Source organism: Festucalex cinctus, chromosome 7 (genome assembly GCF_051991245.1).
Source record: "Festucalex cinctus isolate MCC-2025b chromosome 7, RoL_Fcin_1.0, whole genome shotgun sequence".
In the NCBI taxonomy this organism is placed as follows: Eukaryota; Metazoa; Chordata; class Actinopteri; order Syngnathiformes; family Syngnathidae; genus Festucalex; species Festucalex cinctus.
This window is the reverse complement of record NC_135417.1, coordinates 17,822,444-17,894,532: the sequence shown is the minus strand read 5'-3', so window position 1 is coordinate 17,894,532 and position 72,089 is coordinate 17,822,444. Positions and strand designations below refer to the sequence as shown.

Below are 72,089 nucleotides of genomic sequence, written 5' to 3'. Positions count from 1 at the left end.
GTTGAGAAGTTCCTTAGTGCTACTTTAACTAAAACAATAAAACTTGCACCGCCGTGGAGAAATGCCGAAATCCAAGTGCAGAAAGGAAATGGAGAAAATTCAAGTTGACGTTTATATTTGTTAACACCTCAAAATCTACAATAGCGCTGTCAGACAAGTATTAACCGCTTTTCAATCTCATCACAACCATCAAAAACATTGTCAAGTTCATTTTCTCCATTATATACCATTTAAAAAGACTTCTATGACACCATCAGGCGCCCTCTGTGAAGACTTTGCAAGCCACCTCATGTTCTGAAGTTGCTGCCTCTGTATTAGCAAAACCAATCACCTTGTGCCTCTCCTCAAATCCCAGCATCTGCCTACAAGGGTCCAACTCAGTCCTGCTGCAGTGGTACAACAACAGCAATCATCTTATTTATGTACTGTACATCAGACAAAGTGGCTACACGCCACACAACAAGGACAAAAGTTGAACATACTTCCATTTTGTGGGCCTGCATAAAAAGTGTGGCGTACTTGTGTATGACTCCTGAGGCACGCCACTTGTACAGCATCATCCATTCATGCTGTCGACCTAATTCAGGCATTAAAAAAGCACAAAAGCACACACAGCCAATTATGAGTTAGGCTTTGGTCACCGATAAAGGTGAACAATTTTGTGTTGATTCAGTTTTTTGTTCATTTTCTGTGTGAAATGTGCCACAAAGGAGAATGACGAATACAGGGACCTCCTTTCCAAAAATGATAAATGACAGAAAAGTCATCATCATATTTGATGCCCTGTATGAAGAATTCTGAACCCCTCAAATTACTGTTTATATATTTTTAATCCTATAGCATTGTGTAAACAGATCCAAGATGGCAGACGTTATTTCCACTGACAGGACACTGCTATACTGAGTCTTGTTGTTTTTCATTTGAATCTCTGTGTTCATTGTGGAAGAATGCAAGGAATCCTTAGTATTCACTTCCTGCAGTGATACCTGTCCTTCATAATTACCAACTCTGTACATTTCCCTTACAACACATCAAGGAGAGCAGCGATAGCATGACAATGCACAATTTCAAGGCCTTCAAATAGAAGCAATGTCACAAAGAGTTATGAGTGTCTCTCACGATTATATTGATAGGCATCCCATATCTAATTTTCAATCTTTTTCATACGCACATGGGATAAATAATGAATGCCATAAACCTGACTCGGGAAATCATCTACCTTCACCATGCTGTTCTCTATCAAAAGAGAAAGACAAGCTGGTGGTGAAGAAGGGGAAAGGATGGGAAAGAATTCCAGACAAATTGAAAAAAGCTGCAGCATCTGGTCATGATTCTTCAGGACAGGCTTTTCTTTTATTGATCTGATCTGATATTATATCTCTCCTCAAGGTTAAACAAGCATATTTACCCACTGACTCGAACATAATCAGTTTCCGTGATGCCAGTCAACCTTGATTCGTTTGCATTTAGAAATAAAATCTGTCATTGGGAATAATGGTATAGAATCAATCATTCCCACAATCACATTTGTTTACTTTAAGGCAATAGGATATATGATCTTGTCAAACAGGTAAGTCTTTAAATCCGTAACTATTGGTGAATGACAAGGGCATAATAAAAGTTATATAGCTCATCTCTTTACATTTTGGGCACACCAGTATTCATATTAAAGTAGACATCAACTATTGTTAAATTCAAACTGCTCATACTGGCTGGACTTCATCATTTTCAGTGTTTTAATCCTTGCTATATGACATTGTTGAAGTCACGAGGTTACAGGAGTCAGATGTTTTTATCTTCGCCAAGCTTTGTATATACTGCACCAGGTTATGTCACTTCTGGATTTCAATCTCTACTCTGGTACGAAAAGATATGAGGAAATTAGAAACACTGTAAATTTAATGTGAGTGCAAATGATAGTCTGTCAGCTGGCTGTTTCGTAGGATTTTTCCACTTGCTGTTTACTGAAGATGACATCACCTGTGCTGAGGAAATAGGTAACGACCGATCACGACTCACCTGTTTTCTGGGGTGTGGTCAGCAAACTGTGCCATGATTGGTCGTTACCTACTTAGCACAGGTGATGTCGTCTTCAGTCGACAGCAAGTGGAAAATTTAGTTTGTACAAGACCAATGAATAACTGCGCCTTTAACCTTTTCTAATCCATTCATTTACGCAATAACATTTTTTTTTGTCAGGTTCTCTATGGGGATGATGAAACCCAAGAAACAACTGAATATATAAATATTTTTTCCCCCCATAGGTATTATTTATCCTTTCCCTTTAACTTGAGCAACAGGTGCTGACACACTTTGTCATGATTTTGCACTCCATAACTTCTGAGAAAACCATTCATGTAATTTGCCATTCTGATGACATTTCTTTTGGAAAACATGATGACCATGGAATAAATGAAGGGCCTTCACAGACAGAGATTTGACTAAATATGTAGTAGGCAAATGTTGCACCCTATAATAACAAAGGAAGGGAGTAACTGGAAACTGAAACTTTCCCATCCCGACAACATTTTTGGGAATATCCATATAGTCACTCGACTAAGTTATTCCTCAAAGTGATGTCACACGTGATTCACGAAAGCCATGTGGTGACTGGCTTTTTACCAATAGGGATTTTATTTGGATGATTTGACAAAAATTAGATGGTAATTCATTTCACATAGCTCTTCTGTTTTCGAAGTCTTTATCTTTTGATCTGAAATATACAACAAATACAAAAGAATTGGCAATGCCATTTCAATACTTTTACTTTATTTTACGGGTGTCAAAATTAATGTGTTCATTTTGAGTGAATTTGAAGTCGTTTTACTTAGTTCCAGTCGCAACGCAGCAGACACGTCCACGTCAAAATTTAGCAGTAATAAATTTAATAATGCATATATTTGTGGAGACTATCCAAACATCACGATATTATCACGATATGAAGGTCACGATACGATAATTATCACGATATTGTGGGGAGGTTGGCGATACAAAAGAAAGTCACAATATTGTAAAAAATGAGCTCATACAACAACAAAAAACACACAATATTGTGTTCTTGTACATTACAGCAATAAAAAAAATTAGAAAAATATAAATATATATACAAATATATAAATAATACTAATACGCTAATACAAGCAGTACAATAAATTAATAAAATTTGTCATTAATGAAATAAAGGAATTAATTAATTAATAATTATTTAAATTAATTAAGAAATTAATAAAGACAATAAATTGAGTTCCTCCACATATAGATTCTGTTCACAAGTATATTATGTTCCCCTTCAGCTGGCCATTAACGTGGATTTTAAACATAGAAGGGCCAAAACATGCCTTGTGAAAATTAAACTGCACTAAAAAACTAGCCACCAGAGGGTGCTAGAATTGCACAAATGGAAATCAACCTGACTTTTTTTAACAGATGTGCTGCTTTTAATATTGTGATATGATGACGACGATATATTGTTTATTGTTTTAATACAGTATCGCGACATTGCCATTATCCTGACATCCCTAGTGGAGACTGGGTCAAGTTCAAAAATGTGCACAAGTTCACAAGTTACTTCATGTTAAAGACATTGATAGGTCTTAATATGAGAACATAAATGTACTGAGCTGTCACCAACGTTTTACAAATGCAATTAATTATTATAATTAGTGGCAGAAAAATGTCCTCAACACAAATCAATATCACACTCTTTTATTTACAGTAGAGTACATCTTTTTAATTTTAGGAATTATTATTAAATTATTTTATCAGTGATTAAAAGATGCAGCCATATTTCTATTACGGTAGTTTAACAAAACTTGGAAAAAATGTTATTGTACATTTTACTGTACATTTCCAACAGATATAAAATGTGTGCTTAATCGTGAGTTAACTATTGAAGTCATATGATTAACTACGATTAAAAAAAAAAAATCACCTGACACCCCTACTTTATCTGCATCAATAATGAGTAATTCCTATAATGGCCTTATTACAAATAAAGTGTACTTTTGTATTACCACTGTCTATACACACACACACATCTTAATTTTATGTTTCATTAGAAAATGTATAGAGCTGAGGGCGTATTAAACACTGATGGTAAGACCCATCAGCATGGGGTGATGTCAGCTCACACAGGAAGGGGAGGGATTTGTATCAAAGAGTGGAGTTGAGATGCTGCTACTCTGCACGTAGACCACAAGCGAAGGGGAGGGGGAGGAGAAATCAGAATACCAGCCTGGGCTCTGGTTGGCAGAGCTACGGTGGGGTGAAGTCTCACATCGTCTGCTGGCTCACAGCTAACGCAGCAGATCATGCCATGGGGGAGCATGAATAGTCATTTCCTATAGTGCTTATCCTCATTAGGGTTGCGGGTGAGCTTGAGCCTATCCCAGATGATTTTTTTTTTTTAACTCTCTTCCTAGTGTAAATCTTAGTTTACTCTAAAACTGAGTCTATTTGGTCCCTATCTAGAGTCAAAATTTACTTAAATAGAGTCAAAAGTACACTACAGAATTGACTGTGTAGTAATGGACAGAGCTTCACAGCGAAGTGCAAATATGGATTTGTTGTTGATTCAGAAGTGGAGAGTTCAGTCCCGTCGCAGTATTTACTGCAACGTAAAGCATACTTGGCGAAATTCACTTCAGAGCACAATTAGACTTCATTTTGGCTGCACTGAAACTTAATAAAGACTCAGAGGCAAGAATTTAACTCATTCACTCCCAGCCATTTTCACAGAAGCAATCCCCTTCGCTCCCGGCTGTTTTGCTGAATTTTGACTGATTTTGCAAGGCCCACAGAATATTGTGTTCAATCGCTGTAAAAGCATGGAACCTAACAAAAGAAAGATTAAAGTCTCTTCTTTCATCCGGAAAAAAAAGTACGTTTCTATCTGTTTCTGTCTTGCAGCAATTAGCATTAGAAGAGAGCTAAGTTTCATCAGTTTTTACCAATCTATTTAAAATTGTAAGTAATTTAGCTTTTTTTCTAGATGGCCCTGGTTGATCTCCTTTGCTCTGCTGCCACCTGCTGGCCTTTTGTGTAATAACTACCATTTCTGCAACCGCTCTTTGCAGTTGAGAGGCTGCATCAAAACCTTCTGTATGCTTTAGCATAAAAAAACAACACAAAAAACATATAAATACGTCTTTGGGACACTTAAGACATAAAAAAAACATATTTACATGTTATTGGGAGCAAATTAGTTAAGTACTCTTTTGTATTCTGGAAATCCGCTCCTTGCAACCACCATGTTATTCAAATCACCATTTGTCATACTCGCTTCAAGTTGAATGTCACAGCTTCCTCATGTGACAAAAGAAATCTTTCATTGTTCCTATAATCCAACCTCTTCCGTTTAAATATTAAAGACCACAACTTAAATGAATAATACATTATTAAGCTTTGAGAGAGGAGACAAAAAGTCTGTGTTTGGTAAATGATATTAGTACGCAAAATCTCATTTAATGCAAAACAAGAGCAAATCCAAAATGTCCAAAAACACAGATCATGACAAGCGACTTGGCCATTGAAAAATATTGAAGTGACTCCTCTCGGCATCACATTTCTATCTTTGTTGTTGTTGTTGTTGTTGTTGTTTTTTTTAGCCATTTGCCACTTGGAATTAGATTTAAATGCATTGTTTGACCACTATTTTGCGTGATCCGGAAGAAGCACTGGCTTGTTTCAGGCCATCATTTTGTCTCAATTTGTGGTCTGCATCCGAGTACATGGTCAGTAAAGGACACATGCCGGAGGCCTTTTTGAATTGGATGGTCTAGTCCTGATTGCATCACAATCACATCCCCACTCTAAAACAGTGACCTTAAGGAAGGAGAAATAAAGAACATAAGGGGGAAATGATATTATTGTGCCAAAGGCGTCCTCTATTTATTTTTGCTTGAGTAAGATGCAAAGTGGGACACTTGGAGATTGCCTTCCACCCTTGATGGTGCATCCGTGTGTGATAGGATACCCTTTTTTGCTAATCATATTGTTTTGATAAAAACATTTTTCAGGGGCATTAAAAATATATTGTTACTGGTCTTGACTTTCAGCTGTGCATTTTTTTTAAATCTCCTTCAACAAATGATAAGACTATTACTACTACAACAAACTACCACTTGTCTCACTAATCAAAACAATAATCCGACCTTTAATAATCTCAGCAACAATAACACCTGCCCATAAAACAATATTTACTGGTCCAATTAAAACAAAACAAAACAAAACAAAAAAGAACTCCTAGATAACTTGACCCAGAAATTGGCAACCGACATAATTTGGCCCTCAGTGAAACCTGGCTGAGTGTACCTCGTTTTAGTCATAAAGCTATGAGTGCGCGATACTGATTGAACCTTATGACTTGGGGTGAAACCACACAGCCGTCTGCCTTTTGATTAGAGTTTCTAAAACTCAAAGTTTGCCAAATGAATCCTTCCTCTTTCTACTTTGAGAGCTCATGGATTAAAAAACAAAACAAAACCCTAACAAATCTTGCAACCCACCACCACCACTACCATTCGTCTCACCTCCCAAGGCTTGACCACCCCTTAAAACAACAGATCCATGTGGTAGGCTTAATCAGAATCAGGTGCAGGTTATTTCTTCAGGCTGTTCTCTTTTTATTTCCTTCTAACAACTGATGCTGCCACCCCGTCTCCAGTTTGGAGTCCAACATTCAGTACTTAGTTTGGTTTTCAGTGGGTTAGAAGTACTGTAGAATTTGAAAATACTCGTTCAATTTCAAGAGCTAATTTAACAGACAGAAATAAGTCACAAACTGCTATCGTAATATGGCAGAAGCGAAAATGTCCTTCGTTTTAGTCTTTGGTAATTAATGTCATACATGAGCCTTTGAGGATGATTTTAAATGTGATTTTTTTTTTTAAGTAGATTCATTTCGATAGTAACCGGAACAAAGACGTTTGAAAAGTGTCACACAGATGTGATGTCATCTAGCAGCGGCCAATAGAAAAGCACCTTCAGATGATGTCACTTCCATGGTGTTTTTTAAATATTGTGCACAAGTACTACACATAAAAAACTAAAACTAATACTGAAACTGACTAAAACTAAACTAAAACGAAGCATTTATTAAATAACTAAAACTAATAAAAACCAACATAACCCCCAGAAAACTAATTAAAACTAACTAAATTAAAACATATATATAGATACTCCAAACAAAGTCAAAACTAACCAAAATGGAAAAATTCCAAAACCATAATAACCCCGCCCCTCACTGCAATACAAAATTGTGATTCAAAAACATGGCATTCACTATTACGGAAGTTTGGAATTGCCAGTGTGGAGTAAACTGTTATGACTTCAAATGTATTGATAAAATCATTTGAACATACTGCAAAGTCGTTCCACCTACGTTTCAATGAACGTTAGTCAGTAACAGCGCAGCCCTTTTAAGGTGAGCACATGGACAGGGCACCTGAACTGTCACTGGAGTGGTGCGAGTGTGTGAGGGGAGATGGACACAATGGTGGAGAAACATTACATGGAGACAGACAGGGATGGCTATATAAGGAACTTTATTGTCAATGAATAAGTAAAAGACGGGATGGGACGTAAGAGGACTGGGCATCAAGACTTGACTGGGAAAGGGGAAGCTAGTTGACATGACAGGACGGAACGTGAGCAGACTGGTCGCCAAGGCTGGACTGAACGTGAGGCGACTTGGCTTGGACGTGGGGCAGCGAGGCTTGGCTTGGCTTGGCTTGGCTTGGCTTGGCTTGGCTTGGCTTGGCTAGCAAACGTCACCAGCACAGTACGCCACAACAGGATAAGACAATGCTGCCACACCGCATGAACAAACACCACTGACAAATGCTGCATTCGAGGATGGTCGGAAGTTGGATATATCCGAGTTGGTTTTTCCCAATTCAGACCTGAAAGCGTTCGAGGCGAACGTAAACAACCAAATTGGCTGATATTGATGAATTGTTTGTTATTTTGGTCCTCAAAACTCATTTTGACCTTAGAAAACTTACCTTTTTGCAATTTTGCTTCATTTATAGTTTTAATCTTACTTCGTAAGCATTCCATACAGTTAAGTAGTTGATCGTATAATTTCATGCCGGGAGATAGCGCCAATAATATCACGTACGTTACGTGACGTGGAGTTATGTTGAATATTTATGAATGAAGAAAGCTATCTCGTTTTATACTCGAGTAAATTGTGGTTTGACATTCAGTGACGTCACATTGTAGTCCGCCGGTAAAGTCGGGGTCCTTTTTTTCTTCCGACTTCGCAAGTGGAATTAACGAGTTCAAGGGGGCGTTCCCGTAAACACTTCCTGGTTTGAACTCGGAAAAGTCTGACTTCCGACCATCCTCGAATGCAGCATAAATACACGAACACTAACGAGACACACCTGGGAAACAAAATAGGCTGAGTGCACTGATTGGTCTCACATACTGGGATTGGGAAGGGGAGACACAGGCAGGGACAAGGTTAACGCAAGCGAGACAAGGAAGACAAACCAGACAAAAGACAACATGAACACCCAAAATACAACAAAAAGCCAACCCCACCGAACCAAAACATGACACAAACAGCAGCTTTAGGAGGCAAATGAGATACTGGCAGAAACGATGCAAGTTCTTTGGAGGAGAGAGTTGTTTTCTTGAGGTCATATCGAAGAGGGGCATCAACGGTATGTCAATGTGTAACTTGATCAGATTTATTTACATTTTTTTAATTTTTAAGATTTCTTTCTGTGTTCTTAACACATTTGTGTATGTTAAAGGTCTAGCATACCCTCTGGCGTGAAAGCCTGGGCTATGTACAGTGCAATTTTTGCACAAGTTCTGTCATAATACAGCCTTGTTATGGTCAGGTGTCTGATAAGCCTTCAAAGCCACAGACATGATGATAAGCAGGAATTGATGGCATGCATATCTCGTCTGCTCTTCTTTACCTGCAACAACATGTCCTGAACCTTCACAGACGCTTGTGTCATAACAATATGAGCCTAAATTTGTTTGGGATTGATTGCATGACAAAGTTGTCGTCAATTTGTTTGTTATTGAATATTGCTAAAGCCTCCAGTGTGGGAGAAGTGGTGTTTCTAATATTTTTAGCATTTGTAGGAATCCTGTCGTTTTGCAGAAATATCCGTCATCTTTTTAGATTTGGTAGAATATTAAAATGAGTTCAATGAGTCTTCTAGACAAATCACTAAAATGCAATGTTGGAAGTTGGAAGGGAACCCTTTGTGCCACTTCCTCTTTATCATCCATCATCAGTACACACACTCAAGTCTGTACAACGCTGTCTTCAAAACAACTTCTCTCGCGCTTTGCAGCAGATTGTGTTGCCTGTTCTGTAGAAGTCAGCTCAATGTGATCATTAAGAGCAGGCTCTGAAGCCTCACAACAAGTTGCATAGCGGCCAAAGATGTCTATCTGTCGTGATGAGCCATCTGATACAGCTGTCACTAAATGCAGACTCTTACATAGCCTCTTTGACGCTGTTGTTGAATTTGAAACTCATCTCGTGCTGCACAACCATCATCCACTTAAGCTATTGTAGATTCCAGCTTCTCTGGTGTCACGCATATTAGATGAATGGAAGACTCGCTCGTCTAGATCTAAGCCTGACCACCATTAAATGAAAGCATGCATATTGTACTGGCCTGCCTTAAATACAATTATTTCTATTTGAAATTCTTTAAGTCACTATTATCCCACCACAAAACAAAGAATGGCATTTTGTGTAATTTAGTTTGGGGTCTTGAGGAATCTAAAAGGTTTATTGTACACAACAATAGGAAGGGAATTGAATAATTATCGGAATGGCATGGTGATGGGAACGGGCTTGAAAGATTCATGGAGCCTTTTGTCACTAATTGATGTGGAAGGCGGTCTCCAAGTGGCCACTGCATAGCGGCCAACTTGACGACATCCTTCGTGCAGTTTCTTATAAACGTACTTTGCGCATGTTCAAGAAATAGAACATCAGATTGAAATAATAAGGTTACGTCCCACACAGCTATTTCCTTTTATTTGGAATCATATTAGATGACTAAAATTCAGCAAACGTTCTTGACTACATCATATTGATATGTTAAATTTAGTCAGTGATATTATGATAAATCTACTCAACATTATTGTTGAATTTATTCATCTTTATGTTGGATTTACAAAACGTCATTGTGTTGAATTTACCTGACATTATTAAATGTATCAGTCCTCATTATGTTTAATCTACTGAACAACATTATGTAGAATTTATAAACTGTAATTATAAAATGTAATGTGGGCTCGGTATTTGGCTCAAGGACACTTCAGCATGGTCAAAATGTTCAGGGTTTGAACCCACAAACATTGGGTTGGGGGGCGGCCATTCTACCAGATAACCACTGATCCATGCCATGCTACTACACTGTAAAAAATAAAAAATAAAAAAACAACATTGTAATTTAATAGATTTTACTTTTTATTTTATAGTTTTTTTTCTGTATTCTAAAAATACCATTTAACTTAAAAAAAAACAAAAACCCTCTAAATTTTGCATGTCAAATGTAAAATAACATGAAATCACTGTAACTGTAAAAAACACAATATTTTTGTTCTTTAAAAAAACAAAAACAAAAAACTTATATTGACCGTTAGAAAACATATATTGACTGTTAAAATAGGGTCACAAATGTACTGTAATTTCACGGGCATTTTTTAAGTAAAAATATGTAATTTTACTATAATTTTTTTGTTAATTGACTTTTATAAAGATGGTAATATTTATTAACATTTATTTTGAAAGCACATCTAAAGAGACATGGTGAAAGGAGAAACCTTGAGTGGGTAAATAAATTAAATTAAATATTTTAAAACCCTGAAAATAAGGCAATATTGAAATTTTCAATAGATTTTTGACATCTTTTGAAAGATGACACATTATTTTGTCTGTCATATATTGTTATTTTACATCAAACACAAATTATTAAACATAATTTTTTCATAAAATGTCATTTAAAACAACTAATGACATTCAATTTCTGTAAATGTAAGCATTATTGTTTGTAATGCAATGTTTACCTACTGCATTTCTAGTTAATTTGTTTTAAAATGAGAAAATGTTTCTAATTGAACACTTAAAAACCCTGATAATAACGCACAATTATAATAAAATTACAGTTAAAAACTTTAATTTTTACGAAAAAGTAATTTCCCGTTATTGTACAGTAATTTACTGGCGCCCCAGCTGCCGGAAAATTACCATTTATTTATTTATTTATTTATTTATTTATTTATAGTGTACAATTGCATATGTTAAATATATCCATCCAGTCATTATCTGAAGCTCTTATCCTCAAAGGGGGTAATCACACCCTGAACGGGTTGCCAGCCAATCGCAGATATTAACTATACTCAACACAAATTAGTTTTCACGTTGCAGGCCTTAAATTCCACAAAAATCAATTCATGTTTTTCACATTTCATTTATTCCGAATAACAGGCTAAAACAAGACATGGCGCCAAATATGCGGATCACATGACCCAACTATTTTGAGTGTCTGTCTGACTCTCTGTCTGCATTTCTCTCGCGGTGGTCTGGAAAATAGCCATATTTAAACAAGCAGGAAAAAAAACGAGGCTTGCAAAATATGCCAAACTCTGGCTGGCCTAACGTGCTTTATGTTTGTCTGCATTTGTGTCTGTCTGACTAATTATGCGGAAAATGGCCAAATGTATAATGAACTAGAAATGTACATGCAAAAACAAAGTGCAGTGTTAGGGAACAAGAACTCAGCAAACCCGTATTTGCTGAAAATGCTGTAACTCCAAATTGAATTTAGAAAAATAATTTTTAAAAAAACTCGTGTTCGTTTCAGTATTGGCTGCCACTCTCTTGTTCAGTATTTCTGCACAGTGTGCATGCATTAGGTGGAGAAAATCATTTTTTTTAAATGATGTGTTGTATAAATTTAATTAAACAATATTTAATATTCCCAATGATTAGTATTATTATTGAGATGTAATGCAACACATATCTTTATTACTAAAATTGAATTTATTGAATATTTTCAACATAAATAGATTTTTTTTTCTTTTTTTTGAATCCTTTGTGTCAAGCATGTACACATTAACTGAACAATGACTGAAAAATGTATACAATCAGCAGCAACACTACCTCTGAACTGCTTAAAAGGCAGGGTTGTATATTTCAAGCCAATAGAACATTTGTATAATTTTGTAACTCATGTTAGGGCATCATGACATTGCCATAGTCATAGTAACCCTTTATTAGTTTCACAATGGGAACTATGGATGTAACGATAAGCGCAATATCGTGATATTAAAACTGCCACAACATAGTCATCGTCATGTTCACGATATGCAACATGCAACATACCTGTTAAAAAAAAGTCAGGTTGATTGCCATTTGTGCAGTTCTAGCACCCTCTAGTGGCTAGTTTTTTTTAGTGCAACTTAATTTTCATTAGGGATGTTTTGGCCATTCTGTGTTTAAAATATGCCTGTGAAGCAAGTCAATATGTGTTGGAACTCAATGTGTGTGTGCATTAACAACATAACATAATAATAATAATAATAATAATAATAATAATAATAATAATAATAATAATAATAATAATAATAATAATAACAACATAACATTGATGTTATATACAAAAAGCATAATATTGCGCTTTTTTCAGTATGGGCTCTTTTTTTTTTTTTTTTTTTTTTTTTTACAATATTGTGACCTTTTTTAAATATCGCCAACCTCCCCACAATATCGTGATAATCATCATATTGTGAGCTTCATATCGTGATACTATCGTATCATGACATTTGGATATTGTACAGAATGTTTTAGTGATAACAAGTTAAACTAAATAAAAAGAAACATGTTTATATGTTTTTATTTTTTAAATGCGAAGTAACAACTGTGCTCTATTCCTTTGGATTTTTTTTTATATTTTTTTTAAATGCCAGATCTGTTAAAATCACTAACAGCCAGGCGGAACTGCAGCTACGGTTAACTTATGACACTAACAGAAGCGACCTTTTGGTTGAAGACCAGACAGTTAAATGACAAACACAGGCAATCCACTTCATCCAGAACTGAAAGCACAAAAAAAAAAACGACAGCTAAGCTGTTAGATAAGGCTGCGAGGGAAGAAAAAATTTATCTCCCTCTCCGGCCTAAGTAGCTTGGCACGACAACAGACACTGACAGTCTGAATGTCTTGGAAACTGTTGGTAATTTCCTTTTTGCTGAACAACTGCTGATCAAAATAAAAAGTTGAGAGCAGACACGTCAGTGAAAAGTTGTGGTGATTAGGAAAACATAAATGATGAGCATTGTTATTATGTTTTTTTGTTATGCTATCGAGGGCAATACATCCTTCACCGTTCACCAGTCACAGGTTGTTGTTGTTGTTTGTTTAAATGTTAGTTACATGCTTCTATTTCTCCTACATTGTTCTCCCATACACATTGTTGTGTCACAAAATGTCAAAGAAAGACGCAAACACACACATGCAATCCTTTGATGCTGGCTGAAATAAGACCTACTTACGGCTCACGTGATACAGTATGCTGGCGGGAAGTACCCTGTTGTCATCAGTTTTCTTTTTCTCTTCCCTGTTATCCTTTGTGCTTGCATTTGAGGAAAAGTGAAAGGAAGAAAGACAAATAACAACAATAAAGTTTCTCCTTTTGGCTTATTGCTGAATTCAGTTACCGAAAGATCCAAATGATGATTTGAAACTCCAAAAATTATTTCAACAGTTTTCTTTCCCAATATTGCTTGCGCTACAAATCGTACAACATACGAGGCATTCGAGCTTGCATTGTACTTGGCAGATTTTTTTGGGGTCAAGGTTGGTGGTGCTTGGTGCCTTTGACAGATTTGTGACAATCTGTTTGTATTTGTGAACATATCCTTCCCTTGTTTCCCATGATCACATCTGCACCTTGATTTCATTACTGCTGGCACGGGAAAAAGACAATGTAGGCCAGATGGCGAGTGTGTTTGTGGGTCTGCCTGTATGTGTAAAAAAAAAAAAAAAAAAAAAAAAAATGCTTGAATTTATTAGAAGTAGTACATATGCCTGTTGGCAGACAGAAAATATGGAGAAATCTAGTAAATAACTTACTACATATACTTCAATCATGTACACAAACAATTCTTTCATATTCAGTGTTCAGTGGGTGGTTAAACACAAACTGTAATCCTTATTTGGGCCAAACAAGAATGGAACTATTGGAATAAGTTGCTATTTTTTGTTGTCTGTCTGGCTTCCTTTCCGTCTTCATCAACTGTGTAAAACGTGTGTTCAACTATAGGCCTACTTAAGGACCTAGTTGAGGACCAGACAAAGCATGGCTCTGAACACCCACACATCTAGTGCCTGTACATTGAGGTTCATCATATTTGAGGAGAGGACAACCTCCCACCTTGGTGGATCCTGACTGTTGTAAACTTTATGCCTATGCACCAGCAGCAGCTCAAAGTTCCCACCCTTTTTCAAGTACTTGGAGGTGGTGCTGGCCAGCGCTTGGCTTAGATATCCCTTGTTGGCTGTGAAGCTTCAATACTCACGTGGACAATGAGAGTGAGACCAGGAAGGTTGTGATTGGGAGGAATGAGTGGTGCTTTGTTATTGGACTTCTGCTGTTTTTATGGATTTTGACAGATGGGCATTCTATCGGTACTGATGGTGGTCTGCTTGCGGCACGTGTCGAGGGGGCGTGAACTGGAGCGCTGAGTGTGGGTGCGTGTGTGTGTGGGTGTGTGTGGTCTTGTTTTTGTACATGGTGGGGCCAATTTTTCGGGACTTCATAGAGTTGTGGGGCCCACCTGTCCTGGTGGGGCCAATTTGCTGGGACCCACAAGTTTAGACCTCTTTTTGAGGGTAAAGACTTGGTTTTACAGTTTAGGTTTCAATTGGGTTATGGTTGAAGTTAGGGTAGGGAATGGGGGTAGGCAATTATTTTTGATGATTGGGGGCTAGCAAATGCATTATGTCAATGAGAGGGCCCGACAAAGATAGTACCGTAAGGATATGTGTGTGTGTGTGTGGTTGGGCGAGTTGTGGCGCTAGGAGTAGATTAGGAGCAAAGGGGCGCCTAATTAGTGTCGTACCTTTGTTATTTGACAATTACATATACCGTATTTTCCGCATTATAAGGCACACCACATTACAAGGCGCACCTTCAATGAATGACATATTTTAAAACTTTTTCCATATATAAGGCTCTACAGTAGAGGCTGGGGTTACGTTATGCATCCATTCGATGGTGCTGCGCTAAAGGGAATGTCAACAAAACAGTCAGATAGGTCAGTCAAACTTTATTAATAGATTGCAAACTTGCAAAACTTGATGGAAACTTCAGGCAAAGTGAGGCATCTTTTTCCAAAAAAGGCCCATCTCGTCGCAATTAAAAACTTACTGTGCAACGTAGCCTTCATCAATCATCAATTGTTTGAATTTTTGCACAAATTCATCGGCCATTAGTTAATACATTTATGTAAAACTGTCTGAACACCTCATGGCCCGAGGGGAGAATGACGAGAATGCTACATAGACACATTTCTATTATGTATCTATGTACACACATAGACACATATGGTAGAGGTCCCTCTTAGCCAATGGGATCCCAGGAAGATGCCAGTAATAGCCAATGGCAGAGCAGCTGTAAGTATTTTGCATTCAATAAACTCTGGGAGCTGCGAGTAGCAGCCCATTCTGTATTTATACCTTTCGTATCCTGAAACTTCTTTCGTAACAAGAGGCAATATTTTCCTGTTGAAGAGTTTTGTAACTTGAAAATTTAGTATGAAGGGACGGTCGTAAGTAGAGGGACCACGATAACGTTTACACTGTAAGAGAACACACAACTGAGCACCCCCCACTTAATTCACTGGAGCAGTGGATCATCTGAAGATGGCTTGTACCTTCAATTTTGGCTTGCAACACAAAGCGGGAAAAAAACAACAACCAGCTGACTTTGGTTGAGTAGTGGAGTATAGTACACCTTGCACCCGTCAATCACAATGCATATATAAACAAATAAACATTCCCACTAATTTGCGGTCTTCATTAACTTGAACTGTTTTTGAATCTAGGAGGAGGCCCAAGCACAAGCATGGAGAGAACATGTAAACTCCACACAAGAATCATGTTAAAACTGCCTGCGATTCTGGTAGGATAAGCCAGTGGTTCTCAACTGCGGTCCTTAAGTACCCCTATCCAGCCTGTTTTCAATGTCTCCCACAGCCAACACAGGTGTTTCAAACAATTAGCTAATCAGCAAGCTCGCATGAAGCCTGATAACAATCCTCAGGTTTGTTGACTGAGAGACACATGGAAAACAGGCTGGATAGGGGCACTCGAGGACCGGAACTGAGAGACAGTGGGATAAGCTGCTCAGAGTATGGATGGATAATGTTAATTCTTTTTTCTTTTTTTTCCACATTTAAATGTTACATTTTAACTTACAATTTAAATTGATCTAAAAATGGAGAGGATCTTTTGTAATTGATAGTGATTCTGTTTCAGTCGTTTCCATCAGAACTTCACCAGCTGCACAAATGGAAACAGTCATGGACAACACTGACACCCTGTGGAAAATAAGACAAGCAGGGACAGATTCTCTCACAAATTTCAGAAGCTTATTAGTCTGTTATTCGGTTTTGTTTTCTTTCTTTTTTCTGAAGAGGCTCAACTTAAAACTTTTATTTTGATTCATTTATAGTTCTTACTTTAAAATTAAGATAACTTGTTGTTTACAAGCTTGTAGGTTCAGCAGCCCTGAGATTTTTGGCAAGCTACAGTGGTATGAAAAGTATTTGCTCTCTTTTCAATTTCCCCACTTAAAATATTTATGATCATCAACAAAATGTAACTACCACAAATACCAGCGACAGCTAAGGCTGTTTGTTTCTTTAATGCATGAGTCTGAAATGTCCGAGTGCATATGAATGCACCTCACAGTTCACCGAACGCTTAATTCTATTGGTCGCTCTTCATGTACTTTGGTTAGTTCACATTAATTTAAATGCATGTTAATTGAATATGACTAAATGACTATGATTGGTTACAACTCAATTTACTGAGGTTCGTTAAGCAAAATTTGCCCAGATAATTTCAGGGTCACTTTGATGCACAACATGGGTCAAAAGTGACCCAACCAAGTTTTTATGATTTGTATCTTTGCAATAACTTACTGTTATCATTCAGTATATTCCTCAATTACCTTGTTTGTGGTCATTAAAAATTGTTATTTTATTTGTCTTCATACTTTTGGAATAAAAACGATGTTTTCATTACTACCCTTCCAATGCACGTGTCATTTTTGACCCACATCTACTTTTATGTTATTTCATGTAAGCCATAGTGCTGTTTTGCTATATATTTGAAATAAATGCATTTATCATTTACTATCACATATATTCAAAATTTAAAAAAAAATCTAAATATATGCAAAATCCAATGTACAAGGTCACCACAGCGCTCAGGAGATATGAGGACATCCTCCGCTTCACGGTTTGACAACAAGAGGACCATGAAGTTACGTCTGGAAACAGACCACATGGCAGCATTTTGAAACGTGTGGAAATGTTTCCTGGACAATTGCAAAAAAAAATCATCCCCAGTGTCTTTGGCCCCAATAGACGAACAGCTGGTGCCATTCCATGGTAGGTGCAAGTTCTTGTAGTATATGCCCAGCAAGCCTGCAAAGTATGGAATACAAATTTTCTGGATGTGTGATGCAAGGGTCCCCTATGTCAGTGGTTCTTAACATTTTTTTTCAGTGATGTAACCCCTGTGAAATATATATTTATTTTTTTTTCAGCCAAGTACCCCTAAACCAGCGCAAAGCATTTCTGATCAGAGTGCTGTCCCAGCATTGCCTGATTTATTATTAAACTTTAGAACTCTATTTGTATTTATGTGGTCTCTTGAACTATTTGGAAATAAAAAAGATAGAACTTGAAAAAATAAATAAATAAATAAATTAATTAATTAATTAATTAATTAATTATTTATAAATAAAGATTTATGCACATAGAGATTATTATTAACATAAAGTGTCATCTTTTGGGATCATAGTAAAATAAATAAATAAATAAATAAATAAATAAAAGCTTTGTTCTCAAAAAGAAAGAATTAACTAAATTTTATATGAAGTTTTCAAATGATGGACAGGTGGCACATTACAAGTTGGGTCAAATCATTCTGGCGTGGGGGAAATGCTGTTTTTTTAGGACCCTGAAATTCATTTGCCGACTGAATATAAAATTAATTTTATGAACTAATTTATTTATTAGAAATATTTACATATACTTTTAAAATATATTTTAAAATCTCATGTACCCCCTGAAGTGCCTTCACATATCCCCATTTGAAAACCACTGCCTTATGCAATAGATGGATTTGTCTACACAGGGAGACAGCCAGAAGATGAGGTGCAGAGGCACCTTGGGGAGAACATTGTCCTAAAATTGAGCAGTGAAATTATACAGAAAGGGGCATATAGAATATGGAAATAATTGTATAAGTTCTAGCACACTTTTGGAATGTATCTAATTTTGAATTCTATGTTGACTATTTTGTTGCTCATTCTCTTTCATTGGTCACAACATCATGTAGCGATAATTGGGTCGTTGTTTGCGACAAATTAATAAGTTGAACGGCACTTGAGGAAGTCGTAATTCCTTCAATCGCCTGTAGGGGGACCACGTTTGATTTACTTAAATTTGGAGAAAACGAATAAAAAGCCAAATCCTCATTTACTTACTCATAATGTGAAGTCACTACACCTACACATTCGTGGTCCTTTGTATTAATAAAATAATTACTAATCCACTCTAACAGTCAAAGGACTTAGGTGGAATAGAATTCATAAAACATGCATTTATTCACTATTGTCGCACAGACAGGGTCAAAGCACTGTCCATCGAACTATCCTACCAAAAGAAGAAATGAAATAAAAATGAAACTGATGAAAATAAGAGTAAACACAATCTAATGATGTAAAAAGGGAGGTTTTGACTTGCCAAGGGTGTACTTGCACTTCCATTTTCAGTTGTTTATACTGTACGTACAGCACTGTGACCAGGGTGGGAACTTACTTTGAATAGTTGGTGTAGGGTGTCTGGTGATATCTGAGGACTGTGAGGAGATAATGCCAAAGCTTTCTTCATCTTTTCAAACATAGTGTGCACATCTAATAAACATAGTAATTCCAGAATTCTAACATGTTCCCCCAACCTCAATATAAATAGCTCAAAATCTGGAATACCTTTCCATGGCATTAGCCATGGAAAACGGGTCAGACCCAGCGAGAGTACCCCTGCAACAGTGTCCTGCCATATGCTGATATGCTGAGAAAAAAAATCAGTCACCTTCAACAGGTGCACTACAAGGACATCTATAATGCACTCGACAAGGTTCTACACCCCAAAAATATAATACAAAGGAAAGCATAATGCATTGCACATTTAGGGCGAAAAGTTGCTATTTTGTGTTATGCTATTTAGTTGTTTTATCCTTAACTTACCACACATTTGACTGACATTACCAGTTCACATGAAAACTGCAGAACCAAGAACTGTTGCGTTTACCCACAGCAGATGGAATGGGACCGCTTTCTGTTGTGTGTGCATGAGCTTAACTCAAAAGTAGGGTTGCCAAATTGTGTGTGTGTGTGGGGGGGGAAGTAAAATCTAACAAAGACCCATTTTGCTATTTCCACAGATTTTTTGTTGTTGTTGTTGTTGCTGTTTATCATTATTCTGCATTGCTGGTGTGTCCAAAATGAAACAAAAAACTTGGAGTTGCGAGGATTCCACCAGACACGAGCATAACACACAGCAGGAGTGGCGATGGGTCAGGAGGTATCGTGACTCAACCCTAATCAACCCTTGAGTAGCTTTTTTTTTTTTAATTATTGTTATTAAATAATCGGTTTTGTTTTGTTTTGCGGAGTGTTTAAGTAATGCGTCAATGTCACATTGTAGTGAAGGTTGAAATTCAAGTGAATAAAATATGATAATTTATTTCAATATGCAATACGTATTCTCATTTCGTTTTCAATTTGAAAAGAAAAGTGAAATTGAAATTTAGTTATGTCATGCGGACAGCCATATATGGATCAATATAGCCCAAATGTAATAGTTCCCGTTTTTTCATTTTGTTAATGAAAACCTTTTCACATTTAAACTGAAGTTGTTTATATCATAACTTCCTTTTATTGTTTTAACATTGGACCAATTTCCGGTTTTGCCGCGACGAAACTCCGCTATTTTGACACTGACAGGTGTCGAGTGTGAGTTTATCTGCCTTTTGGAGCGAGACTAATGACTATTAATCTCGCTTCTCTGGCCCTGCGGGAACCTTGACGCTGACGGTGCAATGTGTTGATAGTTTTCAATCAGTTGAAAATATGGAGCCTCCGGATTTTGAAGCCATGAACTTGACGGATCCCGCAGAGAGCGCTTACCCCATATGTGACAAATGGAGAGAGGGCACCGAGAGTTCGGTGTTCCATCTCGCCAACATCTTCCTTTTCCTCGGCTTCATGGGTGGCAGTGGCATTTACGGACTCTTTTATCTGTTCACCTTCCTGACTCTGGGCTTCTTCTGCGCCACTCTCTGGGCGTGGACGGATTCGTGCACCACCGACGCGTTCCTGTGGTGCCTCGCGCTCTTCGCTGTGTGTTTGGGTCAAGTTCTCCATCTTGCCTACAGAATCAGGAGCGTCTCATTCGAAAGGGACTTCCAGGACCTTTACAACTGCGTTTTTAAGAAGATCGGAGTATCACTCTCACAATTTGGAAAAATCGTTAATTGCTGTGACGGGGATATCCACACCGTAGAGAAGGATCACTTCTTCGCCATAGAAGGGAAGACCTCCATTGATAAGCTGTCGTTGCTCATGTCCGGCAGGTGATACATATTTTTATATAGGCGAATAGAGCCACAATTCCATATATTTGAAAACTATCATTTACAAGTAGTTCACGATGCTTTTGAGTGCAATCAAAACATAATAAACACGTTCGGTGTTTGGTCTTGAATAAAAAAAACTTATATAAGTAAGTTTATTAGAGGTTTATTTATATAATTTTATTTGATTTCATAGAATTGATTTAGTACTATTTTACTTTATGTATTAATTTATTGTAGGCTATTATTTATTTATCCAAATAAAGCAATAGAGAATAGATTTTCATTTGTAATGTTGGTCTGGCAGAGTAAAACAAAGTAAAGTAAAAGCAAATGCAAATACAGTGACAACACACTGTACAGTGTGATAGAGTTATTGTAGTTACATATTGCGTCATAACCAGTTGCACAGGGCTCGGCTAATGACCAATCACCACTCACCTGTTTTCTGTGTTTTGTCATGTGACATTCGCAAACTGAACCTTGAATTTTATACAACCCAATTTGATAATTGTAACAAATTCAACAAACTCTTACACATCTTCTATGTACTGCTTTGTCTATAATAAATGTCATTTTAAATTTATGCTTCTATTTTGCATTGTGTAGTGTGTGTGTGTTTTTTTATTTTATTTTTTTTTTTACCATGAAAACGTCTCTAGTCAAGTCTTATTAGCCTACAATAATTGTTATATTAAGATATCTATGTTAACTTGACGTTACGTCATAAGCCGTACAAGAAGTGTGCCAAATGATGGCCATTGGAATTATAGTGGTTCACGTAATAGATTTTTATGCAGATGATGTGGAGTCAATACTGTTTCAAAATTGTTTGACTTCTGATCAGTCTGGGGCTAGGCTTGGTTTGAGGCTGACCCTACAGCTGCTGTGTAACTAATGCTTCTCCTGAGATGTTGAAAGAATAGACTTCAAATACACCACACAAATTGCATTTGTTTGATTTGTGGCAGAAATGTTATCTAAAAATATATATTTATCTGAAGCCATTGTTTTTGCCCTTCAGAATCCGAGTGACTGTTAATGGCGAGTTCCTGCACTATATCTACCCATTCCAATTTCTGGATTCACCCGAGTGGGACTCTCTCAGGCCATCAGAAGAGGGTGTCTTCCAGGTCACCTCCCATTCATATACACAGACCAAATCAAATAAGTTGTGATTAACTCATAATGTCATCACCATCACTTTGCAATCCTGGTCAGAAATTCGACCCTACCAAAGATATCACTTTACAATCACTCACTGTGTATTTTTCTGTCTTCAGGTCTCCCTATCAGCTGATAACCCATGTACATACGTGGCATGGAGGAGGAAGAAACTCTATCTTCTTTTTGCTAAACACCGCTACATAGCCAGGATCTTTGCCCTGGTTGTGAGGAATGACATTGCAGAGAAGTTGTACTCCCTTAACGACAGTGCGTTCAACTGCTCGGGGTATCGCTACGATCTCCGCTTACCAAGTTACTGCCACATGCCGGGGACTGAATTAGAAAAAACAGATGTCCCAGTGCCGGTTGAAGTGTCTGCTTGACCACACAAACACAGCTTCTTCGATCATCTTATTTTCATCCATCCTAACAACATTTACATTAAATCTATATGAATAACGGTGAATGCAGAGTAAGCGACATACTGTATGTTTCATGTAATGGGATCAAAATGGGATTTCTCACTTTAGTTCTGATGCTGACAGTCTTGCAGAACCAGGGTCACTCATTTTTACAGGCGTCTTGAGAAATGGCTGACATTGACCCGTATCAGTAACAAAACACTGTTTTAACATTGCAACAAAATTTTGCCATCTTCAAAAATCTGGATGAAACACCCAACTTATATAATGGAAACAATAATAAGTGGATGTGAAAAAAATAGGTTTTGGTAACTTTTATTCTGTAACACCTTACGAGAAAATTGTATAGGCTAAATGTTACATTAAACAAAATGTATGATTTGTAAAAAGGGCTACTGTAAATGGCTGTTCATTGTATATTCCATACATGTTGATTAATTTTGGCACACAATGCTTTACTTGCTTTATATTAAACCAAGCTAACTAATATTGTAGCCAAAGGTGATATAGCTATTATGCTGTTTATGGGGTATTGGTTTTGTTATTGCTATTTATATGTTGATTATTTAATAAACTAAATCTTTGACTATCCATTGTCCAGGTTTATACTTCTTTTTTTTTTCTATATGTTCCGTCTTATATAGACACTCAAAGTATCTCATGTCATTCTTTTGCATTGCATTATACTGCTAATATTTGAAAACAAAGTAGTTTTGAATTAATTTGACATAATGGAGTTAGCCATACAAATGCATCGTAAAATGTACAGCAAGTCTACATATGAACATTTTGTTTTCAACATGCATGTCTTTTCTTTACAAATAATTAAATTGCCTGACAAATATGTTACATCATCCATCATCATAGTCATTTAAATTATTATTATTTTTTTAATTTACAATTAGTTCTCAACGTTTTAACATTTTGAACAGAAATAAGGCATTTCAAATTGAATTTACAATTTTACACCCAATTTTGAGAGCTAATTGGGCTTCTCTGAGAAATAAGAGCTGTATCAAACAACTACAAAAACATGTAACCACTAAAGCTTTTTTTTTTTCTGCTCATGTAAGTGAAGACCAATAGTTGGCATCTTAATAATGAAATAATAATGTGATGTAATATTTTTTTCATACTGTATTTTTTTTTGTCAAACGTAAATGTGAAAATAATTGATAACAATAACATATTAGTATACTATAATACAGTATATTATGTCAGTTTGAGAGGCGGGGTTTATTAAAAGAGAGAACCATCTCTAACGGTGTATGAAATTTTTCAAAGGGAATAAATGAAAGGATGGATGTTCAAGTGTATTGTGGCTCCCCCTGTCGAAATTCCCAGTCACTGCAGTTGCGCTCCTTGTCCATTTTAGTCTCTGCTTGTCAACCCCGTGGAATGTGCGACGTACATCATCCAGGCAACACCCCCCCCCCCCCCCCCCCTCCATCACCAACACACACACGCCCCCACCTCACCTCCCCCTACCACTCTCCCACCACTGTTCTGCAAATGCTCTCTGCAGCTCACTCTTCTTTTGACGTAGTCTTTCAAAGAAGTCTTCCCTCCATCCTTGCTCCTCACAAACAACCCTTTGGCTGTCGCTGAATCGGTAAGTAACAACTACGGCATTTATATTCTCAGCACAAACTCAGAAAGTTGTAGGTGTGACAAATTCCACTATGGAAACTGAGCATGTGCGTGTCTATTTTTAAAAGCACCACCAAGATCATGCACAGCATCTGATAGTCAACGCAGGGAAATTACTGTTGTCCACCTTCGGGAAAGATACAAAAGTATCATGTGTTCAGTAAATATTTATTTTCACCGTAGACTGACAAAAATATTTATTTTGTATATATGTATGTATGTATGTATATATTTTGTATTTTGTATATTATTCCTGCTATCCGGCTCTTATTCCATATGATAATTGAGTTTAACTAAATGAAATAACATTCGAGTACATTTTAAACCATATATCAGTAATTTCAAATGTGAATGATGTTTATGATTTGTAAAAATAAAATATAAAGTGTAAATCTTAATATTTGTGCTGGGTTGATATATTCATAAACACTTTTATTAACAATTCACATTATGAAATGCGTTTTCAAGTTGACCGTACAATGTAATTTTACTGTTTGGTTTTTCGGGTTGATGTTGTTGTCAGTTCAGAAACATGATCAGATACTGGACACTGTACTGTACTGTACACTAACACAAAAATCAACACGAGTTCATCGAGAACAAATCAACTGTAATTGAAATGCATACATCGGCAACTTGGATTTCTCTGCATTCTAATTGACAAAACAGACTTTTTGAAAAAGAAATCCACTAGTCTGTAGCAATCCTCAATGCTTCAACCCTGAGTAATTTTTCACTTCTACTGCGATCTGTTTTTGACCTCCATGCAAGGTGACCCTGCAGCAGGATGTCCTCTACCCCTGGGCCGTCCTCCCCCCTCCTGTTCACAAGTCTTCCCCCATTCCACTCAGCCACCCCTGTATTCTCATCTGTGGAGCCCAATGCTACCACATGCCAGGAGTGGGAGAACGCCCACCATCTTCTCTTCCATCTGGGGAACATGTCTTTGCTGCTGGGCCTGCTCATCCCCACCACGCTTGATCTGCACATGATCCTACTTCGCCTTCTTCTCGTGACAGGTCTGTAGTGCGCCGTCATTTAGTGGCACCGTCTCACAGCTGGAAGTTGCCATTGTTTTATTTTTTCAAGATCTAAATAAAAATATTGTCCCTTGTTGTAAGGTTCCAACAAATGAGAGATAAAGGAAGAATATAATGGTGGATGGAAAATGCATTTACAACATGTTTATCTTCCACTTGGAACCAGACAAGAGACAGGAAGCAGCAAGATTCATGGGAAAGGCGGTTGTAAAGGGTCATTTATTTATAAAGTCTATTCAAAGAGCCATGTCTCAGAGGGACTGAAAAGGGAAAGGGAGCAAGAGAAATAGAACAGAAAAAATATGGGGTCGCTGGATTTTAGAGCCACTGTATATTTTGTATAAATGTAAATATATTATGTCCTAAGAGCAGTGATGTCCAAACTTTTTCCTTTGAGGCCCGCATACATAATAATAATGGTAATAATAATATTGTGTTTATTTATTTATTTATTTTGCTATTTTTAAATAAGAGAAACAGTTTGGATTTTTTCATGATTTTGGGGTGGCCCACACCCCTGTATCCCACTTGAATAGTTCCGCCCCATCCCTGAGCCAATCTCCACATTCAGAATCAAATGAAGAGTCGTACTCATCGGTTATGAAATGAATACTTTTAAAGCGGTGTTTACTTGCAGATTTTAGTCAATCGTTAATGTGATGTGTTTATAAATCACTTCATTACTTAAATTACAAAGTGAAATATTTCTATTTTTAGTTTTAAATACTTTATTTGCATATCCAGAAAAGCAGGCTGTGTTAAAATAAAATTTTGTATATGCTGAGGGCCACTAGAAAATTGAAGGTGGGCCGCAAATGGCCCTCGGGATGTAGTTTGGACACCACTTCCTTAGAGAGACAGCGTGTATTATTTAGCACCATCTAGTGGTGAACTAATAATTCATTCAATAAAAAACAAAAACAAAACAATTTCAATAATATGGAAAAAATTTATGTTGCATCACATCAACGTATATTTTCTATAAAAGCGTAGATCAAGTAATAGCTAATTATATTACATAGGTCGCGCCGCACCTTACAGGAAGAAGAAATTCGCTAACATAGTTAGCCTCTGGTCGTGCTCGCAGCTAGTGTCGGACCAAATGGGTCGACCGCCGCTTACCTTCCACAGCTGAGGCCTGCAGGTGGTCGTCACTGAATCCCGTGATTCGGACTCCCATCACTTGCCTCCCTCTGCTTTGCTCTCGCTAGCTTTTTCTAGCTTCTCCAGCTAGCCGATCTTGTTAGCCCCTGCAGCGTGTCCTTGCTAGCTCTTGCTTCCCATTTCCACTGCTCCTTTCTTAAAATAATAATTGGTAGTAAAAATGAAGTCTCTCTGAGACACTGTGCGTCAAAATTGGTGCATTCTATTAGTTCACCACTAGAAGGCCCTAAATATTACCGTATCTTTAAATTTGAAATACACTGTACCTTTAAGCTGTTTGTGTTTCTCCTTTTTATTTCATCCTGACAGGATGTGGTTTCTTCATTGCTTGGGCAACTTTGTACAGGTGTAACATGGACGTGATGGTTTGGAACGTGGTTTTCCTGGTGGTCAACATCCTGCACTTGTTGTTTCTCTTATACAAACGCAGGCCGGTGAGTTATGAATTACTAGTAAGTTTAACTAACCAACTGCATTTGAGGTAGGAAGTACAGCATGTCTATTTATGTTGAGTTAGAGCCCAGTTTTACGTTGTCTAAGAAGGAGGTCACTAATCCTCCTGAGTTTTGCTCAACCCCTCTTCCCTTTGGCTTGGAGCTACATTTTGAATACATAAAATCTATGTCGGGTGGAGCTCACAAGAAATTTGACAAATAATGGGCTGTGGCAAGAGAACAGAACTTTGCAGGGGTTTCGGTCTCCACAATGTTACTTGGGACATTGTTGTATAGCCGCGTATAGTGAGGGGGACAGTGGCTCGAGCTCCTCTGTGATGTAATTTTGATAAAATAGAATAGGTAGCTCTGGTGGGGTTTGGTTCAGTAATGTGCCAAAAGCAATGTGACGGAATAAAAGCATGTCTTTAACAATAGAATACAAGACTTCTCCTCCTCAGCCAATGTGCCTTTCTCTATTCTTGGAGGTCTTCAGTAATAGATTGTTATAAAAGAATACTTAAAAGAGACTTTTTTTCCGCTCTTTCAGATTAAGATCGACAGGGAGCTGAGGTCGGTGTATAAGCGGATGTTTGAACCGCTACATGTGAGAGAGGCTCTATTTCGAAGACTCACGGGTCAGTTCTGCACCATAGAGGTTATAAATAAAGGGGAGGCCTATGCTGCAGAGGACAAAACTTCTGTGGACGAACGACTCAGCATTCTTCTCAAAGGGAAGTATGTACCATTCCATGACCGTGTTATTGAGTTTAACTTTAATTAGTATTAGATATGCAAACATTACTTTAGAAAAAAGGGTCTGTACTCTGTATGAACATGATTATGTTTACATTTAGAAGGAAATGTGTTCTGTCTGACTCTTGTGTGTCGTTAGTATTAATTCTGTAAATTTTTGTGCAACAGGATGAAAGTGTCCTATCGAGGCCATTTTCTTCACAACATCTATTACAACGCTTTTATTGATTCACCAGAGTTCCGGTCCACTTTAATGCACAGAGGAGAGAAGTTCCAGGTATTATTTTTCTTTATTTTTTTTTTTCAAATTGAAACACATGGACCTTATTAGCCGATAACATCTTTTGTGAAGTTTATTCACAATACAGTGAAATCAGCTTCAACTTTTGACTTTGAGAGCCACTATAAGTTGTGTGCACATGTACTTTCATGTTTGTAAAACCGTCACTCGCTTATCGAAAATGCTGTCAGCACATGCTAAGGTGCAAATGTTTCACAGTGACTATTGGTGAATCTGGCTCATTGTTTGATTTGTTTTTCTATTTCTATCCAATATGTGTGAAACATTTACAGTGTGTGTTGTGCTTTTTTTTAATTAATTTTCTTTTTAAATAATGTGACTGATAGGTAACCATTGTGGCAGAGGAGGACTGTAAATATCTGTGTTGGTCACGAGAGAGACTCACCTACTTCCTGGAGGCAGACTCATTCCTAAATGAGGTGTTTAGGTACCTCATTGGTAAAGACATTACCAACAAGCTCTACTCTCTCAATGACCCCACACTCAGTGACAAGGTTGGTGCAATAAATACAAGATAATGACAAGACCACAACTATTCAACAAGTCTTTTGATTTGTGGTTGCAGAGCAGATGATAACATGTTCTTGTTGGTTTGCAGGCAGTGAAGAAGATGGACCGGCAACCCAGTCTCTGCTCCCAGCTATCGATGATGCAAATGCGGAACAGCATGGCCAGCACCAGTGACAGTGATGACGTGCTCAATCAGATCCTAAGAGGAGGATCTGCTGGATCCTCTCTCCGTAAGTCACACTGTCACAGTAAGGTGTTTATGGGTCCCCAAACATACCCTATGGCTCATTGAAAACATCACTCTTGTAAAAATATATTTTCAGTCTGATCTTCGTTAAGTTACATTTGACAATTTATTATTATTATTATTATTATTATTATTATTATTATTATTAAAGGGAATGAGGTTGTGCTTCCACTGGACGCAAAGCTAGTTGCTTGTGTTCAGGCACACAATGCTTTGCAATACTTGCTGCACTCGTCTTCAAAAATACAAAAGAAAAGAAAACTCCACGCATGCGCACAATTAGATTACACATTGTGCCAGACTTGAGCTGGGCAAAATGGTGGTTCATATTTCAAAATCTTCCCAACGTACAGTATTTTAGCAAGCCAGTGTGAAGTGTAGTTTTGATTTAAAAAAAAAAAAAAAAATCTAACCCAGGCCCTCAACCAGCTCTTTTCAGCTTTTATATAAAAACATTAAATGACTCTCTTCCCTCCACAGCTAATTATTATTGAACCAGCACAGCAGAGGTCATTTATGCACTTAAGCACATTAGTCCAAATATTAAACCAAATATTTGTGTCAGGTGAATCCAATTTGTCGAAAAGCATAGAGATTGTTGCCCTTCAAAATGCTTTTTACTGCTGAAGAGAGGCTCTTTTTGTTTAGCACAAAGGCTCTTAACATTTTAATGTGGACACAGTGTTAATGGAGTCCCATTCTGAGAACTTTTTATAGTCTAACAGAATCCACCATGCAGGATCTAGGATATTATCCCACTATGTGTATTACTAGCTACGTTAACAATGGGTTAGCCTATCGTGTTTTGAGTTGTCCTTATGTTGTGGTCTCTTTCTAGAAAAATCGCCAGGGGCCAAGGTCTCTTCAAAAATGAAGCCAATTGAGGAAGGCATGGAGGATGACGTTTTTGTTGAATCTCATCCCTCCAAGTCCTGCCGTCTGTCCAGCACATCCACTGAGGAAGTGTAAACTGGGGGAAGCAAACACACATGCACCTGTGAGAAACAAAAGAACACCCAAGCCGAATTACACGTTGAATGCCAAGATATATAATCAATGAAAGAATTTAGACTAGTTGTGTTTTTTTGTAAGATAATATGCTGAAATGTATTTCTTTTCCATATCTGATGTCATTATTCTCTATATTGTGGAAATGTTTTAATTGCTACTGGTAATATTTTGTTTTTTTGGGGGGGTGCTTGTCCACCACCATCACGTGCTAATTTAAACAACCAAGGAAAGTTTATTAACTGTTATTAGCTGCCTACTTTTAATGAAATTATGTCTGTGACCAAGCCGTTTTGAAGTTTGTGGGATTGTGACAACACAGTAAACAATAATTAACCCTGCTGCCTCCTCCCTAATGAAGTGTCCTTTTTACATTCAGTGTGTTTCTCAATCAGTTCCAGAAGTTTTTTCAGTTTAGAGTCATATTTAAAAAAATATATATATTGGTGTTACAAAATATTTTTACAAACGCGAGGCCTAAAGCCATATCCATGTCAGTGTTTCAAAGTAATTATTGATGATTGCTCTTCTAAAGAGTAATAATATTCAAAATAATAATAATAATTGAATCTGTCTGGTAAATAGGAAATGATGAAAAAATATATTAAACGCAATTGTAAACATGAACAACTATTATTATTATTATTATTATTATTATTATTATTATTATTATTATTATACGTATTCTTCTTCTTCTTCTTCTTCTTATTATTATTATTATTATTATTATTATTATTATTATTATTATTATTATTATTATTATCATCATCATCATCATCATTACTACTCCTACTACTACTACTGTAATGGTTGTAATCGTTATTTTGAGGGCGCTGGAACTTCGAGAAAGCTTAAACGACTACATTACCCAGGGAACACTACGAACGTAAAACGTCATCATAACAGGAAGTATGAACGGGACAGGGGCAGTAGCAGTAAACGTCGTGAAGGAGGGCAGCACGGGAGGGAAATAATGAGTTTGCTGTAAAGCAGTGTACTGTATCAGGAAATAGTCCTATCCCCGCAGCGCCAATGGGCGACGCCCAGGGACAACGTATTCGAATTTGGAACACATAAATGTATCGGGCAACACGGTGGTTCCCCACAATTTCTCTCGGTTGACTGTCCACCTATGATGGAACGGGCGATGGAGCAGCTTAACGTACAGCTCAACCGACTGACCCGCTCCCTCCGCCGGGCCAGGACTGTGGAACTCCCCGAAGGTAACACACAATATGATGCATGCGGAGGTACCCACGCGTTCCGCCAGTTTCCCTTCTACAGTGTGCAGCAGCTGTTACTATGTATATGAATGCCAAATTTATTAGCTCTAATCCAATTCTACTGTAGCTATCAAGAATTGTGCCTTGAGGCATGATCAACAAATAGGGAAAGAAAACTTGCTGTTCTAAAAGCACCCGGTTTGGGATATAATTGTTGTAAGCAATGTGAGATAGATATTTGTTGGTGTTTCTCGTTTTTCCCAATTTCTAGAATATTTTTGTAAACACCTGACAAGATTAATTGATCATTCTTGATCTTGAGCTCTGTGAATGTTTTGAGCTCCTGTTATGATGTCAACATTAAAATAATACAGTCTAGGGACTTGCCTTAGTGGTCGTCATTTTGGATGTTGCTCAACTTCCTGTATCCGAAATGCTCTCTCTCTCTCTCTCTCTCTCTCTCTCTCTCTCTCTCTCTTTTTTTTTTTTTTTTTTTTTAAAAACACACCACAAACTCGTTGAGACTTAATCACCATTGCAACTACTGGTTGCTGACCATTTTGCTCACTTGTTCAGGGTGTGAAGAGTCAAATTGTGGCCCACACAACATGAATCGATTACGTCCCTTCTCCCACCTGTTGTCATAAATTTCCTTCTCAAACAATACACAAAGGTGCTAAGTGAGACAATTCTCAATGCATTCATCGTATTGATCAAATACACATCCATTACACAAGCAGTCTCCAAACTTTTTTGCACCATGGACCAGTTTTAGGTAAAGACATTTTTTGATGAATGGGCATTGATACAAATGAAAACAAATTATAATAATTGCAAGATGTATGAAAGTTATAGGACTGGTGTAACAAAAGATAAAGCACATTTCTCCTTTCTTGCATCCACAGATAATGAAACTGCAGTGTATACACTAATGCCAATGGTTATGGCTGACCAACACAGGTAGGCATTCAACCAAATATTATAAAATCCTCTTGCAATGTATTGTTGTTATCACATTTAATATAACCCATTTGATGCATAAAATGTTTGCTTACTAGAGCTCCATTGTCATGAGTCTTGCCATCTTTGGTGTCTTTCATTCTCTACATGTTGCAGACAGTCAAGAATGTGTGTTGTTACCTCAGAAAACAAAACACTTGTCTCCCTGCTTCTGATAGGTCAGTGTCAGAATTGCTTCTCAATTCCAAGTTTGATGTGAACTACGCCTTTGGACGTGTGAAGAGAAGTTTGCTTCATATTGCTGCCAAGTAAGACCTTGCTAATGTCAAATTGTGCTTTTTACACTGTAACACAACTTGCTGGTGTTTTTTATGCTGGTGATTTGTAAGGATGAATGGGTATGGAAATTTCACATCACAAATATAGGGACTAAAATTATCATGGCATTATCGTATTATTGTATTGCTAAGAGGAAATGAAGCATTTGTGTTTTATTTTAGATAAAAAAAATGTATATCCATATCGATTATCAGTTTTTAGTCATCTTCATCTTCACTGTCTGAATTGTATATGTTTGCTGGCGTGGTGACAGTACATTGGGTGGGTAAATCAAAAAGATAAATTAATCTCTTAGTGATGCTAAATATGCTAGTAGCGATAATTCAAAATTGAAGCAAATCGCTTGGAATTTTGTCACGATTCATTGGTACCAGGAAATTATGTCTTTCAGATATGGAAAGATAATCACAACTTAAATTATTTAAAAATTTTGTATTGTTAGAGTCTTTGTTCCAAATGCCGTGTTCACCAATTTCGTAAATGTAGGAGTAGGAAACATTTTTCATAAAACAGTAGCTGCACAATCGCTTCTATGTACTAGCTAAATGGAATACTATTGTATCTGCTGACACTAGGGGTGTGAATTGCCTAGTACCTGACGATTCGATTCGTATCACGATTCACAGGTCACGATTCGATTCGATACCGATTAATCCCGATACGAATGGTCACGATTCGATACCGATTAATCCCGATACGAATTTATAAGTCGATTGTTGCGATTTTTTTCCATTCAAATTTAGAAAATACTATCAGTAAATTTGTACATGTACACTGTAAGATTTGTATGAATATATTTATCTAAAACTTGAGGCTTATAACCGTGAGCCACTGTACACAAACAGTTTGCAATCTTGTTTCACATTTGAACAGCATTAAAATTAAAATATTAAGGCTTAATGTGCCGTTCATATAACATTCTTCCATGCTCAAGGTGTGAATCCTAAAAAAAAAAAAAAAAAAAAAAAAAAAAAAAAAAAAAAATCGATTCTGCCGATTATTGAATCGATTCGAGAATCGCGCGATGTAGTATCGCGATATATCGCCGAATCGATTTTTTTTTAACACCCCTAGCTGACACGATATTTTTACAAAAGAGTGGCAAGTGAAATGTGAAAATAATGTGAATGGGAAGTGTTTTTTTGGATCTTCATGCTATGATATATATTTTTTTGTCTTGGCCTAGCTGTGGATCAGTAGAGTGTCTTGTTCTGCTGCTGAAGCGAGGTGCCAACCCAAACTACCAGGACATCTCAGGCTGTACCCCACTGCATCTCGCTGCAAGGAATGGGTAAGACTTTGTCTTTTGGTGTTTGAATTAAAGTCCTGTGAATTCACTCAGACATCCCCTGATAAACAATAGCTAAGTTTCTGTTTCTTTCAGACAGAAGAAATGTATGGGCAAACTACTGGAATACAACGCAGATGTCAACATCTGCAACAATGAGGGACTGACGGCAGTGAGTGGTCAATAATCAACTGGTTTATGTAAAAATCCTAGTATTCATCGCCATTACTGTTTTATTTCAACTCCTCAAAAGTAGTTAGGTGTCTCTGACTGACTGTCTGTTCATCCACCCCTTTGATTTAGATCCACTGGTTGGCAGTGAATGGTCGGACTGAGCTCCTTTACGATCTGGTCCAGCATGTGTCCAACGTCGATGTAGAGGATGCCATGGGGCAAACTGCGTTGCATGTAGCCTGTCAGAATGGACACAAAACTGTAAGCCACTTTTAATTTTAAAAGTTTTTAGCAGCATTATTTACTTTGTATCGTGGGCATATTATGGAGAATTGCCATTTTATTTACTTGTAACAATGTAAACAAATCTGTGGCTTTATTACTTGAATTTATGTTTCATTCTACATGCTGATATTTAAATTTGTGGGCTGCACTCCATAAGCATTGAACTTATGTAGACATTATATAAATAAATTAATGCCATTAAAAACTACATATCATTTGGGATGTCTATTATCGACTGGGTAGAATGAATTAGCCCTTCTCTAGAATGTCTTATGTATGATTGCTGTGTGTCATGTCTGGACAGACGGTGTTGTGCCTCCTGGACAGTGGAGCTAACATCAACCGACCAAACGTCTCAGGGGCTACACCTCTTTACTTTGCCTGCAGGTTATGCCAACAGTAATTCATTTTAATTTTATATTGTGTAAATGTACTATTGAAAATATTAGTCTCATTAAAATCCCTCTGTTAAAAATAAAAAGGATTTCAGTTCTGTTTATACTAACCTTAATACTCAACTGTGCAGTCATGGCCAAAGAGACACAGCACAGATCCTGCTTTCTCGAGGAGCCAAATATCTTGCTGACAAGAATGGGATCACTCCTCTCGATCTCTGCGTGCAGGTTAGCATCACAATAGTCGTGTCCCATTTTCCCTGATCGATGTTGAGCTTCTGCTACTGTTTGTGCATTTCATTTTTTTTTTTTTTCAGGGAGGATATGGGGAGACCTGTGAAATTCTCATTCAGCACCACAGCAGACTCTTCCAGATACTCATTCAGATGACACAGAATGAGGACATCAAAGAGAATATGGTTTGAGCAATTTTTGGGTGGGGGATTCTTTGATTCATTCCTGAGCCCATGTTAAAGGAAATGTGTGTATGTGTCTAGCTCAGGCAGGTATTGGAACATGTTTCTCAGCAGAGTGACAGTAATTACCAGAGAATCTTGACAAGTCTGGCTGAAGTCGCCACCACTAATGGACATAAGCTGCTCAGGTAGGATTTAAACATTGACTGAAATCAATAGCCGTGTCACTACTGAATGTAATTAAATATTTTCTGAGGGAGGAATTACGGTATACAGCATATTATCATTTCATGCCTCTTTCGCTCCACAGCCTGTCCAGCAGCTATGACGCTCAGATGAAGAGCCTTTTGAGGATTGTTCGCATTTTCTGCCACGTATTCCGCTTGGGACCTTCGTCACCCAATAATGGCAACGATATGGGCTACAATGGCAACAAGACTCCCCGTAGTCAGGTCTTTAAGGTTAGTGCGATGTACTGGTGGTACACTGTACTGTAATCTGTAAGGTGACGCATTTTCTGAGTTGGTGCCAGCCGTCATGGACTTGCTGCTTTAAGGCAAGTGTATGTGTGTGTCATTATAATTAGGACCTATAGATGGCAGTAAAGTGCTTTCATTTAGCAGAACCGCATTGCCAGGTTGCAAAGCAGGTAATGATGACTAGTGAAATGGCATTCCTCCAGGAACACGTGAGAAATAAGATTTTGGTGCAACATGACCTAATGATAATGCTTGAGAGTCTAGAGAACATGCAGTTTTCATTTTGCCATTTTTAGTCTAAGAGTATACTGTTCCTTATTTATATTGCAAGGTTAAGAATAACTGTGCATATCATAATTCTGAGTGATGCACAAATTATTGTATACAAGTCGATTTAAGCAGATTTAATTGTTGGTGGATTATAGCTGATTTCAAGTGTTTTCAGAAATCAATTTTTTTTTATTATTATTATTTCCGTTTAAAAATTAGATTAACTTTATAAATAGTTAATACTAATCACTATCATCATACGGTTGATTTGGAAGCTGGACCAATAGATTTAGTACGACTACAACTACTGCATTTATTCACTAATAATACTTGTAATTTGACTTGTTTACACTATTTAACAATTCCCCCAATAACTGTCATCTGGTTCCATTTCACTGCTGGTTGCAGATGCGTATGAGACAAGGAGACGTTGTTCCAAAAGACACTTGGACAGCTTCTGCTGTATTAGATGTGAGCCATGGACATCTTTTATTTCACTTTATTTAATTAATATGTGGATATCAATATATTGACTTTTTTTTTTTTCATACAATCAATGAACTGGCCTTTTTGATTTTAACCCCTTTTCTCTGGAATCTTATATTATTTTCGAATGCAACCATTTGAAAATACAATTTGGATTAGGCAATAGTCGACAATAAGGTCAAAATTTTAAATGATTTGTTTACTGTACTAGCTCAAGTAAAATTGTTCAGCATGATTCAGAAAAAATGTCAGTAAAAAATCAGCAAACCAAAAAGTTTCGTCATAAATCTGTCATTCTGTTGTCCTATTGCCTAACCCAAGGCTTTGTCTTCCTTGGTTTGTTTGATTGCTTGATTCTGTTAACTACTCCAGCTGATTAAGCAATATTTTATGTATTGTAGCAGTTTGACAGATGTTGAAAGACTAGCAAGGTGGTCCGGTCAACAATCATTTTAATGTACAGTCAGCTGTAACCATGTCAAAATAAAAGCAACAAACTTACAAGAGCTGTCTGCTCTCTTCCATATGCACCCAGACTCTCCCCACACAAATAAACAGGCTCCCGGTTCCTTCCCTTGCGCCTGCTGTCACAGACAGTCAGAAATTATGGAACACTTACATAACTGCAGGGTCGTTATAGTATTTTTGCACTTTTATATTCATCCTGCAGGCCATATTGAAGCACCCGGCGAGGCGATATTGGCTCAACAGCTTTAAATTTAACAACCCTGTCAATACTCATACGTAGATGGCAATTCTGGAAATTATGTGGATTGGATTTTGGTGACAGTTGTGATCAGTTTTACATCCATCCCTAAAGTATTAACGTCATTGCAGTTTATTAGGCATTTGGTATCTGATACCTTTCGGCTGTCCTGGACAGGATTGAGATTGGGCAGAAAGGATTGCACAAAATTCATTGTAATCAGTAAAACTAGTCACTCTATTATTTATGTATTTTTCTCAAGTCAATTTTTTGGCAGGTTGATGTGGTATTCAACAGACCAAGTTCTAACTTAATGATATAAAGTAAAATCGTCAAGTGTAGTTTTCAGCCCTTGTTTGGGTCAAATTTGCCCTGTTTTCAAGTTAGGTAAGTAATGTTTGCTTCTTCCTCTTTTTTTATTTTAGGGCTGTCAAAATTAAAGCGTTAACTCTGGAGATTAAGGAAGAACAGCATTGTTACTATATTTAGCAACTGTTCGTTCATCTAGCATCTATTTTTTCAGAAAAGCTTCTAGCTACAAATCACAGGTCCTTGGCCCCAAATATACTGCTGTGCTGTATAAACAAAAACACATCTTTGTTATATTGGTGACCTAATGACAGAGCTTTGGTTTGGTTGTCTCTGTTGCCAACAGTGGTGTCATCTCAGTGGGAAGGTAAATGTGCTGATATGTACCCTACTCCCACTGTTATGTTCAGGAAAACAAACCCTGTAGAATACAGTATGTATAGACACATGCACAAAGACAGTTAAAAAGTTGACTCAATAAACAAAACAACATTTATTTTAAATTTAAAGCGAGTGGATATGTTTTTAAGACAAATGGTCTTGGCGGCAATTCAAATTGAAGTACGTTATTTTAAATGTTGTCTACATGTATATGAATGCATAGCGTGATGGTGATACGGTGTACATCAGAAATGATTTGTTCAATTTTTTTTTTTTGGTGTATGGGTTGAGTTAAATCTAGCATTATCACAATAGTCCCAAAATGCTGCACAACATATTAAGTGTGTGGCTGCCACAGTCTTGTTTCCTTACTGACACTCCAAAATGCTTGCATTTGATGGGGTCAAAAGTCATATCCATGCATGTTCTATGATAGTGCTATGTCAACTAGTTGATATTTTGAGCCGTTCTTTCCTCAGTTCTAATGGTAATTATACTTTCCCATTGTATTTATTAGGGGTGTTAAAAAAAATCGATTCGGCGATATATCGCGATACTACATCGCGCGATTCTCGAATCGATTCAATAAAAAAAAAAAATATATATATATATATATTTTTTTTTTTTTTTAAGAGCTCAGAATTGTTCATTCGGTAGTCTTACCGATTCAATGTCTTATCATCATTGCCTTTTCTTTTTCTTTTTTTTTGTGTGTGTGTGAATCGATTTTTAAACTTCCATTTTTAGTGGAAAAATATTCAACAAAACGTCTGACTTCGGGTTAGGATTCACACCTTGAGCATGGAAGAATGTTATATGAACGGAACATTAAGCCTTAATATTTTATTTTAATGCTGTTCAAACATGAAACAGATTACAACCTCTATAAGACTGAAATTTCAGATAAATAAATAATACATTTTCATATAAATCTTACACTCTACAAGCTTACTGATTAGTATTTTCTAAATTTGAATGAAAAAAAATCGCAACAATCGACATAAATTCGTATCGGGATTAATCGGTATCGAATCGAATCGTGACCTGTGAATCGTGATACGAATCGAATCGTCAGGTACTAGGCAATTCACACCCCTAGTATTTATAATATTCCTTCAAGGCTGATATTTGTAACACTCCTCAAGCATTGTTAAAACAGTTGTCCTTATTTTTTCTTTTCTTTTTTTTTTTTTTTTTTTAAAGTATTACTAATGTATTAAAAAATAGATGAATCTAATACCGTACTAGTCTAGTGTTGTTCAGTCATGCTGCCCTGGATTAAATTAAATTGAAAGATCAACATAGCCTAAGCCTTTGCATTCATTTGCAGTATGATTACAAAAATTTACACCATTAGGTATATATTAGACCTTTTTGTCCCCCTGTTTATTTGCAAAAATCTTGATTTTAAAAATGTGTGGGGTGGTGCTGCATGACAGGAAATCTTCAGGTCTTTGTAAATACTGTATAGAGAATGTTTCAACAGTGGCCTTAAATAGAGAACGAATCTTCCTTTGAAATGCTCTTAATTCATTTGCAGATAACATGAAAAATTAATTAAAGGCTATAATTCAGCAGTGATACCTGAAGATACCCTGAAGGCAAAATGATTTCCTCATCTATAATATAAAAATTAAACATTCCCTGTTTTTTGTTTTTGTTTTGTTTTTTTAAATCTCATTCACCTCTCACATTCTGTTTGTGTCAACAGCCGTTGGAGCTCCTTTGGCACTCCCTGGACGAGTGGCTCGTACTGATCTCCGCTGAACTAGACAGAAACAGGAACCCCTCGTCCACCACTTCCAACAGTGAGATCGCTTCCCTGCTTCTCAAGCAGCGGGAAGTCGATCACTCTAGCACCACACCAAAGCTCCCCACCTCCCTGGACCCTCAGATTGTCATGGAAACAGAAGTGTATGCTGATGGGGAAGACGTTATCTCCATGACAGCCAATCGGCTCAGTGCTGTGATCCAGGCCTTCTACATGTGCTGCTCTTGCCAGATGCCACAAGGGTTTGTCTACTGCAATGACTATCGGTCTATAAGAGAAGGCAAGAAGCATGGCTTTTACTGTAGGGTACTTACAGTGTAGTGGTACAGCATTGCACATTGTAAAGGTGGAGACCACAGTCTAGTATTGGTGATGTACTCAACCACCAATATAAATTGTACCTTGTTTTCAAAAAGGAAGATGGATATAAAAAGCCAAAGCAAGAACACAAATTCCCCAAATTGCCTAATCACCTCCTTAAATACAACATCTGAATGGCAGGGGGAGTGTAGCACAGGCAAAATGAGAGGCAGCTTTGGCTCGTGTAAATATTTTTTTAAATGCTACAAGTAGAAACTAAAATTATCGCGACATACAGTATCTATTGAGCAATGCTATTTTGGAGCTTCTGAATGATCTAATGGATGTTTTGGAGCCAGTCACAAGAAGGAGTCATGCCATATCACCTGACACAACTCTCAACACTGCATTTCTTTGCATCCTGGACATTTCATTTGAGTGCAGTGTGACAGTTAATACAGATCACTCCCACAGCAATTTTGTCTGGATGTGCTGTCCAATTTTATGTGCAATGTTACACCACTGTATGGGCAGACACATCCAATTCACAATCAGTCATGGCAAGTTAAACAAAACATGGCTTTTGTGTGGATGCTGCCATCCCCAAAATTATCAGAGCTATAGATTTCCCAAACGGTTTTTGTCTTCCACTAACACTTACAATTCCATCACTTCAAACTGCATTTTACCCTTTCGGTGCCCTCACACATTTTCATGGTGAAAACCATCACAGCTACATAGGGCTCAAAATCCTCTTATAAATACGACACTCATCACTACTGTAGTTTTACAACAGTTCGTAAAACACAACACAGTGTTTAGGCTAGCAGAGACGATTTTGCTAGATCTGACAGATATCGAAGGGCAAGTCCAAGGCCATGCGCCTCATACCAAAAGCAAGGACATGGAATTCTGAACAAAATATTGTTAGGCGCCCATCTGCCTCAAATGATTGGGTTGAGAGTATCAAGAGATGAGGAGAATAAGCGAAGGACTGGGGAGTGGGATTTTGAGAAAAATAATGATCACTAGCTGTCAGTGATAAAATGGTGATACCACTTAAATACATATAGAATAGGGATGCAACGATAACGGCAATATCATGATATTGCAATATTAAAACTGTCACAATATATTGTCGCCGTCATGATATTTAAAACAGCACATCTGTTAAAAAAAATCAGGTTGATTTCCATTTATGCAGTTTTAGGACCGTCTGGTGGCTAGTTTTTCATTGCAGTTTGATTTTAACGAGGCATATTTTGGCCCTTCTATGTTTAAAATCTACGCTAATGGTCAGATGAAGGGGAACGTAATATGCTTGTGAACCGAGTCAATATGTGGAGGAACTCAATGAGTGCTTGCATTCGCAAGTGGCTCAATATTATTATTAGAGATTATAGGTTATTTTTTTTATTTTTTTTATTTTTTTTATTTTTTTTATTTTTTAACAATAATGTGACCTTTTTTGCATTGCCAACATCCCCACAATAATGTGATCATTATTGTATTGTGACCTTCATATCGTGATATCGTATCGTGATGTTTGGATATCGTTACATCCCTAATAGAGGACACGGATAAAAGAGACTAATTTAACTAAATAGCTTGACCAAGCATGGAGTTGTTTAAGATCATTTAGATTTGCTTTTGTTGAAAATGATCCAGTTGAGCAACAATGAATCTCTTACGTGGAGTGTTAATAATTAATTAATGCAGAATGTAGTTGTTACACAAAATTATTTTGTCCCTTCTCAAAATCCAAATGAAGAGTAGCTTTTCTGTAATTTTTTTTCTTTATGGTGCTTAACTTCCAACAGTTACTGTATATTTACTGTTGGGCCACAGGGGATGATTTAGTCGTTATTTAAAGACTGGACAATTTTCATGTTGGTGAGTGGAGCGTTGTTGTGGACTTTAAAATTGGGATGTTAAACAGTAGGCTTGTTATGGGTCTCTTAGGAGCGTGTAAAAATGGTATGATGTACAATTTGAAGTTTGTATTCAGTAAACCACTGATACTCTTTCTACTGCAACTACTGCTATTATTATTATCGCCCCACTAATATCATATACTGTACGTTATGGGAGGGGCACAATTACATCTTAGAATACTCTCAATACTTTTTTCAATATTTTTTACTCCTCTTGGCCTGTCTGAGGTGCCTTGTCTACCTATTTATCTCCACACATTATTAAGTTAAACTCTAACCCAGTCTGTAATTATACTAAATTAGATCATTAAGTATACCTAATTAACAGCCAATGGAATTCCACTATTGACCCGCCTGCTGGAATAAAATGACCGTCTTCCTGTTTTTGTTGTTTTTCACCCCGCTCTTGATTAGGAGTCTGGTCTTGTTTTGTCTGCTACGGCAATTCATCATTTTCAGTGTAGACATTTGGCGGTTTCAGATGAGTAATCTATATCTAATTGGAAAAGCACAGGCTGCCACAGAATTGTTGCCGCTGTCCATTTCGCTCCCCTTTCTCACTCATCACTTTTTCTCTTTCCTCACCCAGAATGACATCCCCTCACTTCATTGAGTTTGTCTGCAAGCATGACGAGGTGCTGAAGTGCTTTGTAAACAGGTGAGTCGGTGCCGGACTAAGCCATACATCAGACTCCTCACGGTGCCGAGAGACTGGCTATTGATTGGAAAGACATCAATCAGTTTACTTCGACTTTTGTCCTTTTGCCCACCATTCACATCGCAGAATCATCTTTTGTCTGTGCTTCCACTTCATAGGAATCCAAAGATAATCTTTAATCACTTCCATTTCCTGCTGGAATGTCCGGAGCTGATGTCACGTTTCATGCATATCATTAAGGGCCAGGTAAGAAAAACGCAGTTGGAGAGTTTGGACGTGAAAGGGATAGTTTGGAAACCGAACTATCCCTTTAGATATTGTTTCTGGATTTTAATGGAGGCCTACTATCTAAATGGGAGAAACAAAAGTATTTGGTCACCATATCACTAAACCTCTTAAGAAGTGAAAATAAATTTGGCATCCCTTTTAAAGCTAAAAACAGCTTCCACTCTGGTAAGATGAATGAGTTTCCTTAGGACTTATTTCTTTGTTCTTTGTTTTGGATGGACATATTATGTTGGCTGATGGCTCAGCATCTCTTGCAGAACTTAAAGTAACTGTCTGCTGAACTGTCTGCACTCCCCTCCGCAAACAGGCTTTCTCTTCCTTTCCTTGGGCCCACCCCCTTAGCATTCTCATCCAATCACAAATCAGAACTCAGCCTACACACTTCACCTCACAGACTGACAGTCAAAAATCATCAAGTGAACCTTTAACACAACACATAACTGTAGCGTTGCTACTGTATTTTTTTCACTGTTAAATTCTTCCCACAGGCCAGTATTTGTTTGCAGGGTCTAAGTTTTGATACCCCTGTAAAATAGACATGGACAAAAGATTTGGGGAATTGTGTGCATTGGATGTTGGTGACTGCCTGATACAGTCGTGATCTGTGTCTAAGGTATTATTTGATCTGTTCTGGACAAATGATTGCACAGCATGCATTGTTACCAGAAAAAAAAACCTAAAATATTATGTTGAAATGTTGAATATAGAATTGATTCCCATTTTACAGCTAAAACAGCTTCTACTCTGGTGAGACGTTCTATAAGAGTATTTACAGTGAGTGTTTCTGTGGAAATGTATGTCCATTCCATTCCAATGTCAAGTCAAGTCATCTTTATTTATATAACGCTTTCAAACAGCCTTAGCTGTCACAAAGCACTTTACAGAAACACAACAAAACAAACACAACATAAAACATTAATAGCAATACATCCTTCAATTTTCTTAACCGCTTACTTCACACATTGTTTGAAAAAAAGAGTCTGACGTTTCAGTATCTCTAACCAAAGAGAAAATAGTTAATATTTTTGTGTTACATATTTAGTTACCGGCTTACGGCCATACTACCCTGAGGATGGTTGTTCGTCTCTGCGTGTCCTGCGCTTGGCTGGCAACCAGTCCAGGGTGTCCCCCGCCTACTACCCCAAGCCAGCTGGGATAGGCGCCAGCACCCCCCGCTACCCTTGTGAGGAATAAGCGGTCAAGAAGATGGATGGATGGATGGATGGATGGATATTTAGTTACCATTAGACAACCACAGGCAAATACATGGGGCCTCGAGATTTCTAAGTATCCCCAAACATCTAATACTGAATAATGAAGTTTTAATTTATTTAAAGCAATTAATATTATTTTACTCTTAATTTACATGTTTAAAAACCATCAACATTATTAATCTATCATGATTGTTTCAACAGCTCACCCCTCCTTTCTCATGCAATGGACTATTCCCTTTTCTTATTCAGCAAGTTCAGATTTGATTCAGGAAGACGAAATAAACATGTTGGCCTGATTGTGAGGAAAATGAAGTCCATGCATTCTAAAAATCTGCTCCAAACGAACGCCAAAAATCGACACCTTCTTAATATAATTGGCTAGATAAGTTTTTCATATTTTTCAGGAAACACAAACAATTTAACCATTTGCATGATGAGGAGATGATTTAGGAAAAAAAAAAAAAAAAAAAAGGCAATTATTTTAAGAGGGTGACGATATGGAAGATTTTACTGTATATCTAACCTTAAAAATGTATCAAACCTGGACTTATCAGTCAAAACAGGATCCAATAAATGAAGACAGGCGCCTTTGCTTTAAACATCAGGTCCTAAGTTTTTTTTCTTTTTAAATAATTCTGTTGAACTACAATTCAAAAATAATATCTGAATTTTATTGGTTAATTTTAATTACATTTTTATTTATTTTGTTCTGATTAATTAAAAGCCAAATTCAAACAGTATTTTAGTCTAAATATACTTTCTATTTGATGATTTTACAGTAATTCCAATATTTTTTCTCAAGTAAATATCTGTTATAAGCTTTATAGAAAATAGTAGAAGTAGAAAAATGTGATTAATTAAGGGAAATTGTGCAATTAATTAGTTTAAAAATGTAACCAATTGAGTTGATTGATTTATTTTTTTTAGACTTACCTTACAGGAACTGGATGATTGCATCGATAGCCACGGCAATGACACTCTCCTCAAGTTCTATTCATGTGGCTCCTCAAATTAAAAAGTTTTTGCAGTATTCACTTGCTTGTCAGCATTCATATTTGAGCTGCAGCATTGAATCCTTGTTATATATGGATTATGGCTCACCTGGGAGCCGGCCCTTGTTTTAATTACAGACTTTAACCTGGTGAATTTGATTTCATCTGACTCCTCTTTCGGTACGCCTCACAGCCCTCGCAGAGGAAAATCCACTCTCTCCCCCAAGCTCACCCTCGCTCTACCTCTACCACTTAGTGAACAAAGGCATACATTATGCAAATAGCGCTTAGCTTCAATTCTGTATTACAGAGGAGTATTTCAACAATGAAGTCCTTCTAGGCTGTTGGTTGAAACTGAAAATCCAGAGTCTTAGATTTGAAAGCAATTCAAAATGGTAATTAATTTAAAACGGGAAATCCTTGGTGATATTTGTTGTGTTTTCCACTGCAGCCTTTCAAGGATCGCTGTGAGTGGTTCTATGAGCATCTTCTGGCTGGACAGCCAGACTCAGACATGGTTCATCGTCCCGTCAATGAGAGTGACATCCTGCTGATCCATCGAGGTGCGCGCAGCCCAACAAAATAAAAATATGTTAAGACTGCAGCATTTGACGAAACAAACAAATACATTTATTATGCAAGAGTTGTGATTATTCTGCACTCATAAAAACAGAGCTCAGTTTTGGTTAACTAATTTTCACAGATGTATTGATCTCATAACTTTATTCATGTGGTTTTAGTTTGGTGAAGAAGTACACTGCTTCACACTAAGATGTGTTACTCTTTACCTCCTACACTGCAAAAAGGACAGTAGAAAATTTAAGAAAAATAATATAGTAAAATAAGAAAATTGTTACTTCAAATAAGCAAAATTATCAGAGAAGAACAAGAAAAATGGACTTAAATTACCTCAGTGATTTAGAAAAATAAGAAAATAATACTATTCTCGTAACCTCCTGACTACCAGCAATTCGAATTTGTCCTATGTACAGTAGTAGTGTTGTTCCGATACCGATACTGGTATTGGCAGAGGTGCCGATACTGCATTAAAACAGTGGTATCGGTATCGGTAAGTACTCACAAGTAACATGCCGATAACATTAATTCCAATGCTAATATAGGATTTTGGATGCAGCATCTTGTGTCTTGCTGGTGCATGACATTCATTGGTATGTGACATGTTCACTGCATGCCGATCTAAGATATCCTATTGGCCCTTGAATGCTCTGAACCAATAGCAGGACAGCTTTTTCATGTTGAGGAAAGAAAAAACTTAAGTATCGTATGGTATCAGTATCGGCCAATACTGCAAAGCTGGGTATCGGTATCGGGGGCCAAAAAACGGTATCGGAACAACACTGCTATGTAGTGGACCTTTTTAAACTTGAATATCTCCCACCCAGTGCATATGATTGAATTAACTCCTTTTGTGCTCTATAAAGGACATTCAGAGCTTTCCAATGATACCAAATGTGTAGGGGTGGGACTTCCCTCTGTGCAAGCACTTTTTAGGGAAGAGGAAAATTAAGTGTATAACACTTTATTTTTTAAACACATTTAGGCTTTAAATGTTAGCATGTGTTCGATAAGACTCTTAAGAACACATTAAAGTATTGCTTGAATTATTTTATCTGTATTTGAGCCTAGCATTTAAGTTTTAAACAATTTCCTCTGTAGTGGACACATCATAGCTTAAAATTAGAAACTCATTTATTTTATTTTTTTTTTTCCAAAAAATTCTTTTGAAACACATTACTTCACCAAGATTGGGGAATATCAAAATAAACATGATTGGACAATATTTTTTTTCCTGGTAGTCAGGAGGATAGCAACCACAGCAGTCTTGAAAATAGTGTTTTTTGAACAAAAAAAACAAGTTATATTGACTTTTTCCCAGCTGTAATAAATAGAAGTATTTTCTTAAAATACATATGTATTTTTTTACTCTTGGATAACTTTACCTGAGTGTCAAGCAGGGAAGTAACAGGTCACATTTTTAATTGTATTTGGTATGACCCAGGCTGGGATTGAACTCACAACCTCCAAGTCTGAGAGTAGGCACTCTACCACTAGACCACTGAATTTGGATATCAGAATATTGGAAAGATGAAAATTGAGCTTAGTAAATATAATGAAGCCACAAACTTGCACTTTTGTCTGATTGTTTTCATACTTGTAATTTTCCCATTTATCTTATTTCTAGATTATGCAAAATCTTAAAAAAAGAAAATCCATTTTCTGAAACGAAAGTTACAACTGTAACTACGGTTCTATGAGTCCCGGACGAAGCACCGCCTTCTGGCGGTCGGGAGGGACGAAATAGAACCCCAGTTCAGGATATTTGATGTTGGTTAGTTGTCATCTTAAAATGTGGAAAATGCTTGTTTTAAGCCTTACGGTACTTAAAACTGGCTGTTAACACTCAAGGCTAAGACTGCTTGATCAAATGAGATAATTAACTAAAAAGTATCTAAAATAAGGACAATGATTTTGTATGACAATTTCATTTTAAGTAAGAATAACTTGTCAAGGCAAAATTAGCAAATTTAGGTTAAATTTAGGAAATTATATCTTGGTTAAGATTTCGGTTTTTGCAGTGAAGAGGGACAAAATATGAGAGACACTTCTCATTCATTTTTTTTTTTTTTTGGTAATGCTCTATGAATTCTTACGTTTAATGTCAAATCCTTTTCCCCTGCAATCAGACTCAATATTCCGGAGCAGCTGTGAGATGGTTTCAAAGTCTACCAATGAAAAACTGAAGCAAGGGATTGCTGTCCGTTTTCATGGCGAGGAGGGGATGGTGGGTTTTTGGATGGCGACATACTGGCATTCATGTTTTTGTTTTGTTTGTTTGAGCAAGAAAACTTTTATTGACCCTCTGGTTTGTCAGATGATAAATCACCACTGATGCCACATGGTGAGAGATCTGACTGTCTTGTCTATCTTACAGGGTCAGGGTGTTGTTCGGGAATGGTTTGACATCCTGTCCAATGAGATAATCAATCCAGACTACGCTCTCTTCACTCAATCAGCTGATGGTACACAGTGTTTAGATTTTATTGAGACCGTTCAGTATGACAAGTACACTTTTTTTTTCTTTTTTTTTTAAATTAAGGTGTGTATTTGTGTGATTGCTTTGTTACAGGTACAACTTTCCAGCCCAACAGCAACTCCTCAGTAAATCCAGACCACTTGAACTACTTCCGATTTGCAGGCCAGATCTTGGGTTTGGCTCTGTATCACAGGCAGCTGGTTAATATCTATTTCACCCGCTCCTTCTACAAACACATCCTGGGTAAAAGGAATTCTACAGTTTGAATATGAAAAATATTTGTAGTTCATCATACTTTTCGGATTGACTTAAGTGACATCATATAAGACTTATTTTTGTGGTATGTGTGCATTTGGCTTTTTCAGGAATCCCAGTGAACTACCAGGATGTGTCATCCATTGATCCGGAATATGCCAAGAACCTGCAGTGGATCTTGGACAATGACATCAGTGATCTGGGTCTGGAGCTCACCTTTTCTGTGGAAACAGATGTGTTCGGCGCCATGGAGGAAGTTCCGCTCAAACCAGGAGGCACAAGCATCCTTGTGACTCAAGACAATAAGGTACAATAGGTACAAATATGCCATTTTTCTATTTTCTAATGAATGAAAGTTTTCTATATATACCAGTATATGTATATATGATGACCCAGTCATAATTAAATCATGCATACATTGAATTTGTTTCAGTATTTGAGTTAGAGTTTTGTACAGCTTTGTTTTCTATTACATACATTTAACGTGAATGTTTTGAGGGTTTCATTTGTCATTGTTGGTGTTTGTTCCTCTTATTTCATGAACTTTTGAATGCATTCTTACAATAAAATTGAAGGCAATAATTTGTGTGTGTTTGTAGTTCCGATGACAGTTGGGTGCCGGTTACATGGGAAGTAGTACCACTTTCTTTCTGTTGATGGCACTGTATTATTAAGTATGAGTTGTGTAAAGTACAAGGTAACAATGAGCCTTGTGTCTTTCACTGGTCTATCTACATTTCCCAAAGACTTTAATCTTGTGTGTGCATGTGTCTGTATGTGTGTCCATGCCAGGCTGAGTATGTCCAGTTGGTGACTGAGCTAAGAATGACGAGGGCCATCCAGCCTCAGATAAATGCCTTCCTGCAAGGATTCCACACTTTCATCCCGCCCTCGCTCATTCAGCTTTTTGATGAATACGAATTGGTAAGTGGATGTCCTTGCCTCTTTTCTATTGTGCTCCTCTTTTACAGTTGATATTCTCCTCGTTCCCCTTTGCTGGCTTGTCCCACATGCATCTGATGTAGGGATTGATTAGCCATGCCTTGCTTGGGGGTGGAAACAGGAGGCTGGGGTCACCTTGAAGCCCCTCCTCCTTATTTAGTCTATCAGATGTTTGTGTGGCGGCAGATTTAATGTTCTCACTCGCAGATGGATCAATTGTATTATTCTACCCTGCGTTTGTTAGACACGCCTCGGTTATGGTGTCATTTCTCCCTTTGAAAGTATTGACTGTGACACCTGTTTTATCCTCTTGCACCACAAAATAATTCAATACTACGAACGAACATGTCACTTTGAAACAAAACGAAAGATCACATTCTGCATTTGTTGAATTACAATTGCAAACCAAAAAGCGCAATGTGTTTCATTTTGGTTTATTGGTTTTAGACATATAAACATAAACACATTACAAGTGTAAAATACAAGTTGAAATAAAATAAAAATTTAAAGGAAGAAAGAAAAAATGTGTCAACAATAAATTCCACAATTTACCTGTTCAAGGAGAAGGAAGAAGTACACGTACTTATCTAGTGCTACTCCCTATTAATTATATCATATTTATATACTACAAGTTCTACAAGTTCAATAACATATAAATACAATTACAACATCCATCCATCCATTTTCTTGACCTCTTATTTCTCACAAGGGTCGTGGGGGTTGCTGGAGCCTATCTCAGCTGGCTTTGGGCCAGCTTTAAAGTGCTTTATAAATAAAGTTGAGTTGAGTAAGCAGGGACGGTTCTAGCAGATGTGCCCCACTCCATTGACCAATTTACATTACTGACAAGGTTTATGATAGAAAGGAGATATAGCGACCTCTTCTCTGCGTCCGTTTTCCTTCTTTTTCTAAAAGTTGAACCAGGAGGCTTTGCCAATCTTTTCACATTTGCAATGCAGTATATGGCAAATTTGACTTGTATTTACATTTGCCCATGGTCCATCGCTACTGCACTGACAACCTGCAATCCTAGTTAGATTGAGTTACCTGTTCTGACTTCTCTCGATGCGGAAGTGCAACAACTCTAGTGTGAGACCCTCCCGGATGACTGAGCTTCTCATCCTATCTCTAAAGGAGACTCCAGACACCCTGCGGAGGAAACGCCTTTCAACCACCAGTATCTGGGATCTTGTTCTTTTGCTGTTTCAATACAATACGTTTGTCAACACTTGGAGCGCTGTCCCTCAAAGCCCGCCCTTGGATGTTGTCCTGGCCGGCAGCTTTATGTGGCTTAATCCTGTTCAGAGCCCTCCACACATCAGTCTGAGTAATTCTTAGGGGCATCTCATCCACTATCCCTGGCTTTCAGTAAAGATTTTACCTCTGAATTCAGTCCGAGTTTGTGATTGGGGTGAGTAATGTCAGTCTTGGAGTTGGTAACATTCTCTATGCACTTGGAGATAAAGCCGAGGACAGATGATGCATATTGATCCACCTGTCGTTGTCTCAGAGCAGCCTCTGAACATGTTCCAGTCTTCACGTGAAGCAGTCCTGCAGCATGAGCACGATCCTCTGCTATGGCATGCTATCCTTGTGTTGGAGACGGTGGGCCGGGATACACATAATAGGAGATGTGATTTGAGAGATCGAGGTGCGGGCAGTGTATGCTCACAAGTATTCACAACCTTTGCCATGAAGCTCCAAATTGAGTTTGAGTTATCAGTTCCAGGGGGCAATTACTTTTTCACGTAGGGCCAGATAAGTTTGGATATTTGATCAGTGAAGACACTAAATAGTTGTCCTTGAGAAGTCTTGAATTGCTTTTAAAGTAACACGGCTCATGTGGATGATTGTTTAATAATCCTTTCCTTAGGCAAGAATAATACAGCAGTCAAAAATACTCTGGAGAAGGTAAGCATATCAGTATCAATATCAACAATCAAAAAAAAAAAAAAAAAAAAAAGTAAAAGACATGAAGGGAAATTGAATGCCCAGAATTTATTCACAGCTCTTTCAACATTGGAACGCAAAACACTTAAAAGATAACTGAAAACACCAGAAACCTCTCTGTTGTAAACCAAGATTTATTTGGAAGTCAGACAAATAAATAAATAACTAAATAAATAAGTTAAAAAAAGGTAAATTTTACAGTACTAGAATTCGGTTTTGTTTTACGTTTCCCCCGCTGCTATGCTAACTAGCTCGAAACACCGCTGCATGTGCACAGCCATTGCTGGTGGTATCTGATCAAACAGGTGCAAAAAAAAAAAAAAAAAAAAAAAGAAATGCAAAAGAGGAGCGTGACTCACCAAATTTACTTTTTCCATGGAGACTTTTCTTTCTTACAGGTTTATCCATACTCTCTTCCTAAACGACCGGACAACACTACACATTATTATTATCATCATCATCATCATTATTATTATTATTATTATTTTCTAGCCACTTACGCAGTATAAGCCGCTACAACAAATGCACGTGACGATGCCTGATGCCTGCGATTGGCTGACAGGTGCCGTGCTTAGTGGCATTGCCGTTTTAGCTGATCTAGGACCTGTAGAGTGCGGTTTGCTGTGTTAAGCGCTGATTGCGAAACTTGCCAGCAAGCTAAATTCTTGCAGTATTCGTTCATAAATAGTACGAGGCTACATCTTGTATTGAACCCCCGATACGTTCGCAGTCGACGTATTAAGACTGGCGTTTAGAGTTTAGGCGACATGAAGCTGTGACGAAAGCAGGAAGTGCCTCTCTCGCTCTCTAGTTGCCTCGCTTACCTTGTAAGATCTCCACATAACTAGGGATATCACAATAAGGGCAATATTGTGATATTAAAACTGCCACAATATTGTCGTCGTCATGTTCACAATATTTAAAAGGAACACATCTGTTAAAAAAGTCAGGTTGATTTCCATTTGTGCATTTCTAGCACCCTCTAGTGGCTAGTTTATTAGTGCAATTTAATTTTTATTAGGGATGTTTTGGTCTTCTATGTTTAAAATCTATGTTAACTATCAGATGAAGGGGAACCTAATTTGCTTGTGAAGCGAATAAGCGATCAATATGTGCTTGCATTAGCAAGTAAGTGCCTCAATATTGTTATTAGAGATTGTAGGTGGTTTATATGCATTGCTGTTATGTACAAAAGCACAATATTGTGCTTGTTTTTAGTAAGAGCAAATTTTTTTATTTTTTTATTTTTTTTACAATATTGAGATCTTTTTTTAAATATCGCTGACGCCCCCACAATATCGTGATAATATCGTATAGTACCTTATTTAAATTAAGACAGACTATGAAATCTTTTGAGAATCGTATGCATTTATAGGCCTGAAATTTTAGATAATCAGTTCAATATCACATAAAATTGTCATTTTTCAGCATCCTGTTGCAAATCCACTGTTGTGTGTTGAAAAAAAAAGTGAAAATTGACACTTATTGCCTGTGTGAACGCCACAGCAAGATCAGCTGCACACCTTATTCATAATGATTCACAGACAGCACCTCTGATAGTGAATGCTGAATTGCTCCCATAAATACACGGACGGCTGTGACATATTACTGGCAATGATATGTTCCGTATAACAAGCCAATCACTGTGTAAAATAAATTTTCCCCGACTGCATGTTGTGCTTGTGTGCAGGAGCTCCTCCTGTCAGGGATGCCAGAGATTGATGTGCAGGATTGGTGCAGGAACACTGAGTACACCAGCGGCTACGACCCTCAGGAGCCAGTCATCCAGGTGGGCTCTTTATCTACTGCTGTGACTTGGACCCATTCCTCAAAGAGTTTTTCGAGCTGTGTAAACAACATTTGTCAGAAAAGTATTGGAAGAGCAATCTACTAACAGTGCAGACGCTTATAGTAGTTTAATTTCATGATCATCTTTAACTTGATGTTGATTGTATTTCCTATTGATAATACTGTTGGAAAAAAAAGTAAAAAAAAAGAAAAAAGAAAGTAACTAATGAATGTAGGAAGTGTTGAAGTGTAGATGATTCTGTTTTATTGGGGGAAAACTTGAACACATTACTTTAGTTCACTGTTTGCCATTAGCATTCAGCTAACTTGACTGTCTGCTGTGGTATGCAGTGGTTTTGGAAAGTGGTGCAACAACTAACCCAGGAGGAACGAGTTCTGATGCTTCAGTTTGTCACTGGAAGGTTTGTCTGAACCATTGACCCTTCTCTCTTAAGAAAATCGTTTTAGAATCTGTCTTTGACCCACTTTCACCCTGCGCTATCAGTTCCAGAGTTCCTCATGGCGGCTTTGCCTATTTGATGGGAGGCAGCGGTTTACAGAAGTTCACTATTGCTGCAGTGCCATACACCTCCAACCTTCTGCCTACCTCCAGTACTTGGTAACCACACCACACTCCTTTTTTTCAGCCGGTTTGTTGAACTGTGTGTGAATTGTTATGTTGGTTACATTCCAGCAATGACTGCAGCCTATTTACCTATTTTCAGGTCTCCTTTTCCATAAATACCCTTTAATTCATCACTCCCAGCCATTTTCACTGAAGCAACCCACTTCACTACTAGCTGTTTTACTGGATTTTGATTAATTTTCAAGGCTCACAAAATATTGTCTTCTATTGCTATAAAAACATGAAACCTACCAAAAGAAAGATTAGAGTCTCTTCTTTTACCAGGAAGAAAAAGTATATTTCTATCTGTTTCAGTTTTGCAGCAATTAGCATTAGAATATAGCTAGGTTTCATCAATATTCACATTCCTGGTGAAAACACTGACAAAAAGAGCTTGTTGCTACATGGTCCTGGCTGATCTCTTATACTCTGCTGCTGTTTTAATTTTTTTAATTTTATTTTATTTTTTTATTTTTAAATCACTACCACTGCTTTAAGCCACCTCTTCATGTCAGAAGCTGCATCAAAGCCGTCTGTATGCACTTGCATTAAACAAACAAACAAACATGTAAACACGTTTTGGGGAGAGGACAAAGTATTAGAAAACGTTTTTACACCTTTTTTGGATTTAATGAGTTATCTGGACCAAACTCATTATTCTGACCATGTTTCCTTGATATTTCTCCCATTTCCAGTATCAACATGCTGAAACTGCCTGAATACCCCACCCAGGAGATCCTGAGGGACCGCCTCCTGGTAGCATTGCATTGTGGGAGCTACGGGTATACAATGGCATGAACATCTTATTGGTTGCGCTGCTGGGAAGGGTCTGCAGTCATGCAACTCAACCCTCTCCAGACATTGTCTTTACATTCACTTGCTGTTTTTGCTGGACCAAAAAAAGGGAAATCCATATTTGTTAAGAAACAGAAGTTGGAGTAGCACATCAGATTGAAGAGAGGAGAGTTGAGCTGCCTACAAAAACTCTCCATCCTCATTCCTACCTGCCTGTCAACCCTTCTGGGTCACGCCTGTCTGTTTTTGTTGTATTTTTTTTGTGTGTGTCTTGAGTCACAAGGATGCAAGTTATCCATGATGGAGTTTAATTTAAAGCAGTGGTCACCAACCACTTTTTTTTTCAGATCATATATTGGCCCCAAAATCTGTTGATTACCTTCCAGAGGCCGCGATTGGCTGGCAACCAGTCCAAGGTGTACCCTGCTTACTGCCCAAAGCCGGCTGAGATAGGCTCCAGCACCCCCCGCGACCCTTGTGAGGAATAAGCGGCCAAGAAAATGGATGGATGGATGGATGGATGGATGGATGGACCTTCCAGAGGGCAAAATTAATAGGGATGGGTGATTATGTGACCAAGAATTGTGATATTACAGGGACAGGGATCAGATGCAGCAGAAATGTTGACGGCAGCAGCCAATTGGAGTCCAGCTTTTCCTTCGATACTTTGGTTTACAAGTTGAAAACAAACAGAAAGTTAAGAAACAAGAAATAAACAATGACCGAATGTGCAATTGATGGACAGCCACGACTTCCCAAGATGAAACTATTTTGACAAGATTGTTCCTCACGTTGCTTGTGTGGCGGTATCAAAAACGACGTGGAGTAAATGAAGGCTGAAAAACAGGCAACACAACAATACTGTTGAATCATTTGAACAAGTGGAATGTGGAAACTATGATAAGTTTGCACAGACTGCCAATGTGTCATCAGCAGTTTAGCCGCTATTAAGTAGCTGAGCAGCCACGACCAAAGCAGTAATCAATCATCGGGTTCACGAAAATACTTGTTTGAAACCGGTCTGTGTCGCAAAAAAAAGTTGGGAACCACTGATTAAGCATTTAATGATGCTTCAGGATGATATTGCATATGTATATATTGAGAATATATAGTAAAAATTGAGTTTTAATTGTTCTGCGTTATCTGTTTCTTCGTTCTTAGTCTTTTCTCCCCCTCTCTTTTAGACCTCGATGGAATATTTTGCTCCTCTGTGAATATTAAGGTTCAGAAAATGGATGGATGGATGAAAATTAAGCTGCTCTATTCGTGGAGTTCAAAAGGTAAAAGTGTAAAATTAAAGAGACTCCACTCCCCATGTCTTGGTGGTAGTTAGCGGAGGATCCAATCACAATTTGTTTATTCAAAATCATTGTATGTACATTGATCACTATAAATGCCCTAAAACGGTGATCAATTGGCACCATTTATGTGGACATCTCTACTTATGCCCACTTCAACCTCTAAAAATATCACAACCATAAGCCTCTCTATGCGCTCACTTATAAAAAGAAAGAGGAAATGAGCAGTTAATCACCACTTTATGCCGGATCCGTTTGTCTTTAGGAATAATAATACATGAGATTTATATACAGCCCGTCAAGTCATCCAAGGACACTTAGGTGTCAAAAAGGCTCTCGCCGACGACCAGAATTGTGCCTAGGGTGCAACTTTAGTGTTTGTAGATCAGCTGAGAAAAATGCTGTATTCCACCACGCGGGAGGACGCACACTTCACACTGATTCTTGTCCAGCCGCATGAGGATGATGCGCCGCACACACTATACACTCACTCTTGGCCGTCTACGGTCATGAGTACATCATGAGGCGTAAAACGCCAGCTGGGAAATTCTGACGTTGTGCATTGAAATTCTGTACACTGTGCATTGAAAGTGGGTGTGCAGGAGCTATTGTCTGTGTCGCCGTGAGTGTCCAAAATGTCCGAAAACTACAACCAGTCATCACAAAAATTTGTTTGCACTTCCCTTCTCATGTGCACTTATAAAAAAGAATATATAAATACAACTAGCACAATATTTTGGATTTTGTGGATGTGATACGTTTTTCTCATAGGAGCTCACAATTAATGTCCATAAAATCCAAAATATTGGACATGTACAATTGTACACATCTCTCAAACAGGCTATTTTGTTGCAGTATAATAATTACAGTATTATTGTTATTATTTTGTTAAGCCCTTCTCCAATGAGATATGATATTAATGGAAGTACTAACTAACAAACCGTTTCATTTTTGCTTACAATAGTTTAGTAGTCTACTGGGCATTTTTAGTCCACAAAAAAGTTTTTAAGAAGTTATCCCAACCATCTCAGAATTGGATAAAACTTGGTTTAATTGTTCATTAGGATTTTACAACCCCAAATCCAAAATTTTATGGACACTGCACAAGTGGTTTCGGAGATAGGCCGATGGCTCTTCGAATTTTTCAGATTTTGGCAAAAATGGGTGTGGAATATCTCGAAAATTACTGGGCCAATTTTTAAAATATTCAACAGGGATTCTAAATATACAATTCATTTTTGGATTACAACAAATATTATGGTATATACTTACAATACTAATACATTTCTTTTGGAAATTGGCCCTTCCATGCCTGTATTTTTATTTATTTTTTTAACAGAAGTCTGAAAAATTAGGCAGGCCATATCTCCTATGGTGCTGATGTGGTGAAATGTTAGATTTGGTGTTGTAAGACCATAACAAACAAATAGACCAAGTTTCATCCAATTTTGAGATGGTTGGAGGGGGTGATTTCAGCCAGCATGACCCTCTAACCAACGGATGACCTCTCCCTCCTATGAATTCATTGATTTGAGTTTCCATTGCATCATTATTTTGTCTGACGATGCCTGTGTAAAGAAAACAATATTCTGGGTTCAAAAATGTCATCAGCCAGTAGTGGTTACTGTGCACACGGGAAGTCCGGCAACTTGTTTTCCAATTTGGTCATGTGACGTTCCGAGTAAGATCCATCGACTGACTTGCCAAGATAATGACGCAGTCACAGTAAAAATCTAAGCGTGCCAACAATCCTTTGAGACCTAAAAAAAAAAAAAAAAAAAAAGTCAACATGTTTTACTTTTTCTATCAAAGCAACTACTAAAAAGATAAGGCGCAGAATGAAACTAAGTCCTTTCAAATGAAATAAAATCACCACTTAGTGTCTTACTCATTTGCTCGAGTCTACCTTGAAACCAAATGCAGATTCTTTATTAGTTTCATTAGCACTACTGCTATTAATTTTGTTCTTATCTTGGGAAAAGCTGCCGAAGAAAGCCAGAATGATTAGAGCAAGGAAGGAAATGTGTCTGAATAGGGGAGGTTGTTGCATTTTGCCTAAAGCTGCACTCACTATCCATTCAACAGTGGTGTGAGGATTAGTTGTTGTTGTTGTTGTTTTTTTAATCGCAAGTTGTCGCCACAGAGAGAGACCAGTAGGAAGATTAATCAGCGGCCTCAGTAACAATCTGGAGGGGCTATACCAGCTATTATGTACCACTCCACACAGTACAATAGTTCAATAATCCAGAGTTCTCATGGACTAAGCATATTCTCGCCTGTTCTCATCATGTTACTGTAACTCCCATCACGAAATACAAGTTTGATATTTCCTCAAACCTTCATCACAAGTGTTAATGAGGATGTTGTTCCCCTTTGCCATTCTTCTCTTGCTTCAATTTCAAAACAAGAAGTTTTTTTTGGAGTTCTAAAAGTTTTATGAAGAATGTTTCGGAAATGATTGCTAGACAGAATGATTTATGTAGAAGAAGAAGCAATAATAACATAGCCCGACCTCTGGAAGCCACATGGGAAGAAGGAAATTTGGCTTTACCGGGCCAAACAGTATGAAAATGCCTGACATGAAGTTGGAAGAAGGTTGCTGTGAGATCAATAAGGCATGTCAGCAGCCTACAGGCCTGTAAAGGCACCCTCAGGGCCCGCTCCAAAGATTGAAGGGTGAGAAGAGTGTGGGGGTGATTGTGGCAGCCCTGCGTGCTCCACGAGGGGCAACATCACAGCCAATGTCAAACAGAGCTGGAAAGACTTCAAACCCAGAAACATGATTATCGCTTTGAACTGCCGACCCCTCGAACAAGCTCCAATACTGATGCGTATTCATGACTCTGAGGCGAGGCCAGCGCAGGATGGAATACACACAATACACTATAGAGAAGTTAATCTACACTTTGATGGGTTTACTCTTTCATAATGCTCTAGGCAAGCAAAATAAAGGAATGTAGGAGAAATGACCCTGACCTCCCCTTTGAGACCGAAGTAGCCTCGAAAGAAGAGGAGGTGGAGGTGGATCCATGCATGAAGAACAACCCTGAGGCATTTGTTCTGCAAATCTATGCTCCCCTCTGAGTCAAAGCTGCCGCCAGGACACGCATTGGACTAACCCAAAGACCTTTTTTTCATGATGGAATTTTAATTTCATTTGAATATCTGCACGAGAAAAGTCACATAAACTTTCACTGGTGCCTTCATGCAAAAGGGGTGCGACACACTACTGCTAGTAACAGACCCCTCCAATGTGACGGAACACTGACTGCTAAGGCTTCCATGTTAGAGGGCACACGGTACATTTATTTGTTAATTATGTAGAAATAGATCCTTCCTGCTGACTATTTTCATATGATTATCACAACACTTAACACTCACACTTGATGTCTGCCGAGCTGAGCATCTCTTTGTTAGCAGCTAGCAAGCCAAGCTAGCTTGAAAGGCTTCATTCACCGGCTCAGATATCGTTCACGTACCGCAATAGCAATAGTGACTTTTTTTCTTTAAATACAATTGCTGTTTTTATTTTACATGCTTGATTATTCAAACTGAATGTTAAATCCCCTTCCCCTGTCCATGCAGTGACTCAAGTGTGGCACTGCAACATCCTCCATTATACTACTCTAAAGGGCCGCACTTGGTCTGTAACATGAAGTATGTGCATTGGGATACTAGTTATTCATTTATCAAGATAGAAGCCTTTGTAGCATGGAATCAAATTTTCAAGCTACATAATTAAAAAATGTGGATTGCAATAAAGTCCATCTTGAGCTCTTCATTTGCTCTGAGTTTAGTGCAATATGTAGTGGTTAGACAGGGACCTAAAAATATTTATTTCACCAAACAATAAAGTGACCTAACTCTCGGCACAGTACTAATCAAGATACTTCACTTTGGGGGTCATTTGCCTTCCAAAGATAAGAGTTTCTGGCCATTCCTTGCTCAGAAAATGATCTGGAATCACTCCTAAGCTAAGACACCTGTTTGTTTAGTTTACGTTAGGAGTCCTCTGGGAGGATTCTGAGAAACTCTCGGGATACAGGTCCAGGATCAGAAGAAGGATGTGGCTGTTAAAATAGTTGAATGTAACTGTCAGGTGTGCACAAAGCGCTTTTACAGAGTTCATTAGAGTTTAACATGGATTTATTTTTGATTGATTATTCTTAAACAGCATATCATGAAATGCAATACAGATTTTACCTATTGCCTGCTTACATCTTTAGTGCTGCTGTATGTCTCCAGCAATGTTTTCTTCTATGGTCGCGAAGGTCATTGCCTCATAAAAATTTTTGTCTTGTGTTTTTGTTTTGTTTTTTCTTCCCCTCAGCCAGACAGCTTGAGTTGACAGAACTGATTACACAGAAACTTTAGGATTTGAGACGAGATTTGCGCCAGTGGCACAGGGAACTGTGAGCACAAACAAGTGCCTCCAAAACTGATTAAAAAAAAACAAAAAAAAGAAGAAGAATTGTTTGTTTTTTGAACAAAACTGCTGTGCGGCTCAAGGATAGCAATGGCCTCATCAAGCATTAAACAACCACAACCCAAGGTGGTTTACTACTACAGAAACAGTAACGTTTACAAATAGGGATGTAATGTTATCCAAACATCACGATACGATTATATCATGATATGAAGGTCACGATATAATTATCACAATATTTTGGAGAGGTTGGCAATATTATTATACTGTAAAAAAACAACAAAAAAAAACTAAAAAACACAATATTGTGCTTTTGCACAATCTCTAATAACACTTAATATTGAGGCTCTTACTTGCTAATGCACACGCACATTAAGTTCCTCCACATACTGTGTCAGTTCACAAGCATATTGCGTTATCCTTCATCTGAGCATTAGCGTGGATTTTAAACAAAGGGCCAAAACATGCCTTGTGAAAATTAAACCGCACTAAATAAAATAAAAAATAATAATAATAAATTTAAACTAGAACTGCGCAAATGGAAATCAACTTGACTTGTTTTAACAGATGTGCTGCTTTTAAAACTCATTCACTCCCAGCCATTTTCACAGAAGCAGTCCCGTTCGCTCCCGGCTGTTTTACTGGATTTTGACTGATTTTGCAAGGCCCACAGAATATTGTGTTCTATTGCTATAAAAGCATGGAACTCATCAAAAGAAAAATTAAAGTCTCTTCTTTCATGAGGAAAAAAAGTATGTTTCTATCTGTTTCCGTTTTGCAGCAATTAGCATTAGAAGAGAGCTAAGTTTCATCTGTTTTCGCAAATCTATTTAAAATTGTAAGTAATTGAGCTTTTTTACTACATGGCCCTGGTTGATCTCCTTTGCTCTGCTGCCACCTGCTGGCCGTTTGTGTAATAACTACCATTTCTGCAACCGTTCTTTGCAGTTGAGAGGCTTCATCAAAGCCTTCTGTATGCTCTACCATAAAAAACAAACAAACAAAAAACCGTATAAATACGTCTTTGGGACACTTATAACATTAAAAAAAACGTATTTATACGTTATTGGGAGTAAATGAATTAATATTGTGATATGATAACGATGTTGTGGCAGTTTTAATGTCGCGATATCACAATATTGCCGTTACAGCCCTACTTACAATGCCTAACCACATTTTTAGGTGCACCTGTAAAATAATTCCCCGTTTCTCTTAACCTTTGTGCTTTGCTTTCATTTAATAACTGCTCTCCCAATCCATGTCTTCATACTAGACTGCCTCTTTCACTGTTGAGTGTTTTATCATAATAGCCTCAGCAACCATGAGATGACCCGGAGGCCCATGACAATGATCTATTCATGCAAATTTAAATCAGATGACAGGTTCTTGCTGATATCTGAAGTGCATTTTAACCTCTAAATGCTTACTAAGCTCGATGAGTGTCCACATCTCCTATAATCCAATCACAGGGTTCAAAAGGGACAAGGTGAGTCTTAATGTCTGATCATTCATCCACAGTGAGACCTGAGCTGCCATGCGCTTTATGATGGTCAGCAATGTGCATGTATTTTAGTAGTTATTCAGTTCGTCATAAAGACGATGCATGAGATTTAAGGTGCACTTTTTTCTAGACACAAGGTTCCACACGTATAAACATTTAAAAGCATAAATGTGGAAAGAAAAGTGCAATGATAGGGAGTGAGTGTTTTGCAGAATGAAACAAGGTATTGTGCAGGGGAGCTACAATGTGAGAGCCCGTTCAGTCCAACAGATGTAATCAGCTCGTATGGATGCAGAGGTAATAACTCTACAGGCAGAAGCCATAGAAGTGAATCTGTCTCTGTCGCGAATATGTGTGCAAACGGGTGAGAAAAAAAAAAAAAGCAGATAAAGCAGCATTCGTTCGAAACTGAGGTGATGCAAAGCACATCTTGGGAAGTAAATAAATAACCAGAATGACTTGCAAATGGTCCTCACAAGTCACGTTTAGTGTGTTGGGTTCATATACACAGCATGAAGAAACATTTAAAAATCCAAACGTGGTGAAAACTACATATTGTTCTTGAGGAATCACATTTCTTATTGAAACTGATGCCAGCTTTTTGAGAATTCCCGACTTTTGTTGTGTCTTTTTTCTTGTCTGCCAGCAGAAAACGGATAAAACTTGACAAACTGTGACCATGGCAATACCAGAATCATTTGATGAGAAGTAGTTGCCATGGCAAACATCCTGTGTTGGAAGTAGTGTGGAGTCAATTATTTGCGTGGAGGTGTTGCCATAGAGACCAGGTATCGTGTCGGTGAAAAAAAAAGTATGACAGATTAATTTGCATTTTAGTACATAGTAGCAGTTTATTAGAAATCAAATGTGCTTGATTAAGCAATGTGTCTACTTGGATTGGGCAAAGCACTTCTGATATATTGAGTTAACCCTATACAGCCAAACATATCATATTAAATACAAGACATTTTGAGTTTAATGTTTTTTTTACACATTAAAACCCTGACGTATATGATCTGACACATGCATTGCACCGTTAATCCATTAGAGGGTAGTATCACCCAGCTGATGCCTTTTCGGTCTTTTTTAGCTTGTTGCTAGTAATTATAGCTTAATATTAGCTTTTTTTTTTAAAGTTTTTTTTTTTTTTTTTTGCTTTTCAAGATCATGTCTCTATTTAGGTTAAAATAAGAACAATTTCCAACAAAGAGTATTATTATTATTTATTTATTTATTTATTTTTTTGCTTTTCAAGATCGCGTCTCTATTTATGTTAAAATAAGAACAATTTCCAACAAAGATTATTATTATTATTATTTTTTTTTACTTTATCAGACTTTATCAGTTTGTTTGCAGTGCATTAACCTAACAGAAAAAGGAAATTAAACTTGTCTTTGGTGGTTACTCGACAGCAAAACAATTCGTGTAGTGTTGTTTAAATGCAGTTTCTTCATTATATATTTAAATGATGGCCCAATATGCAGTAATGCTCAATTATGATTAATTATGGGCAAGTGCTTGATTTGAGGTTCTTTTTCCTATGTTTGGCTTTTGATTACTGCGTTACAAGAAGTGGCAAACAGCAGATTAGCATCAGTGAGAGACGGGTTTCAAGCTTCAACCAACATAATGCGTTATGACAGAGCTGCAACAGCTGTTGGACTCACGATGCCTGTTCGAGGCCATTTAACAGCAGTTGACCTGCTGCTCCAAACCGGTGACCTGATATTGCTCACGCTGAGATACACACGCACGTACGCACACACCAGAGAACTCCACGCAAGATAGGTAAATCCTCACCGGATTGAGTGATTAATCTGCAGTGTCGCTGTCAACATTCGTTCACCCAGAAAACAATTTCAATGCCGAATTGTTTATGGAATGTGTGCAACTGGGATGGGAACAGTTCATGAATGATGGCCAGTGTCCCCTTTTGTGTTTAACATTACAAATGTTTTACTTTTTTAAGTTGGTCAGAGTCTGAGACTTATCATTAGGTTTGCCTTTCATAACTCACAGAAGAGTTAGCTGATAAGTTGCAGCAACATCTAATGACTTCTATCTTTCCTCAGCTGAAGCTTAAGTCTGCCGATAAGAAACCTTGTAGCTTAATTAATGTGAATAGTTTAACCTTTCGTTTTGGCCTGTGAGAGAAATGATTGTGGCTTCATAACCCGGGTCATCAATAAAGACTCAACTCACAAGCCATTTCACAAAGGTTAATAAGTGTAACCCTTTTTCACAGACTCCCTTGCCCACCTTATCCCTCTCTTCATTGATGCTTTAATGCATGCCCTTTTGTATTGATGTATATATGTTTTCATTTCAAATGTGACTTTTATGAGTTTGCTATATTGCATACAAATTGATCACTGTTAGTATGCGAATGCCTGACTAATATCCATCCTGCTTAATGAGGCTACAGGGGACAAAACACGTTGATTGGCAGTCAAGGATGTTCCTCTTCGGTTTTCTATTGATTGGCCTTCCACACCTGTGCCTGTGATCCCATGAAGCTTTTTGAACAGCCCCAGGATCTAAAATAATTTGCTAGATTGTTCACTGCTGCTGTAAACTGCACGAAAGTACTTGAAGTGAATATCAAAATGTCTTCCATTCCTTGTGACAGAGGATTGTGAGAATTGGGAGGCTGGTATCTGAACCCAGTGCAAGAAGCGAGGGCAACAATCAAGCACACAAAGTTATGGTAATTCGTAATAGCCTGAATTTTACAGTAAACGCTTGATGTCTGATCAATGACTAATTGAGACAATCCAAGCATTTTTACAATATTTGTTGGTTTCAGCTGCAGATGATCCAAATAGCATTTACAGGGAGCAAAAGTTTGAGAGGAAGACGAATGGAAGTGACATTTTTTTTAAGGAGTTAGCGATTAGCCCACTGAGCGCAAGTTATTCTTTGCAGGGTGTCCAAAATTTTGCTGTGGCCTTTTTTCCTTTTCTGTTATTCAGAAAATGTAAATGATGAAAATAAAATATGAAAAAAAGTATTTTTAAAATGTAAAGGGACTGTAGCCTATCATCTGTAATTCCATTTTGAAAGTTATTTTATCTATACTTGCTAAATTACAGTATGAGAAATTTTTACTAGGGGTGCCCAAACTTTTGCACGTCATAGGTTACTTTTCAACAAGCCTTACACATAATCCTTTAAAATGGAAATACTGTACAGACTAAGTGCTATTGATTGTTTTTTTTCTTTTCTTTTCAGATTAGCCTTAGTGGCGGTCTATGATGGATTTAATAGTTTCTTAATTATTTAAGATCATGATAACATTGCTCAAACAACGAATCTCTTGGCCCAAGACTTTTGTGCAGTGCTAGATTTATATAAAATTTTCAGTTGTGTTTAAAAATGTTAAATGTGTCGTGTTTAATTGTTTTAAAGTGTTAAAAAATGTTCCAAATGCATTTACTGTATTTTATCAAAAGTGTTCTAGTTAGTATCCTTTTTTTATTTGCTCAGCTATCAGTTACTATTTTGTTGTGTTTTATTGACTTTTGAGTTTTTGCTACCGTATCTTTTCAATATTGGTATATCGTGGCACTATATGCAGGTATAGTATTAAAGTGAAAATTTTGCATTGTGGCATCATCTGTCTGTGCTGTAGAAATTATGATGGATTTTTCAGCAGGATTCGGATTGTCATAATTTAAGGCCTATACAGAAGAAAGAACAATTAATTAATTAATTAATTAATTAATTATTTATTTATTTACTTGCCTTCAATGTCTACCTAAACCAATGCTTCACAATTATTTTTTTGTTACGACCCCAGGGAACAGGAAATATTTAATGCACCCCCACCCATCTGTTACAACTGTAAATAGTAGCATTTGCCTACAAATTTGTCATATACACCTCGACAGAGGAGCTGACTATTAGCTCTTTTCCCTACTCTCTGAGAATGAGCGCGGCACTGCCTCTTACTGTAGCGGATGCGCAATTACACGTTATTTGAGCGTGGCTAAATAAATAAATAATTAAATACATTCCCTTAAGTCACTCCCACCCCCGCATTGCACAACCCCTACACTCATCTGCATAGAGTGAAGATGCAAACAGCTTGATGGTTTTTTTTTGTTTTTTTTTGTTTTTGCTGAGCATTGAACTTAAGCAGAGCAGAAAAAAAAAGATTAATTCTGCGGAAGGAAAACATTCTTCTTAAATGAATTAAATGACAAGACACAATTTTCCACCCCACTGCTTTGGTACTGTGACAGGAGGGAGGCAGATGGCAAGGAGTGAAGAACAGAGGGGAGCTTTCAATCATCCAAAAATGCGCTTTGGCATCTTGGGCGTGGTAAGGAAACTAACGTGACAAAGCAGCATCTAAATTCTTATTTTGAGACTTCATTTCTTGATCAACAAATATAGCCTACAGTTTGGTTTAAAAGGGTTTGGACAGTGTCAGAGTGTTAATTTACCAAGCCTGTCATTGCAGCTGCTATTTTTGTGGCTGTTCAGTTTCGTATTTAGTAAAGAAAACAAACGCTCTACTGGATTGATTTAGTTGAATTCCACGTATTTACCCTTGAAAAGTCTTAATTACGTTCATAGTATGGGGTCGTTATCCATCTTCACTGTGACTTGACTATCCTTTCAGTTTTGCAATATGTGGCTGATTATGAAAAGAGTTTTGAAATTGAATTCTTAATTTGAAGATTATGGCACTCTTGAAGCATAACGCGTCACAAGCACGTTTACTTTATTGAGCTATTTGACCCCTGCTAAGCAAACTGTGAATAAATCTAAGGTTACATGTAGCTAACGTGCTACTTAAATTATAGAAACAAACACTGCCTACGCCTCACTTAAAATCGTGTGTGAAAATAAATGAAGGTTACGTCTACAGCTTTGCCAATGCTGTATGCTGAGATTCAAGGCCAAAAGTCAAATTAAATCACAAATAAAATAACTGTTTTAATGGGCTTTTATTTTGCAGATATACATTTGATATTCAATTAAATAGTCCTTTTTTTTTTTTTTTTTTTTTTTTTTTTTCTAAAAGAGCTCAGAATTGTTCATTCGGTAGTCTTACCGATTCAACGTCTTATCATCATTGCTCTTTTTTTTTTTTTTTTTTTTTTTTTTGTGTGTGCGTGCGTTTGCGTGTGTGCGTTTGCGTGCGTGCGCGTGCGTGCGTGTGCGTGCAAATATGTATAAATTTATACTCATTAATTCACCTAAAGCCTTATAAATATCCCATTACCCTTCGCCTTAACCAGGTACTTCAGAATCTTGCCAGAGTCGTGAGGTTCAAATGGTCAGGAGACCAGAGAAAAGGTCAGAAAAAATAAAGAGAAAAGAAAGATAAATCAAAGTGAAATCCAGCACCGACCAAACACTTCCTGCCTTCCCCATGATTACAAAATCAAAGTCTTACGCCAACCCCGGAAGCCTCTAAATTCCAGCAAATTTAGTGAGATCTCAAGAGACCAGAGGAAAAACTAAAGAGAGGAAGGAGGGAAGGATCGATAAGGCAGAGTGAGATCCATAGAAGCCAGTACATCCAATCCATCAAAGTGAAATCCAGCACCAACCAAACCCCTCCTGCGTGGTTACAAAACCAGACTCTTATGCCAACCCCAGAAACCTCAAACTTCCAATAAATTGGTCAAGTGACCAGAGGAAAAACTAAAGAGAGGAAGGAGGGAAGGATAGATAAAGCAAAGTGAGATCCACAGACACCAGCACCCACTGATTCAAGGGGCTGTGGGAGGGAGAGGGTACTTCTGTTGAGTTTCAGTAGATGCTGGTGCGATGGATCTGGCATGCATAAGGACAGGATAAATAGTCCTTTTTAATTCAAGTTGACAGCTGACTGCAGACTCCACATGCGATAAAACGATGATGCAACACAGAAGCAGACATGTTTGTTTTGTATTTTTGGTTCACCCCAGGTGGATAATTTAAGTTTGACTTTCGGGAATAAGAAGAGGATCAAATAGACACTATTTTATTCGAAAGTTTGTGACGTTGAAATAAAATGTCATGTTCTCTCCAGCGGGTGTGTGCGTGTGTGTTATTCACTCATCAACTCCTACGAGATTGGCAGGTGATGCAAAGTTTCATCAGGTGGACAGCCGCTCAACCCTTTTCCTGAGCTTTTCTGAGTCGAGCGGATGTGTTGAAGATGAGACGGCGCAAGAAGATGATCGTCTCCTTGATGCTGAAATGAGTGCTGACGTCTCAGTCTGTACATAAATCAGCCTTAACTTATTTTAATACTGATTACCCACTTCACCAGTCTTGTAAAACACTAAGGACTTATATTCATAGTTGTTGTTGTTGTGGCCATAAACCAGATAATTCACCAGATGCTCCTGGCTGCCATCAAGCAACTCAAACCATAAATGTGCTGAAATGTTTGTAGAACGAATATCTAAAAGAGCAGGTTGAGGAAGCTGAAAACAGAAGTGCCACAATCCACAATCTTCGATTTCTGTATTTTCCTGAGCAAGCAGCGTGCTGTGAAATCACGACACCAGCTGTTCCCATCACTCCACTGCAAAGAAAACATCACAGCTCTGTTGATCCTAGTGCTGGTCTATTGTGCACCAACAATGCAAAGTCGTCAGTATTCCACGTCACGTTGTGTGGATCGAGGATGTGGTGGATGGACCCAATGGCGGAGAAGCAAGGCAGGGCGACAGATAGGAAGGGAAACGTGAGGAACTTTATTTACAACAAAGATGGTGATGGACATAACGGAACGGAACGTGAGCAGACTGGTTAAGACGTGGACAGACTTGGCATGACGTGGAGACACTTGAGTTGACGTGGAGACACTTGAGTTGACGTGGAGACACTTGAGTTGACGTGGAGACACTTGGTGTGGACGAGAGAACACTTGACCAGACGTTGAGAAACTTGGACTAGACCTAGACGCTACCAACATAGCTTGCACACCTCGACTGGAAAAGACAAGACAATGCTACCTCGACGCATGATCAAACCCCACTGACTAAATACAACACTAATGAGACACTAACAAGACACACCTGGGAAACACAGCAGGCAGAGGGCACTAATTAGCAACACAAATGGGGAGGGGAGACACACTAGTGGACGAGGTTAACTATGACGAGACTAGGGGAGACAAAACCGGACAACAAACACCCCAAACTAAACCAAAACCCAACCCCCCCAAAACCGAAACATGACATTCCAGGCTGATACACATATTCCATCATCACCAAGATAAATTGAGTATTCTGAAATTCACTTTGATCGACGTTTACTTCAGTGCTGCGCTTACCCAGAAATGATGGCTTTGCGATATAATTAAAACAGATCTACAAGACCGTGAAGTAAAACGTGCATTTGCTTCAACTCACAAGACAAAGAATAGATAGTGATGGTATTCAACTCCCTCAAAGAATTTCCGCAGCATCTTCGGGCTGTAAATTGAAATCTGTAGAACACCAATGGTGATTATCTTTGTTCTCTTGCTCATCTCATTCTCTCTCAAGGGCTGCTTTTACTGAATGAATAATAGCTCACTATTTCCACGATTAAATGCCCTTGAGTGTTGGGGACATGAAGCTAAAAACTGACATTTGAATGGAACTTGTGCTTTGGGGGCTTGAACTTTTCTGTGTTGATTTCATTCTATCATGAATTATTTCGTCACCCTCTTCAAATAATTGCCTAAGTAATTTTTTTTTTGCAGAAAATGTTTTTATTTTTTGTGCCTAAATCTCCTCATGATACAAATGGTTCCATTTCTTGTGTCGTGATCAATTTCGGCAAAAGACTGATAACTTCTTTCCCATCATTTTCCCTTGATTGATATGCTGTCTTTGCAAAAAAATTGACTGAGACACATTTGGTGGTTGGGAGAGAGAGGCCGACGTGCATCAATCGCTAATGCTAAATGCTTTTGTTTGACTGTCCAACAGCATCATTATCCAATCTTTTTTTGCTCGGTCTCAAGAGCAATTGTGTTGTCTGACCAGTGACTGCCGATTGCAGTGGATAGTTGGACTACATTTCCCACGATTCTTAGCTGTGAAAACAGGAAGTAGTTCTAGTTGCAGTCATCGCCTGCTACGCGACACAAACGTGAATTTGTTCGTTAATGAGGAATGTAAAAGTTAAATTCCTTTTTAATAGGTTAATCGTATGAATCGCTATGACAACTGTGTGATTGACATGCACATGGCGGGCCGGTACTTGCGTAATAGCGAGAAAAAACAAAGAGGTTGACAAATTTATGCCGGGATGCGGGACGCAGGCTCAAAAACAGGCCTGTCCCAGCCAAAATGAGACGTTTCACCCACCTCGTCGCAATCAAGCAAGCTGTATGTATGTATGAATATATATATGTATATATATGTATATATTCGATTCGATTATGATTTTTGGCCTTGCGATTCGATTCAGAATCGATTTTCGATTCAAATGATTTTCGATTCAAATGATTTTCGGTTCAAAATTATTTGATTGACAAATGATTCCTGCTTCAATTTACAGATATGCACAACATTGTCATGATGTACTTCAGTCTGCTTTGGAAGACAAAATGACAAATAGAGACATTAAAGTGTTTTTTTTTTTTTTTTGGTTTAAACATTTATTAATTTTGTATTGTAAGTGCCTTGTTCCACAAAAACAGCATGTGGGCTACAACTGCCTTTTCCCCTTCTTCTTCATTTCTAATTTAAATAAAATCGATTTTTGGATATTAATATTGATTCGATTCGATTAATAAATGAGAATCTCGATTCTTTTATGAATCCATTTTTTTTGGGCACACCCCTAATATATATATATATATATATATATATATATATATATATATATATATATATATATATATATATATATATATATATATATATATATATATATATATATATATATATATATATATATATATCTGTGTATATATACATATACATACACATCCATCCATCCATTTTCTTAACCGCTTGCTCCTCACAAGGGTTGCGGGGGTGCTGGAGTATTTTATTTTATTTTTTATTATTTTATTTTCCAATCTGTCACTATAAATTTGATGCCTCTAACAAGTTCTGAAAAAGCCGCTGTAGAGACAACCAAAGACCGGGAAAGTTGAGGATTGCTCAAAAAACACCTGTTTGGAATGTTACAGAGGTGAACATCCATCCATCCATTTTCTTGACCGCTTATTCCTCAGAAGGGTCACGGGGGGTGCTGGCGCCTATCTCAGCTGGCTCTGGGCAGTAGGCGGGGGACACCCTGGACTGGTTGCCAACCAATCGCAGGGCACACAGAGACGAACAACCATCCGTACTCACAAGCACACCTAGGGACAATTCGGAGCGCCCAATTAACCTGCCATGCATGTCTTTGGAAAGTGGGAGGAGACCGGAGAACCCGGAGAAGACCCACGCGGGCACAGGGAGAACATGCAAACTCCACCCAGGAAGGCCGGAGCCTGGACTCGAACCGGAGTCCTCAGAACTGGGAGGCGGACGTGCTAACCACTCCCCCACCGTGCCGCCAGAGGTGAATATGTTAATTAGAAACAGGTGAGTGTTAAAAAGGAGAATCCCTGAATGTTTCAATTGTTTGCAAGCAAGGATGGTTGAGGGTCGCAACTTTTTCAAGAACTGCGTAAGCAAATTGTTCAACAGCTTAAGAATGATATTTCGCAATGTGCAATTGAAAGGAATTTAGGCATTTCATTATCTACAGTCCATAATTCATCAAAAGATTCAGAGAATTTATAGAAATCTCTGCACGTGAGCAGCAAGGCTGAAAACCAACATTAAATGGGTATAATGGCTTGCATAATATTTTGTGTTTTTATTTATGTTGCCTTTGACTAATGTTTGAATTTGTTTGATGGCGGAAACTAAGTGTGACAAAAATGCCAAAAAAAAAAAAAATCAGGAAGGGCGAAAACATTCTCCCCACCACTCTAGAAAGAAAGAAAGATAGATAGAGCGATCACATTTTTGCTAGTCTCTAGAAAAATTGTCATAGAAAAGTTACTAAAGTTGGCAGCACTGCCTTGTTTGTACCACCCACATGCTTGCACATCAAAATAAAATCACCACTTTCAAAATAAGAGCATCACATATATTACATTTTATTTTGATTTCATGAAAACTGTGGGCAGGACTTCTTGCAGGCCATGTTTGCCAAGATCTGCTTTAAAGAATAATTTCCATTAAATCCTAATGTTGAAGTAAATGTTGGCAAAATATTGGAATACATTAGGAGAAACTGGCCAATGTTTGCCTCAGGATTTGAGTAAGTTCAAACTTGCATTAGTCCTTCAAGTGAGAACTTCTTTATTGCTGCCCCACACAAGGGCAGAACAAGTGAAGAAAATACTATAAATAATTGGAGCTGGTTAAGATCTCTCGAGAACTTTTCTTTTACAGTTCTGTAATTCTTTATCTGAAGAGAGATTGATGCGGTCTGTGTACAAAGTAGTTGTGTAAGGTGACTAAACATCTGGGAGATAGGTGAGTGAGGTCAGGAGATCGTGTCAAAGAGCAAACAATGGCATTCGTCCGAGCGTTAACATTCACACCAATTACTTTAATCACACATCCTGTTATGCTGTCTCCCGATCCTCCTCAATATAACTCAAAAGCCATGGACTGCGGAACAGGCAGAAATTGGTCCCTTGGAGGCTCTCAAGGCCTTGTTGTATAGAACAACTCACATTTTCTCACAGGCCTAAAATCCCCCGAACAAACTACGAGATTTATTTTGCGCTTTAAGTGCTGTTGCCAAGTTTGTCTAAGCTTTGTTCCGTTACAACACACCTAATATCCTAAGTCTGGAGGCTTTCAGTCCTTTCCAGCCAGCAAAGTGTTGCCAGCAAAGACTACTGCCAAGGTGGTGACCTATCAATTTACAACACCACAACATTCTGCAGATTTGGGAGTTTACAATGAATATCTGAACTGACGGTTCTTCAGGTTTGACTGCACATTCGCATCAC

At 37.7% G+C, this 72,089-nt stretch overlaps 2 protein-coding genes across 5 annotated transcripts; both read left to right on the top strand.

Moving 5' to 3' along the window:
* The first annotated feature begins 20,282 nt into the window (after positions 1 to 20,282).
* Positions 20,283 to 29,924, top strand: LOC144022385 (popeye domain-containing protein 1-like). Its single transcript, XM_077527138.1, has 10 exons — positions 20,283 to 20,918; positions 21,943 to 22,051; positions 22,202 to 22,458; positions 24,941 to 25,176; positions 26,671 to 26,795; positions 27,346 to 27,533; positions 27,720 to 27,828; positions 28,179 to 28,346; positions 28,451 to 28,592; positions 29,448 to 29,924. Exons 1-10 carry the CDS (start codon positions 20,416 to 20,418, stop codon positions 29,576 to 29,578), a joined length of 1,968 nt encoding a protein of 655 aa, XP_077383264.1. The 5' UTR covers positions 20,283 to 20,415; the 3' UTR covers positions 29,579 to 29,924.
* Positions 29,925 to 30,522: 598 nt separating this feature from the next.
* Positions 30,523 to 55,029, top strand: hace1 (HECT domain and ankyrin repeat containing E3 ubiquitin protein ligase 1). Of its 4 annotated transcripts, XM_077527658.1 has the most exons (25): positions 30,523 to 30,840; positions 31,746 to 31,800; positions 32,019 to 32,108; positions 33,326 to 33,430; positions 33,524 to 33,599; positions 33,731 to 33,862; positions 34,191 to 34,273; positions 34,413 to 34,509; positions 34,599 to 34,700; positions 34,779 to 34,885; positions 35,008 to 35,158; positions 35,855 to 35,917; positions 39,040 to 39,341; positions 41,923 to 41,991; positions 42,150 to 42,237; positions 44,937 to 45,048; positions 47,191 to 47,288; positions 47,439 to 47,526; positions 47,634 to 47,783; positions 47,906 to 48,102; positions 48,588 to 48,719; positions 52,378 to 52,476; positions 52,827 to 52,897; positions 52,981 to 53,094; positions 53,796 to 55,029. In XM_077527658.1, the coding sequence occupies exons 1-25, from the start codon at positions 30,750 to 30,752 to the stop codon at positions 53,896 to 53,898; spliced, it is 2,775 nt and encodes a 924-aa protein (XP_077383784.1). In that variant the 5' UTR covers positions 30,523 to 30,749; the 3' UTR covers positions 53,899 to 55,029. The 4 variants fall into 4 exon arrangements, with proteins under 4 accessions (XP_077383784.1, XP_077383785.1, XP_077383787.1 ...); XM_077527659.1 differs by lacking the exon at positions 35,855 to 35,917; XM_077527661.1 differs by lacking the exons at positions 52,378 to 52,476; positions 52,827 to 52,897; positions 52,981 to 53,094; positions 53,796 to 55,029 and having other exon boundaries at positions 47,906 to 48,111; positions 48,588 to 48,709.
* The last annotated feature ends 17,060 nt before the right edge of the window (positions 55,030 to 72,089 follow it).

Coding starts and splice junctions, on each gene's coding strand:
- LOC144022385 (XM_077527138.1), top strand. CDS start 20,416: ATGGAGCCTCCGGATTTTGAAGCCATGAACTTGACGGATCCCGCAGAG. Junction 22,459..24,940: donor GTCCCAGTGCCGGTTGAAGT/GTCTGCTTGACC, acceptor GTGACCCTGCAG/CAGGATGTCCTCTACCCCTG. Junction 28,347..28,450: donor ACCCCACACTCAGTGACAAG/GTTGGTGCAATA, acceptor GTTGGTTTGCAG/GCAGTGAAGAAGATGGACCG.
- hace1 (XM_077527658.1), top strand. CDS start 30,750: ATGATGGAACGGGCGATGGAGCAGCTTAACGTACAGCTCAACCGACTG. Junction 35,918..39,039: donor CAGCTTCTGCTGTATTAGAT/GTGAGCCATGGA, acceptor TTGTGTCAACAG/CCGTTGGAGCTCCTTTGGCA. Junction 45,049..47,190: donor CATCCTGCTGATCCATCGAG/GTGCGCGCAGCC, acceptor CCCTGCAATCAG/ACTCAATATTCCGGAGCAGC.